This window comes from Malaclemys terrapin, chromosome 23, assembly GCF_027887155.1.
Source record: "Malaclemys terrapin pileata isolate rMalTer1 chromosome 23, rMalTer1.hap1, whole genome shotgun sequence".
Taxonomy (NCBI): domain Eukaryota; kingdom Metazoa; phylum Chordata; order Testudines; family Emydidae; genus Malaclemys; species Malaclemys terrapin.
In genome coordinates this window covers 14162266-14231982 of record NC_071527.1, presented here as the reverse complement: position 1 = coordinate 14231982, position 69717 = coordinate 14162266, and the positions used below count along the sequence as shown (strand labels likewise).

General features: G+C 56.3%; 2 protein-coding genes across 2 annotated transcripts in view; one reads left to right on the top strand and one right to left on the bottom strand.

Annotated features, from left to right (window-relative positions):
* Positions 1-2870, bottom strand: part of LOC128828266 (cAMP-dependent protein kinase catalytic subunit alpha-like) — an 8279-nt gene extending 5409 nt beyond the window's left edge. Inside the window, exons 1-2 of the mRNA XM_054012773.1 lie at positions 2738-2870; positions 2460-2558 (exon numbers count right to left, since the gene is read on the bottom strand). Coding sequence (XP_053868748.1) covers positions 2460-2558; positions 2738-2800 — 162 coding nt within the window. The 5' untranslated portion in view covers positions 2801-2870. The remainder of the gene's footprint in view (positions 1-2459; positions 2559-2737) is intronic.
* Positions 2871-33758: 30888 nt separating this feature from the next.
* Positions 33759-60570, top strand: LOC128827965 (cAMP-dependent protein kinase catalytic subunit alpha-like). Its single transcript, XM_054012208.1, has 9 exons — positions 33759-33869; positions 35119-35247; positions 35427-35525; positions 56786-56868; positions 57620-57746; positions 57991-58086; positions 58202-58324; positions 59371-59535; positions 60305-60570. The coding sequence occupies exons 2-9, from the start codon at positions 35185-35187 to the stop codon at positions 60428-60430; spliced, it is 882 nt and encodes a 293-aa protein (XP_053868183.1). The 5' UTR covers positions 33759-33869; positions 35119-35184; the 3' UTR covers positions 60431-60570.
* Positions 60571-69717: the final 9147 nt, after the last annotated feature.

The following is a 69717-nucleotide window of genomic DNA, read 5'->3' as shown; positions in this document are numbered from 1 at the left end:
TTATCTGTCGGCTTCTTTGATAGTTTCTGGTACATAACTAATTTTGCCAGGTGTACATCAGCGAAGGTGGTGGTGTATGACTGGGTAAAGAATTGTTTCACACTACGATAGGATTGCTCAGAGAATTATTTTGTAACACTTCAGTAAAATGATTGGTTAAGGGAGAGCTAAGCAGGACTCAAGTTTCACTATATAAACTGGGTTCAAAAGGAAGTTCTGGGGAACCAACTCCAGGACACAGCCCAGCATCAGCGCTGCCAGATCTCAACACCCTGCCAATGACACCATGCAGAACCTGGAGTCCCAGGACGAGCTGATCCTGACTGGCCAGAAGGGAAAGTTCGTCTGCCTTATTGGGAGTGATGGGCATTGTATGAGTAGCATGCGTATTCTGTTCTGGTAACTGTGACGAAGTGGGGGGTTTTCTTGTTTTTTTCATTGGTTTGCATGCAGAGGGGGTGGGACAGTTTCCCTGGGTGTTACTGGTTTAACAAGGTGATGGGAGAGGGAGTTTGTTGTTACAGAGGATCGGGGATGGAACTTGGGATGCCCAGCTGGGAAGCAGGGGGGCTCTGGGCTGGAGAGGGAGAGCAAGCAGAGCCCACCTGGATGCAGGCGAGACTTGGATGTGCTGTGCTGAGGGAGGGCAGGCCCGAGGGCCCTGAGAGTTTCCTGTGCTGTGTTCAGATGCTCAGTAAAGCCTCCTGTTTAACGCTGGCTGAGAGTGGCTCCGGTCTAGAGAACAAGGTTGCATTATTCCCTCTGGGAGTGGAGGTCCTGGGGGTCCAGAGCGAGTGGACTCCCTGAGGGGGCCCATGGCGAGAGACAGGTGTGCTAAGGCTCAGAGAGGTGCGGTTCCAGGAGGTGGAGGGGCTTAACCCCCGAGACAAAGTGGACCCCTGAGAAGGGCTGTCACACTGAAGGAGGTTCCCACCAGGGACTTCATGGGACCAAGAGTGGGCACGATCTGTGAGTCCGTGACAGTAACTGTTAATAAACAGAGGTTAAGGATATTTCTGTGTGAGGCTCTTTCACTGGGAAAAGACCCTGCAAACCCGCAGAGTGTGAGGTGACGCCCTGAGCCCATGAAGGGTGAGACTAGGTGCCTAAATTAAGAGGGTTACACCTTGAGCCCCAGGAGCAGGGTAAAGGTGGGTGCCCTAGAGCGGAAGGGGAATGAAGCCTGAACCCTGCTGTCTCTAAGGGGACGAAGGGAGCTCAGTCTTGGCAGTTCAGCCCATCCTTGGTCTCCCTGTTCAGGCAGTTCTGGTCTGCGTGACATGGGCCTTCCTGACCCTCTACCAACTAAACAGGCCCCAACACCCTAGTGGGACCTTGATGGGGCCCAGTCAGCACGTACCAGGCCAGACTCCTAGCTCAGCGGGGTAAATCCAGAGCAGTCGCATTGATTTCAACAAAGTTCTCCCACATTTACACCTGCGGATTCAGCTGCGAGGGATTTATTTTACGCTGTCGTAGGAGAATCGATTGGCTCAGCGAGACAGCCTGTGTAGCAGAAGCCGCTGGCCCCACTGCTACTGTGTCACCCGAGAGCTACCCAGCCCAGCCCCAGGCAGCCGGCACGGAGCAGGGGTGACATTTCCATTGTAGCAGCTTCTGCAGACAAGGGACCAGAGATCAAAACTATTTACCCCTAGAACGATGAGGGGCCCCAAGAAAACGACTCTGCCAGCACTGCCTGCTGCTAACACGCCCATCACCCTGGCCTCCGGGCTCCCGCAGGGGCTGCGATTTATCCTGCAGCCTCCTCTGAGCTGACAACTCTTCGTCGCTACAACCCACTAACCTCAGGCTGACAGACAGGAGACAGGTCTCCCTTCAGAGCCAGCCCCTCTTTAATCAGGCCGGCCACAGGGGGGGCTGTGGAGCTCAAAGGCACAACTATCTTTGCTCTCCCCCCTACACACAGGGTGTAGCTCACAGGCCTCAAAATCCAGGTTTAGAGAAGAGGGTCCAAGCCCCAACGCTGGGGCCTGAATTTTAGCTTTCATAGAAACTCCCATCAGGAGGAAACGATCCCACGAGATGGTTCCAAAGTCTCTACAAAGCCAAATGTGCATGAAGTTAGGACTTCCTCTGAGACTCCCCCGCAAGCCAGACCTCATGCCTAGGGCAGCACAAGGGAGCTGGAAACTGAAACTGACTAGGAATGAAAGCAAAACTGACTGGGGGGAGTATCACTGTTCAAAACCTGGAGTCAAAAGCAGAACAGAAAAGACTGAAAAAGGGGAATGATCCAAACTGATTTTTCTTAGCTCCAAACCTGATCCCAGACGTCACGCCAGGAATGTTTGTTCTCAAGATACAAGAGACGCAGACTGTGCCCTTCCACCCCTTCAGCACAGTTTTGGTTTTAAATAGGAAACGAATCAAGGGGATTGTGGGAGTCAGTGGGGAGATACAGACCAGGGCCGGGCTGGCAAGCCAAGGACACCTACTTTGAAAGAATACTCCAGTTTGACGAGTAATGGAAAGTTGATGGCCTGGAGTATCCGTTTTTCACTGAGGGTATGCTCAATTTGTTTGAGCTTCACTACCTGGGAGAGAAAAGGAAATAGCAACATCAGATCTTCCTCTGTTGGCGCAGCACCCCCTGCACCTCCCACGCACTCCCCTCTCCTCCATCCCCACGCAGGGTTCAACTCCAAATCCCTCCCCCGCACTGGGGATTCCACGGCCCCAGGCCAGATCTCCACGGCAGCCCCTGGCGTCTCACCTTCTGTTTATCCAGGATCTTCATGGCATAGTGATTCCCGGTCTCTTTGTGTTTCACCAGCATCACCCTCCCAAATGAGCCTGTGCCCAGGGTCTTGATTCGATCAAACTGATCCAAACTGGCCGTGTTCTGGAAGGGGAAAACAAACCTGATGGGGCGCCAGACTGGTCCTGGGGGCATCAGGAAGGAACTTGCCCGGGACAGTGGGATTTGCATTGCAAGACTGGAGTCTTGACCATGAGGGGGTCAAAGCCCCCCACTGCCTGCAGCACAGCACCCCCTAGCACCGCACTGGGGTTGTTCTTGAGAACACTGATATGAAGAATTGGCCCTGTCAACACTGGTTCTCCACTTGTAAGGTAATCCCTGCTCTTCATGTGTCATTATATAATGCCTGCATCTGTAACTTTCACTCCATGCATCTGAAGAAGTGAGGTTTTCTTAACCACCAAAGCTTATGCCCAAATAAATCTGTTAGTCTTTAAGGTGCCACCGGACTCCTTGTTGGTTTTGTGGATACAGACTAACATGGCTACCCCCTGATAATTGATATGAAGAAGTAGATGTCACATTTCACCACCAGAGGGCGACAAAGGTAACCACTACATTTTGAATGAGACACAGACAAGGGAATCCCTGCTCCTTGGGCAGAACCAAAATCTAGTTCCAGACAGGCGACCCGCCCAGCTCCATTCAGTGGGGGTTGGTAGGGTTACCATATGTCCTCTTTTTCCCGGACATGTCCGGCTTTTCGGCAGTCAAACCCCCGTCCGGGGGGAATTGCCAAAAAGCCGAACATGTCTGGGAAAATGGCGGCTCTGCTCCACCCTGACTCTTCGACTCTGTTTAAGAGCCGGGCTGCCCGAGCGCTACCGGCTTTGGGCAGCCCCCGTGCCTCCAGACCCTGCGCCCCCAGCCAGGCACTTCCCCTCCCGGGCTCCGGTGGCGCAGGTTCCGGAGGCACGGGGGCTGCCAGAAGCCGGTAGTGCTCGGGCAGCCCAGCTCTTAAACAGAGCTGAAGAGTCGGGGAGGAGCAGAGCCGCCGCGGCTGGAGGCTCTGCTCCTCTTCAGCTCTGTTTAAGAGCCGGGCTGCCTGAGCGCTACCGGCTTCTGGCAGCCCCCGTGCCTCCGGACCCTGCGCCACCGGAGCCCGGGAGGGGAAGTGCCCGGCTGGGGGCGCAGGGTCCGGAGGCATAGGGGCTGCCCAAAGCCCGAGCGCTACCGGCTTCACGGTTTGCCGGGCAGGCTCCAGACCCTGCGCCACCGGCTGGGCACTTCCCCTCCCGGGCTCCAGCTGCGCTGGGGAAGCGCCAGCCGGGGGCGCAGGGTCTGGGGGCTGCCCGGCAAACCGTGAAGCCGGGAGCCCTGGGGCAGCCCTTTCCCCCTGGCTGGGAGTGGAGGGGGGAGGGGGCGGAGTTAGGGCAGGGAAGGGGCGGGGCCAGGGCCCGTGGAGGGTCCTCTTTTTTTATTTATTAGATATGGTAACCCTAGGGGATGGTGGCTTAGAGGTGGGGGAGATGATGGGAGTCAGGACTTTTGGGTTCTAGCCCTCGGCCTGTGAGGAGAGGAAGTGAAGTGTAGTGGTCAGACGGCAGGAGACTAGGAGTCAAAAGATTGCTTCCTAGTTCCGCCACCAACTTCCTATACCCTTGACCAAGTCCCTTTCCCCTCTGGGCCTCAGTTTCCCCATCTGTGCCATAGCATTAATGACACAGGGTGTGCGGGAGGACTAGCAAAGTGACAGTGCTGCAGAGGGACCAGCAGCTCTCCCTCAGGAATTATCCAGAACCACCCCCAGCGGGATTTCCAGTGGGGAGAGACAGCAAATGGAAGCCCTTTGAACAGGGTCCCTGTTAGCACAACCCCCCTGGCAGCCAATCTGGTGCTACGCTGGACGACCACGCTGGAGCCTTGGGAGGAGAATGGGGGAGGTGGAGACAGGTTGGATCAGGAGGAGACCCACATGGTTAGTGTTCCCCTCCCCCAGCAGATAGGACTTGAACCTCCATTATTCTTGGCCCTCCAGTTACCAGAGGGCAGATTGGGGATTGGGGCGGGGGGGGGGGGGGAGAAGAGCACTGAGTCCCGCCCCCCAGGAGCAAAAATAACCCCAGACCTTCAGCGGAGGCTGTTTGGCAAGGTGGTTCAGTGATGGGGAAAGAGATCCAGGGGATGATTGCAGAGTAATCAGCCTGGGGCTGCAGGGGCCTTGATTGAGGGGGTGAGGGGTGATCTGCCTTGGGGACACAGTACCTGGGAGGGATTCTTCCATTTCTTGAGGAAGTCTTCTTTGGCTTTGGCTAGGAACTCCTTCCCTGTAAGGGAAACAGAAAGGGAGCAGCGTGAGGAGTCAGGAGGGGTGGGGCACCCAGCCTGGAGCTCCCCTTTCAGCCCCCCCAACCCCCTGCTCAGCGAAGAGGCATGCAGTCACAAAAGGGGGTGGGGATTTTGAGTGTATCTGCAGGATGGCGGTGCCTGATTGGCCACAAAGAGCGGCTCAGCTGGGGATTGGCTAGAGAGAGGTGCACACAGCAGCGCTCCTGCAACACCCCCACCCCCGGGTCTGCCCCTGGACACACTGAACAGCTCCATCAGGGAGGGCTAATGCAGCTCCCAGCGCGTACCAAAGGGGGCGCACTTGTGCCTCAATCCTCCCGCCCCCGCTGAACATGGCAGTCGGGGGTGCCTGTTCCACGCCCCGCAACACACAACTTGCACCCCACAAGGAGACACTCGTACAACCCTCCAGTCAAATGACGTTAAGAAGCGTGGATCATCTTGCCCTAATGGGAGGATACGGGATCTACTACTGCTGCCAGCAAAAGGGGTGAAGGGGGAGGAGATTCGCCCTTAGCTCAAAGGGCAGAGGTGTAGCCTTCTCTCAACCATGCAGGCAGCACGCACCAATGACACCAACAGCCCACAAGGGGGTACTCCAAACACACTCACACACAGCTGCAGAAAGCAGTCGTGAAAGTCGCAAATTCCAGTTGGGCTTTGCCCACAAAGGTGTTAAAACGACCAGCCGCAGCCTCCACAGCAGCACCCGGGGAACGGCAAGTGCCCGGCTCTCTGGCATCCAACCAGGTGATTCTTCCTTCGCCAGCCGGGCTCCCTGTCCTTGCTGCCAGATCCCAGAACCATGGGAAGGGGGACGGGGATTGGCGCAATCTGCAGCATCTGGAGGGATATTTGCCCCTTGTATCTTCGCTGCCTCCCGCTGCTCCCAACAGGGACAAGTCCCGCAGCTCTTAATAGTGCAAGAGATGCCCACGGGATTTGAATGGCTGCAGCAGGGAGGCCAAGCACAGAGCAGCAGCAGGGAGTGGCTTTGAACCCAGAGCTCACCCTGGCCCCCACCATCACAGGCAAGTCTCCCCCACACCGGAGGTGTATAAAGTTAATTTCCTCCCCCAGGGATCACTGGTGCTCAGACGCCAGGGAGGGACAAGCTAAAAGCCTAAATCCAGATCTGGGTGCTGCAGTTCTTGGGGTCACGGATGCACAACCCAGGAGTCAACTCCCTGCCGCCCCACTCTCGCCACTACAACCCACTCCCGTCCCAGAGCTGGGGAGAGAACCCCAGGGCCCTAGCTCCCAGCCCCCCACTAAATAGCAACACTTCTGTGGAAACCCGGCACCATGGTGCTCCCGTCCAGTCCCTGCCTTAAAGAAAGGGCTGAGAAATAGGCCAGGCGAGGGCCTGAAATGCCCCAGCGAAGCCGGACAACATGCTACAGACGTGACTGATCCACTGCTGGAGGGAAGGAGATCAAGATTATGGGGATTCCCCTGATTCCATAGGATAGGGCAGGGCAGCCCTGAAAGGGTTCTGGGGATCAGCTATTTGCTGGATAACTACCCCCGTCCACACTCCCTTCACCCTCTCGTCCCCACACCCCATCACCCGTGGAGCCCCACAGAGGGGAGCTGAATTCACATCTGCTTCCCCCAGCTGCACGCAGGAGCCGCGGCTCAGTCTGTCTGACCGACTTTCACTTTGTCTCCTACTCTCTCCGGATTATTTATAGAAACAGGCTTGGCTCACCAGCCACTGTCTCCCGCCATCAAGTCCAGCCCCGGGTGGGTGGGAGGGAGGGGGATCCTTGCATGGACACAGGACAGATAAGACGATTTCCTGCACTATCCTGGCCATACCTTACAGAACTAAGTTTAAGTAGCTTAGGAGTTCATTGCATTACAAAAGCAGGCGGTTATGTATTATTGTGGGACTGTATGTGACGTCTACAACGGAAACCTAGGGAAGCGTTATGGGCTTTGAGGGACCATCTGAAACTATTGGGCCTTTTAAAGTTAAGTACATTTCCCAGGAAATTTCTAGGGGGAGGGATATGCAAATATAACGCCTCTGTTTATGCAAAACCTCAGCCGCTGGAAGCTGCTCCCCCAGGAGAAAGCCACTGCCTGTGAGTTACCAGGCTGGAAGTGGGGTGATCTCTGGAAAGCTTATTAGCAGGCGTGTTGGTTCTCTGCTGGGTTTTAAGAGAGTTTCCCTGCAATGCTTATACCTTAAGAATCCATGTGCTTGCTAACAGCTGTGTGGTACCTTATACCCATGGAGACTGGGCTGTTTGTAGCCTCTGAGGAAGGAGGGCAAAGCAGGCCGGCTGAGGGGGTCTGAATTGCTGGGGAACTCACAGTGTAGGCAGGGAGCTGTGCATCCTGGAAATCCTCCGGGCAGGGAGGAGAGAGACGCAGGTATCCGCCCAAGAGAGGTGATGACTGGGAGCCAGAAGCCTAAAGTGGTTTCCCTGGCTGGACCATGAGTGGCAAATACAGGGGCAGTTGCCCTGACCTGCGACACCCCTCCCCCACTGTACTTCCCTGGCAGCATCCACACCAGATCAATGCCTTGGGAGGGGAGATCAGCCATTCTGCCTTCTTCTGGAGGTCAAGGAAGACTTGTGAGTCTCTGCTAATCAATTACATGAACTGGGGGCAGCCCCAGACAGCGATGGAGGAATCTTCTCTGCACCACCGGCCTCTAATTCACTTGGCCCAACACCAATAATTTGTTCCCTTTTTGGGCCTGTCTCATCTTAGAGTCTCGTTCTTTCTCTTCAAGGCCCTGGGCCTGGGCCCCTAGAGCCGAAAGCTCTGGGATGGGGATTGTGGCTGACAGCCCCACTCCTCCAGTCCCATGGCACTTTCTACCACCCAGGTGAAGCTCGTCTGTGAGAGAGACAGAAATTCTTTGGGGACCCGTCCAAGACGGTGGAACTGCCTGGCAGAGGATCTAAGGATCATCTTGAACTTCCCCATCTCCTGCTCCTCGTGCTATGTGCCCTCCTCTGACCAGCCTTCTCCACTAGAACACAGCACAGCACAGGCATATAAAAACACACCCTGCCCTGCCCCCACGGGGTACGAGTGAGGGAAGTGACCCATATCCTATGGGGCAGAACAGGGCCCGGGGCGGGGGAATAACCAGCCCCCCCTGGAGGGGAAAGGCCCTGAGTCCTCATATGTGTCCCATTCCCCATCCCGCCAGGACCTTCCCCCCCAACCCGGCTCACCTCCGGCCTCCATCTTGCTGGCCCAGCCTATGGCCTCCTCTGCGCTCGGCCTACGGCTCCTCGGCAGGGCCAATCCACCCGGGCCCTGTGCCTGGCACTGCAGGGGGCAAGAGAGGCACTCGCTCTCAGCCAGGGTGGGGGCCACCCAGGATCTGAGCCCTCTGGGATTCCATAGACGGGCGTGGGCAGGCCAGGGGAGCCAATGGGGGGTGGGGGTAAGGGCTTGACCCCATGGGGGCTGGAGGGCCGAGGCCAGGGGATCTGCCCCTGCACAGGGCTGGGAGGGCGACAGATTTAAAGCACAGGAAAATCAGAGCGATACGAGGGGGCAAGCAGTCACCACTTCGAAGCCACACATACCTCACGGGCTGCAGTTCGGGGCAGGGGCAGCATGTGGCGTCAAAAAATCCTTTCCCCTCCCTCCAGATGGTGTGTTTGTGTTTGTCCTACCGATGGACGGGCCATTGCTGTCAGAGAGACGGCAGCAGCAATCTCACGTGATGCGGGTTTGCCAAGGGGGATCGCTGCTCTCTGCCTCAGGAAGATCCGTGCCAGGCTGGCATTCTTCCCCTGCCTTTCAACCAAACTCCCTCCAAGAACCGAGCGTTTCACCCAAGCCGGCCGATTTCTCTCGCTAGAATCCACCTACCCCATATGTTTTATTTAACCAGATATTTCGCATCATAGAGGGAGGCTGGTGCAATGGTTAGAGCGCTATCCTGGGACTTGGGAGATCCTGGCTTAATTCCCTGCTCTGCCCCAGACTAACCTCGGGCAAGTCACTTAGTCTGTGCACCAATTTCCCCATGCTACAGAAGGGGATGATAGCACTTCCTTGCCTCACCAGGAGAGTTGGAGGATAAATATGTTACCAGTTGTGAGGCTCTCGGATACTATAATAACCGGAGCCAGATAAGGACCTTAGACAGAAATCTAACGCACTTCCTTATTGCCCATACATTTGTATCCCCTCATTTCTTCTCCCTATCCATCAACGAGCCTTAATGCACCTCTGCTATGGACCTATTTTACTCCTGAGGTCTGCAAAAGCCCCGTTTTCCCTTTACCCTTTTTGGGATTTTCTGCTCTGGCTGCCTCTCCAGAGATCTCCTCCACCTTTCCTCGTCACTCAAGAGTCAGAGTTGAACCCTGGCGTGATTCCATTCTGCCTCCCTGAAATACCCACCACAATTCAACTGGGATTCCTTCATCTTCACTTCCTGTCCTAAATTCCTAGGCCCACTCCCTCCCATCCCCTGTTACAGTGGAGCTGCTACAGGGGACCCAGGTCAGCAACTCACAGCGTGGAAGTGAGAGGGTGCAGGGGGAAGGTGTAGTGCAAGCAAAAGGGAGGGGTCGCCGGTTTGATCCCTCCTGGGACTCACTCAGGCATGTCCCGAGAGGTCAGAGGCCCTGGTGGCTCAGTTTGCCCAATGCCAGCAACCGCCTCAGGGCTCACACGGACCCTGATTCATCCCAGCAGAGCCAGAGTAGGGTGGGTAGCTGTTTCCATACTAATCCCGCACCACACCCAGGGGGCAGATTGTCCAATTGCCACCCCAGGCAGAGCGACTCCCAGCTCAGCCGCACCCTCAGGCAGCCAAAGGGGAGGAGACAAGCACCCACTGCCCTTGCACTGTTGCTCAATGCAAGCATCTTTGATCTATGCCCAATATGGCCCAGTTTGCCCAGCTGAAAGCAACTGCTCCAAGATGGGGAGAGCCCAGAGCCGGAGCTGGAGCTATGCTGGGAAGCAGGGTGACCCCAGAAAACCCGCCCAGCCCAGTCACGCCCAGCGGTCGAGGGTCAGGGGAGAGGGTAGAGCGGGGGGGGGGGGGGGGGGGGCCTCAGGAAGGGGAGGGGGGGCCACAATCCAGACACCAGGGCCCCGCCTGAGTGTGGGCCTGGCGCCATGGAGCCACTGGTGCCATGGTAAACCCGGTACTGCCTGGGTGGGGCAGAGATCCAAGCAGGGGAGGGAGGTCCATTGGGAGGGGCCCAGGGAGCGGTTGTGCTGGGTTGAGGGGAGATCTTCCGGGGGGAGGGGGTGGAAGGAGGGGACCACTGGGGACAGGTGGGGGTGAGGAATCATGGGAGGGGCGAGAGAGTAATTGGACTGTGCCTGGGGTGGGGGACAGTATTGGGGGTGGTTCTGGGTTGGGTTGCAGGGTCCAGACTGGGTAACTCCCCCCATTGCCAACAGAGGGTCACTAGCAGCGCTGGGTGGGGAGAGGACAGGGCTAGCAGGGGGCTGCAGGTTGGGATTGAGAGGCACCGGCAGAGCTGGGCAGTGGGGGGCAGGGCTGGGCTAGCAGGTCGGGATTGAGGGGCACTGACAGAGCTGGGGGGAGGGGGCAGGGGTGGGCTAGCAGGGGGCTGCAGGTCGGGATTGAGGGGAACTGGTAGAACTGGGGGTGGGGATTCCGGAAATTACCCCTGTAAAGGTGCCCTGAATGCTTGCCAGAGAAGCGTGCTGGGAGTGGGGCTGTGAAGCCAGAGCCCAGCTCAAGGGCTCTGGGTCCCACTGGGCTCTTGGAACCGGTGGGTGAGGGGGGGCTGGGGGGGGGCTGGCTTGGCTCTGGCTCCATGGGCCATTGGCTCCCAACGGGGCTGGCACGTGCTGTCTCCAGCCTCCCAGACTCCACCACCTGCAATTAACGATCTCATCTTCATTAGACACCGTTACACTGTAATTATAGCACAGCCACCCCCGCTGAACAGCGCCTAGCGCCCCCCGAAACCTGCCCGCTCCCTGCCACAGCGTGGGACACTGCTAATGGGGAACAGCAGGTGGCTGCGCGTCAGGATTGAGGGGCACCGGCAGAGCTGTGGAGGGAGAGGAGCGGGGGGCTGTGCGTCGGGATTGAGGGGCACCGGCAGAGCTGTGGAGGAAGGGGAGCGGGGGGTTGTGCGTCGGGATTGAGGGGCACCGGCAGAGCTGTGGAGGGAGAGGAGCGGGGGGCTGTGCGTCGGGATTGAGGGGCACCGGCAGAGCTGTGGAGGGAGAGGAGCGGGGGGCTGTGCGTCGGGACTGAGGGGCACCGGCAGAGCTGTGGAGGGAGGGGAGCGGGGGGCTGTGCGTCGGGATTGAGGGGCACCGGCAGAGCTGTGGAGGGAGAGGAGCGGGGGGCTGTGCGTCGGGATTGAGGGGCACCGGCAGAGCTGTGGAGGGAGAGGAGCGGGGGGCTGTGCGTCGGGATTGAGGGGTGGAAGGCCTTGGATCCAGTTTCCTGACTTCACACAGTGCCCTAGGGAGCAGGGCAGGAGCGCTGGCTGCGGGGGAGCTCCCAGCTATCCAGCCTGGCCTGTCCCAACAGGGGGCACTGTCGTGTCTCCAGGAGTGGCCCTGGTAGCAGAGTTGAGGTGGGCCTGGGCTGTGATGAATCCAAAGGGGCTTCTCCCTCGAGGCTGCCAGTCACAGACAGACTCCTTAAAAAGCAACAGAGGGTCCTGTGGCACCTTTAAGACTAACAGAAGTACTGGGAGCATAAGCTTTCGTGGGTAAGAACCTCACTTCTTCAGACGCCTGTGGTTCCCAGGGGCTCCCCAGCCTGCGCTGCCCCATGTCCCACCAGGGGGCTCCCTATGTCCTAGCCTGCAGCAGTCATGTTGGGAGTCCCTGCCCCACACAGAATGGCCATTCAGCTGGACGCCCCGCAGTGACCCCCTGCCCCAGGGTCCTGGTCAGCCCGGCCGGCCGCGGCTCCTGACATGCCAGCAATCCCTGCCTGTTCATCTGACCCCAGGCCCGTAAGGAGTCCTCAGAACCACCTGCCCATGTGGCACTAACCAGAGAAACACACACACCAGGCCGAGGGGGGGAATTAGTAGATGGTCGGCATGGGGGAGAGGGATGGATGGATGAGGGGTTGTTAGTGTGGGGATGGGTACTTGGGGGATGGTGTGTGGGGAGGGAGGGAGGGATGGGTGTGTGGGGGGGATTTGGGGAGGCTGAGGTGGGCTGTGTGGAGGTGGATGGAGGTGTGGGTTGTGGGAGGGAGGGAGGGATGGGTGTGTGGGGGGGATTTGGGGAGGCTGAGGTGGGCTGTGTGGAGGTGGATGGAGGTGTGGGTTGTGGGAGGGAGGCATTGATGGGTGTGTGTGGGGGGATTTGGGGAGGCAGAGGTGGGCTGTGTGGAGGTGGATGGAGGTGTGTGCGGGGGAGGGAGGCTGAGGTGGGGTGTGTGGAGGTGGATGGAGGTGTGTGCGGGGGAGGGAGGCAGGGATGGGTGTGTGGGGGGGATTTGGGGAGGCTGAGGTGGGCTGTGTGGAGGTGGATGGAGGTGTGTGCGGGGGAGGGAGGCAGGGATGGGTGTGGGGGGGATTTGGGGAGGCTGAGGTGGGCTGTGTGGAGGTGGATGGAGGTGTGTGCGGGGGAGGGAGGTAGGGGTGGGTGTGGGGGGATTTGGGGAGGCTGAGGTGGGCTGTGTGGAGGTGGATGGAGGTGTGGGTTGTGGGAGGGAGGCAGGGATGGGTGTGGGGGGATTTGGGGAGGCTGAGGTGGGCTGTGTGGAGGTGGATGGAGGCGTGGGTTGTGGGAGGGAGGCAGGGATGGGTGTGGGGGGATTTGGGGAGGCTGAGGTGGGCTGTGTGGAGGTGGATGGAGGCGTGGGTTGTGGGAGGGAGGCAGGGATGGGTGTGGGGGGATTTGGGGAGGCTGAGGTGGGGTGTGTGGAGGTGGATGGAGGTGTGTGTGTGGGAGGGAGGCAGGGATGGGTGTGGGGGGGATTTGGGGAGGCTGAGGTGGGCTGTGTGGAGGTGGATGGAGGCGTGGGTTGTGGGAGGGAGGCAGGGATGGGTGTGGGGGGATTTGGGGAGGCTGAGGTGGGCTGTGTGGAGGTGGATGGAGGCGTGGGTTGTGGGAGGGAGGCAGGGATGGGTATGAGGGGTTTGGGGAGGCTGAGGTGGGGTGTGTGGAGGTGGATGGAGGTGTGTGTGTGGGAGGGAGGCAGGGATGGGTGTGGGGGGGATTTGGGGAGGCTGAGGTGGGCTGTGTGGAGGTGGATGGAGGCGTGGGTTGTGGGAGGGAGGCAGGGATGGGTGTGGGGGGGATTTGGGGAGGCTGAGGTGGGCTGTGTGGAGGTGGATGGAGGTGTGGGTTGTGGGAGGGAGGCAGGGATGGGTGTGTGGGGGGGGATTTGGGGAGGCTGAGGTGGGCTGTGTGGAGGTGGATGGAGGTGTGGGTTGTGGGAGGGAGGCAGGGATGGGTGTGGGGGGATTTGGGGAGGCTGAGGTGGGCTGTGTGGAGGTGGATGGAGGCGTGGGTTGTGGGAGGGAGGCAGGGATGGGTGTGGGGGGATTTGGGGAGGCTGAGGTGGGGTGTGTGGAGGTGGATGGAGGTGTGTGTGTGGGAGGGAGGCAGGGATGGGTGTGGGGGGGATTTGGGGAGGCTGAGGTGGGCTGTGTGGAGGTGGATGGAGGCGTGGGTTGTGGGAGGGAGGCAGGGATGGGTGTGGGGGGATTTGGGGAGGCTGAGGTGGGCTGTGTGGAGGTGGATGGAGGCGTGGGTTGTGGGAGGGAGGCAGGGATGGGTGTGGGGGGATTTGGGGAGGCTGAGGTGGGGTGTGTGGAGGTGGATGGAGGTGTGTGTGTGGGAGGGAGGCAGGGATGGGTGTGGGGGGATTTGGGGAGGCTGAGGTGGGGTGTGTGGAGGTGGATGGAGGTGTGTGCGGGGGAGGGAGGCAGGGATGGATGTGGGGGGGGATTTGGGGAGGCTGAGGTGGGCTGTGTGGAGGTGGATGGAGGTGTGTGCGGGGGAGGGAGGCAGGGATGGGGTGTGGGGGGATTTGGGGAGGCTGAGGTGGGGTGTGTGGAGGTGGATGGAGGTGTGTGCGGGGGAGGGAGGCAGGGATGGGTGTGGGGGGATTTGGGGAGGCTGAGGTGGGCTGTGTGGAGGTGGATGGAGGTGTGTGCGGGGGAGGGAGGCAGGGATGGGGTGTGGGGGGATTTGGGGAGGCTGAGGTGGGCTGTGTGGAGGTGGATGGAGGTGTGTGTGGGTTGTGGGAGGGAGGCAGGGATGGGTGTGGGGGGGGATTTGGGGAGGCTGAGGTGGGCTGTGTGGAGGTGGATGGAGGTGTGGGTTGGGGGAGGGAGGCAGGGATGGGTGTGGGGGGGGATTTGGGGAGGCTGAGGTGGGGTGTGTGGAGGTGGATGGAGGCGTGGGTTGTGGGAGGGAGGCAGGGATGGGTGTGTGGGGGGGATTTGGGGAGGCTGAGGTGGGCTGTGTGGAGGTGGATGGAGGTGTGGGTTGGGGGAGGGAGGCAGGGATGGGTGTGGGGGGGGATTTGGGGAGGCTGAGGTGGGCTGTGTGGAGGTGGATGGAGGTGTGGGTTGGGGGAGGGAGGCAGGGATGGGTGTGTGGGGGGGATTTGGGGAGGCTGAGGTGGGCTGTGTGGAGGTGGATGGAGGTGTGGGTTGGGGGAGGGAGGCAGGGATGGGTGTGGGGGGGGATTTGGGGAGGCTGAGGTGGGCTGTGTGGAGGTGGATGGAGGTGTGGGTTGGGGGAGGGAGGCAGGGATGGGTGTGGGGGGGGATTTGGGGAGGCTGAGGTGGGCTGTGTGGAGGTGGATGGAGGTGTGGGTTGTGGGAGGGAGGCAGGGATGGGTGTGGGGGGATTTGGGGAGGCTGAGGTGGGCTGTGTGGAGGTGGATGGAGGCGTGGGTTGTGGGAGGGAGGCAGGGATGGGTGTGGGGGGGGATTTGGGGAGGCTGAGGTGGGCTGTGTGGAGGTGGATGGAGGCGTGGGTTGTGGGAGGGAGGCAGGGATGGGTGTGGGGGGATTTGGGGAGGCTGAGGTGGGGTGTGTGGAGGTGGATGGAGGTGTGTGTGTGGGAGGGAGGCAGGGATGGGTGTGGGGGGGATTTGGGGAGGCTGAGGTGGGCTGTGTGGAGGTGGATGGAGGCGTGGGTTGTGGGAGGGAGGCAGGGATGGGTGTGGGGGGATTTGGGGAGGCTGAGGTGGGCTGTGTGGAGGTGGATGGAGGCGTGGGTTGTGGGAGGGAGGCAGGGATGGGTATGAGGGGTTTGGGGAGGCTGAGGTGGGGTGTGTGGAGGTGGATGGAGGTGTGTGTGTGGGAGGGAGGCAGGGATGGGTGTGGGGGGGATTTGGGGAGGCTGAGGTGGGCTGTGTGGAGGTGGATGGAGGTGTGGGTTGTGGGAGGGAGGCAGGGATGGGTGTGGGGGGGATTTGGGGAGGCTGAGGTGGGCTGTGTGGAGGTGGATGGAGGTGTGGGTTGTGGGAGGGAGGCAGGGATGGGTGTGTGGGGGGGGATTTGGGGAGGCTGAGGTGGGCTGTGTGGAGGTGGATGGAGGCGTGGGTTGTGGGAGGGAGGCAGGGATGGGTGTGGGGGGATTTGGGGAGGCTGAGGTGGGCTGTGTGGAGGTGGATGGAGGCGTGGGTTGTGGGAGGGAGGCAGGGATGGGTGTGGGGGGATTTGGGGAGGCTGAGGTGGGGTGTGTGGAGGTGGATGGAGGTGTGTGTGTGGGAGGGAGGCAGGGATGGGTGTGGGGGGGATTTGGGGAGGCTGAGGTGGGCTGTGTGGAGGTGGATGGAGGCGTGGGTTGTGGGAGGGAGGCAGGGATGGGTGTGGGGGGATTTGGGGAGGCTGAGGTGGGCTGTGTGGAGGTGGATGGAGGCGTGGGTTGTGGGAGGGAGGCAGGGATGGGTGTGGGGGGATTTGGGGAGGCTGAGGTGGGGTGTGTGGAGGTGGATGGAGGTGTGTGTGTGGGAGGGAGGCAGGGATGGGTGTGGGGGGATTTGGGGAGGCTGAGGTGGGGTGTGTGGAGGTGGATGGAGGTGTGTGCGGGGGAGGGAGGCAGGGATGGATGTGGGGGGGGATTTGGGGAGGCTGAGGTGGGCTGTGTGGAGGTGGATGGAGGTGTGTGCGGGGGAGGGAGGCAGGGATGGGGTGTGGGGGCTTTGGGGAGGCTGAGGTGGGGTGTGTGGAGGTGGATGGAGGTGTGTGCGGGGGAGGGAGGCAGGGATGGGTGTGGGGGGATTTGGGGAGGCTGAGGTGGGCTGTGTGGAGGTGGATGGAGGTGTGTGCGGGGGAGGGAGGCAGGGATGGGGTGTGGGGGGATTTGGGGAGGCTGAGGTGGGCTGTGTGGAGGTGGATGGAGGTGTGTGTGGGTTGTGGGAGGGAGGCAGGGATGGGTGTGGGGGGGATTTGGGGAGGCTGAGGTGGGCTGTGTGGAGGTGGATGGAGGTGTGGGTTGGGGGAGGGAGGCAGGGATGGGTGTGGGGGGGGATTTGGGGAGGCTGAGGTGGGCTGTGTGGAGGTGGATGGAGGTGTGGGTTGGGGGAGGGAGGCAGGGATGGGTGTGGGGGGATTTGGGGAGGCTGAGGTGGGCTGTGTGGAGGTGGATGGAGGTGTGTGTGGGTTGTGGGAGGGAGGCAGGGATGGGTGTGGGGGGGGATTTGGGGAGGCTGAGGTGGGCTGTGTGGAGGTGGATGGAGGCGTGGGTTGGGGGAGGGAGGCAGGGATGGGTGTGGGGGGGATTTGGGGAGGCTGAGGTGGGCTGTGTGGAGGTGGATGGAGGTGTGGGTTGTGGGAGGGAGGCAGGGATGGGTGTGTGGGGGGGGATTTGGGGAGGCTGAGGTGGGCTGTGTGGAGGTGGATGGAGGTGTGGGTTGTGGGAGGGAGGCAGGGATGGGTGTGGGGGGATTTGGGGAGGCTGAGGTGGGCTGTGTGGAGGTGGATGGAGGTGTGGGTTGTGGGAGGGAGGCAGGGATGGGTGTGGGGGGATTTGGGGAGGCTGAGGTGGGGTGTGTGGAGGTGGATGGAGGTGTGTGTGTGGGAGGGAGGCAGGGATGGGTGTGGGGGGGATTTGGGGAGGCTGAGGTGGGCTGTGTGGAGGTGGATGGAGGCGTGGGTTGTGGGAGGGAGGCAGGGATGGGTGTGGGGGGATTTGGGGAGGCTGAGGTGGGCTGTGTGGAGGTGGATGGAGGCGTGGGTTGTGGGAGGGAGGCAGGGATGGGTGTGGGGGGATTTGGGGAGGCTGAGGTGGGGTGTGTGGAGGTGGATGGAGGTGTGTGTGTGGGAGGGAGGCAGGGATGGGTGTGGGGGGATTTGGGGAGGCTGAGGTGGGGTGTGTGGAGGTGGATGGAGGTGTGTGCGGGGGAGGGAGGCAGGGATGGATGTGGGGGGGGATTTGGGGAGGCTGAGGTGGGCTGTGTGGAGGTGGATGGAGGTGTGTGCGGGGGAGGGAGGCAGGGATGGGGTGTGGGGGGATTTGGGGAGGCTGAGGTGGGGTGTGTGGAGGTGGATGGAGGTGTGTGCGGGGGAGGGAGGCAGGGATGGGTGTGGGGGGATTTGGGGAGGCTGAGGTGGGCTGTGTGGAGGTGGATGGAGGTGTGTGCGGGGGAGGGAGGCAGGGATGGGGTGTGGGGGGATTTGGGGAGGCTGAGGTGGGCTGTGTGGAGGTGGATGGAGGTGTGTGTGGGTTGTGGGAGGGAGGCAGGGATGGGTGTGGGGGGGGATTTGGGGAGGCTGAGGTGGGCTGTGTGGAGGTGGATGGAGGTGTGGGTTGGGGGAGGGAGGCAGGGATGGGTGTGGGGGGGGATTTGGGGAGGCTGAGGTGGGCTGTGTGGAGGTGGATGGAGGTGTGGGTTGGGGGAGGGAGGCAGGGATGGGTGTGTGGGGGGGATTTGGGGAGGCTGAGGTGGGCTGTGTGGATGTGGATGGAGGTGTGTGCGGGGGAGGGAGGCAGGGATGGGTGTGGGGGGGGATTTGGGGAGGCTGAGGTGGGCTGTGTGGAGGTGGATGGAGGTGTGTGCGGGGGAGGGAGGCAGGGATGGGTGTGGGGGGGGATTTGGGGAGGCTGAGGTGGGCTGTGTGGAGGTGGATGGAGGTGTGGGTTGGGGGAGGGAGGCAGGGATGGGTGTGGGGGGGGATTTGGGGAGGCTGAGGTGGGCTGTGTGGAGGTGGATGGAGGTGTGTGCGGGGGAGGGAGGCAGGGATGGGTGTGGGGGGGGATTTGGGGAGGCTGAGGTGGGCTGTGTGGAGGTGGATGGAGGTGTGTGCGGGGGAGGGAGGCAGGGATGGGTGTGGGGGGGGATTTGGGGAGGCTGAGGTGGGCTGTGTGGAGGTGGATGGAGGTGTGTGCGGGGGAGGGAGGCAGGGATGGGTGTGGGGGGGGATTTGGGGAGGCTGAGGTGGGCTGTGTGGAGGTGGATGGAGGTGTGTGCGGGGGAGGGAGGCAGGGATGGGTGTGGGGGGATTTGGGGAGGCTGAGGTGGGCTGTGTGGAGGTGGATGGAGGTGTGTGCGGGGGAGGGAGGCAGGGATGGGTGTGGGGGGATTTGGGGAGGCTGAGGTGGGCTGTGTGGAGGTGGATGGAGGCGTGGGTTGTGGGAGGGAGGCAGGGATGGGTGTGTGGGGAGGGATGGGCACGTGTGGGCATGGGCAGTGGGACTGTGGGATGGGTGTGTGTGGGGGGATTTGGGGAGGCTGAGGTGGGCTGTGTGGAGGTGGATGGAGGCGTGGGTTGGGGGAGGGAGGCAGGGATGGGTGTGTGCGGAGATGTCGATAATTCCCCTCCCCTTAGCGCTGAGGATGGAGGCGTCACCCCTCTGCCCCCGCCATGGCCCTCGGCTTCCACTTCGCCTCCCCGACAAGCTCTCAGGGGCGGCTCGGGCCCGGCCCGCGACCCCAGCCGAAGCTCGGGCGGGATCCTGGCTCCATTGCCACAAGCCGCCCCCAGGCATTGGGCCCCGGCCCCGGCCCGGCCCGTCTGCCTGTTTCCACAGCCCTCAGTCCCCCCCCCCCCCCCCGGCACACCGGCTTTGGGCCTGGCGCGAAGTGCGGGGATTGGTGGGGCGTTGTGGGGAGGAGGTGGGGATTGGCGGAGGCGGGCGGGTGACGCGCGCTGATTGGCCGGCTGGGCGCGCGGCAGCGGCAGGCGCACGCGGGCAGCTCGAGGAACCGCCGCCGCGGCTGGAGGGACGATAACGGTCTCCGAGTTACCTCAGGGCAGCGCGCGGCGGAGGGAGCAGCGATGGGCGGGGCCATGTCCAAGGAGGGCGGCGAGCTGGAGACCAGTGAGTGCTGGGGGGAGAGCGCGGGGCCTGAAGGGAGGATCGGGGCCCGGGGGGGGGGAGAGCGCAGGGCCTGAAGGGAGGATCGGGGCCCGGGGGGGGGGAGAGCGCGGGGCCTGAAGGGAGGATCGGGGCCCTGGGGGGGGGGAGAGCGCAGGGCCTGAAGGGAGGATCGGGGCCCTGGGGGGGGGGAGAGCGCAGGGCCTGAAGGGAGGATCGGGGCCCGGGGGGGGGGAGAGCGCGGGGCCTGAAGGGAGGATCGGGGCCCTGGGGGGGGGGGGGAGAGCGCGGGGCCTGAAGGGAGGATCGGGGCCCTGGGGGGGGGGGAGAGCGCGGGGCCTGAAGGGAGGATCGGGGCCCGGGGGGGGGGAGAGCGCGGGGCCTGAAGGGAGGATCGGGGCCCTGGGGGGGGGGGGAGAGCGCGGGGCCTGAAGGGAGGATCGGGGCCCGGGGGGGGGGAGAGCGCGGGGCCTGAAGGGAGGATCGGGGCCCAGGGGGGGGAGAGCGCGGGGCCTGAAGGGAGGATCGGGGCCCGGGGGGGGGGGGAGAGCGCGGGGCCTGAAGGGAGGATCGGGGCCCTGGGGGATGGGGAGAGCGCGGGGCCTGAAGGGAGGATCGGGGCCCGGGGCGGGGGAGAGCGCGGGGCCTGAAGGGAGGATCGGGGCCCAGGGGGGGGAGAGCGCGGGGCCTGAAGGGAGGATCGGGGCCCTGGGGGGGGGGGAGAGAGAGCGGGGCCTGAAGGGAGGATCGGGGCCCTGGGGGAGGGGGGCAGTGAGTGGGGGGAGCGCGGCACCCTGGGGGGGCGGGAATGGGAGGCCTGGGATCGGGGTCCGAGGGATGAAGAGAGTTCGGGGCTCAAGGCGTGGGAGAGCGCGAATGTGGGGGATCGGGGGTGGGGGCTGCGTTAGGAGGTACCGGGCAATGTTCCCTCTAGTTTTTGACAGGCCATGTGCGCCAAAAATTTCTTCTGTGCAAATTTTTGAAGCAGAGTTCAAATTTGTGCGCCATGAGGCAAATGCGCCCAAGCGAGTAAAATGCTTATACATTTAAAAAAGTTTTAATTTGTAATTTGTAATTATCATAGTTTTACACCATGTGATTTCATAAATGTCATTTTTAAATACTTAGAAAAAGGAAATTAACCATTCTTCATGAAGCAGAAGTTAGTTTTAAGCATTACACTTTATGATCCTTTTATAGACAATCACGAGCATAGATCAAGCACATATTAATCATGATCATTATCAGTCCATAGGCTTCTGCCCATTGGTGTCCGCTTTCACTTTTCATTCTATACACATGTCCGAAAAGATTTTGATAAGCATATAAGAAAGACAATTGAATAAGTATGCCATTGTGTCAATTTATGTGGGTTTTCAGATAGAGACATCATAAATAAAAAAAGAAAAACAAGAGTTTGTGTTTTTAAATTTAAAATTTTCCTAAAAAATATCAGTAGATGATTATCAGCCAAGAATAAGATATGGAATTACAAATGCATTTTAATTTCCTTATTGGTTGACATGTCAAAGACTGCTAAACTAACCTTACTGTTTTTCCCTGTGATCTTTTTCATTTGCCCATTCAATTAAACTCTGTCCAGATCTATCAGTCCTCCATCCAGCTGGTAACTCTTAATACACATCAGCATATCCAAATGATCTACTTGTAAATGATTCCGTAGTTTGTTTGTTAGAGTGTTCATTAAACTAAAGCCACGCTCACAGTCTGCACTTGATGCTAGGAATCTTCCTCCAATATCCATCAACTTTGCAAGATCCTGAAACAGTTCGTTCTGGTGAGCAAATGTCACCATATCCGGGAAACTTAAAACCAATTGGCTTTTGATTCTTTCTTGACGTCATTGTACTGACTGACTATAACAATCTCTTCAGCAAGAAAGTCTTTGTATTTTGAACATTGGGATTTGACCTGATGAATTCCAAAATTGAAGTCATACTTAACTATTGCTGCACAATCAAAAGCGGACCACTCCTGAATGTCATCCTCTGGAAACCTGTCTGCCAAATGTGCACACAAGATGTTTATGAAAGTTATTATGGAACTGGTATCAATTTCATTATTTTCGCGAGAGCTCATATCTAAGAGAGCCTTATCTTTGTCACTCCATAAGACTGAATCTCCAAGGTACTGTCTTCCGATCTTGTTCAGTTTACCTCGGGCAAGGTGAAATGCTTCAAGAGATGTAAGGCCCCGTTTCTGGAGCAGCGTGGATAGTGAAGTCAGCTCCGACAAAACATCTTTCAAAACTTCTAATGTTGTTCGGTATTCCATGGTATTCAGTTTTTTGTGGCAGTATTTAGAAACTGGATCAGTATTTTTGTCTCGCTCAAAATATTCCAGAAGAGGATTATAGTTTTGAATAATTGCTCAAAGTGCAAAGTGCCTAGATCAGTGGTCTCCAAACTTTTTTGATCGCGCACCCCATCAGTAAAATTTTTGAGTACGCACTCCCGGCGGAACAGTCGAAGCAAAAAAAAAAAAAAGCCACTCGGATTCCCGGCCGAGGGACGTGCTGGCCACCGCTTCCCGCAGCCCCCATTGGCCTGGAGCGGTGAACCACGGCCACTGGGAGTTGCGATCGGCCGAACCTGCGGACATGGCAGGTAAACAAACCGGCCCGGCCAACCAGGGGCTTTCCCTGAACAAGCAGCGGCCCAAGTTTGAGAAGCACTGATCTCCATTCACATCTGAGGTGTCTCTTTCTGACCCTATGGCCTGGGGTGGGGGCAGGTTGGGGCTGTGGGGACCCTAGGGCAGTGGTTCTCAACCTGTGGTCTGCGGACCCCTGGGGCTCCGCAGACTATCTACAATTTCCAAAGGGGCCTGCACCACCATTCAAAAATGTTTAGGGGTCTGCAAATGCAAAAAGGTTGAGGACCACCGCCCTGGGGTGTTGCACCCTGATCGCTCCAACGAGGCGTTGGACGCATTTGCAGGGGTGGTTTTGTTTGGGTCCCCATCTTCCTTCATCTTCCCACTCCTACACATCCACTCACTCCCTCTCTAGCCATAAGCTGAGAACAGTTGGCTGATCCCTTCTCCCTTTGCATTGCCTGCATGCAAGTCCCACTGGTAGCGCTGCCTGCAACCTTTCTGGCTGGTTCAGGGAGCACCAGCCCTAGGGGTTGTGGTCTCTGCCCCCCCAAATTTGCTAGTAAATGAATGTTTGCTGATCGGAGGCTGGTGCTGTGAAGGGGGAGGAGCAGGCTGGCAGTATAAAATGGGACCATCCAGTGGTGTCTGTGAGGGGAAGAGGGCATCTGTTGCGATCAGACCTGGAGCTGTCCCCACACCCGGCAGCGTCTGTCAGTGTTAGGCCCCAGCGTGCGTAGGAGTGGGGGAGGTCAGTGGCCGTTCACAAAGAGGGGAGGAGGTTGGGGAAGACTGAGGCTCCCAGGTGCAGTGATTTGCCTGAGGTGAAAGAGCAAGTTGGTGGCAGAGGCCAGTCCCAGTTGGCTGCTAGTTCTGTGCTTCTCTAACCTTTGGACCCCACTGCCCTCCTGTGGTTGGGAACAGAACCCAGGAGTTCTGACCCTCCGCCTCACCCCTGCTCTAACCCACTAGACCCCACTCTGTGCCCAGCGGTGATTTTTGAACTGTGGTAGCACCATGCTGAGCTCAGTGCCAGGTACTGCACAGGTGCAGTAAGAGGCCGCCCCTGCGTCAGGAGCTTGCAGCCTGAATAGACCAAGACGGGCAAAAGGTTGAGAAAAAGGAAGTATCATTCGCCTTTTCCTGATGGGGAATTGAGGCACGGATACAACCCAGAGGGCCTGACTCCAGCCTCTCCCCTCTAGACCTCATCCCCTTCTCAGAGCTGGGGAAAGAACCCAGGCGTCCTAGCTCCCAACCCTTCCTACTGTGACCACCAGACCTCCCTCTCAGAACTGGAGAGAGACCCCGGAGTCCTGACTCCCGTTCCTCCACCTTAGCCACAAAATAACCCTGGATGGCGTGGCGGAGGGTCAGATCAGGGGAGCTTGATTGAGACCCACCCTCCCATCCCTTTAACTGTGCTATTAACCTGTGGAACTCACTGCCACGTGACTGTCATACCATGTTGTGTTTCTGAGAGAGACCAGGATTCTGAACCCAATACGACATTTAAGTGGACAGAATGATAATAGTGAGGGGTAAGAAAACTAACCAAGGTGGCTGGAAAGGCTATTGACCTTCCCTCTTCAGAGCATGAGCCGCCCTCTGGCAGAGGCAAGGAGGCATCTCCCCTCTGGCAGGTGATCTCATCTCGACAGGGGTCTTGCACCTTCTCCAAAGCAGCTGGTGCTGGCAGCTGTCAGAAGATCCTGGGCTAGATGGACCTTGGGTCTGAGCCAGTCCCTGTGGTTTAAAGACTCTCCATGTAATGAAGGGCGATGAAGCTCTCCCCTGGCTGAGCCGCCCCTGGGCTGCCTTGCTAACCTGCCTGTGAGCACAGGTGTTCCTGGCTTCCTCCTTGTGACAGCCAAAAAAGAAAAGGTGAAGTTGAGAAGCAGAAGGGCTGGGACGAGGCCTGGACGGGTCGGAGTTTCCCCCCCAAGGCAGAGCACGCTGGGATTAGTGTGCGGCGAACGGTGACCTTGGCACGAGCTGGATGCTCCCCTCAGCACCCCTGGGCGATGGCCCGCGCCAGCACTGCTGGGCCACAGTCGGCTGCTCCCTCGGGCCTGGTGGTACTTAAGAAAACAAAGTTAAGCCTTGGAGATACAGGGCCGGCTCCCCGGCGGGTGCAAATCACCCTCGGGCCATTGGAGTCAATGGGGCGAGATCCTCGGCTGGTGTGATGCAGTTTTCAAGTCAATACAGCCTGCGATTCACGCTACCTGCGCCTCTGGCCCATTGACTCGGTGAAAGCACCGTCTGAGCTTTTTATGTTGTTTTATATCCGTTTTCCGTGAGGAACTTGGGCTCCGATCCTGCAAGGACATGGGTGTAACTCTCCTCCCATGAGTAACGCTCCGCATGTGGCATTAGGGTTTGCAGAGTCAGGGCTGTGGGCAGTGCCACTCTGGATTGCCCAGTATACCGCTGTGCATGTGCCAGTCGCCTATCTCCCGGCTGGCTCAGAGGCAGGTGCAGTAACCCCTTAGTGACTTTCTCTGCAGCAGAAGCCGGTGGAGGGGGCAGGCAGTGGTGAGGAGGTGATTGTGGGGTGCCCTGTGCTGGGCAGATGGGCTGTGACATTGCCACCTGTGGGCCTCTTTGCACTGGTCAGTTCCCAGGCTGGTTTCTGACTCATGAGCCCTGGTTTGTTGGGTGTGCGGGGTCAGGCTGGGGATGGTGATGGCTTTAAGGGAAGATATTAACTGATGTGGTGTAGTGCTTAGATTGGGATCTTTGGCTGGAAAGAACACAGCGTCTTCCCAAAGACGAGGCAGGATCAGCTCTGCTTCCACATGGAGAAACTGAGACGAAGGTGAAGTGACGCCTAGATTTGGAAGAGAACTCAGGAGTCGGGACTCCTTGTCCCCCCTACTCTGTCTCACTAGATCCAGAGCTGGGGATAGAACCCAGGAGTCCTGAATTTCACGCCTTGCGTTCAGCACTGCTCACCACAGCTGAGAAATGGTTACTGTCTTCCCTGACACTCCTTCCGGTGGAGCCCCCTGCATCATGCCAGGCTCTTCTCCTTGGCATCTCCACAGGGCTGGCAGGGTCCTTCCCGTGGCAAACAAGCTCTCAGCAACCGCATCATAGTGTGAACCTGGGAGGCATCTACCATGTGGCCATGCCTTTCTGCCCTGAGCAGCGTACCCCACTGAGTGTCTTGCTGTGCTGGTTGCAGGCCTTAGCCTGTAGGGGGCGCTTTGGGATCAGAAACTCGCAAATGGGGAAATCTGCTGGAGCGTCAGCGTTGGCACAGTGGAACTTTCACCCCCCGATCACCCATAGAGCGATGCCCAGGGAGCTGATCTCCCAAAGGACAGGGGCCCACGCCCCCCATCCCCTGATGGCTTGCTGCCTCACGGGCAGGTTGGTCGCGTCACAGGGGCCGCTGGGAGTTGTAGTTCTCGGACGCTCCCCTCTCCCTGCTCTCCCTGGAGCGTGAGGCCCGGCCGGACTATAGCCCTCAGCATGCCCTGGGCAGGAGCCGAGTGTCGCACCGAGATGATGTCACAGCGGGCAACCCACACACACAAATTCGGAGATCCTAGCCTTCCTATTTCCCTGGACATGTCCGGCTTTTTGGCAATTCCCCCCGGACGGGGATTTGGGGACCAAAAAGCCGGACATGTCCGGGGAAATCTGGACGTATGGTAACCCTAGTGGAGACCCCTCTCCTCACTCCTATGCAAAGTCCAGCTCCAAGATGGAGTTCTGGAGTCACCTGGGCAAGTCCCATGTCCCTGCATGACTCAGTCTTTACAGGCCGAAGCCATTGTCCACATGGTATCTTGTATGTCTCCAGGAAGACTTCTTATGTGGATTGGAGCATTCCAAGATGCATTGTTCCCCAAGTACTTCCTGATCGGGTACTTAACCTGGCGAATTCCTTCCTAAAGAAACTGACCAAATGCCTCACAAAGCTTACTTAGAAACCAAGCAAGTAAACAGCCCATATTCTTACCCTCAAGTAGAAAATGATATATGTGTATGTAGTAGGTCCTAGCCGGGGCTCGACCCTTCCGGGCAGGAGGGGAGCCACACCGACTCACTACTCTGGGAATAAGCAGTCAGTTAGTCCTGAAACTCCGGCTCTTTGGTGCAGAGTCGGAGCAACCACAGTTAAAGCTCAGGAGCCCAGGCCCTGGATCAGGGCGGGGCAAACACAGTTAGGCTCAGGTCCTTATGGCAGGGGCTGAGCGGGTAAATAGTTCAGAGGCCAGGCCCTGGATCAGGGCGGGGCAAACACAGTTAAAGCTCAGGCCCTTGACTGCAGGGGCTGAGCGAGCAAATAGTTCAGAGCCCAGGCCCTGGAGCAGGGCGGGGCAAACACAGTTAGGCTCAGGCCCTTGTTGCAGGGGCTGAGCGAGCAAATAGTTCAGAGCCCAGGCCCTGGAGCAGGGCGGGGCAAACACAGTTAGGCTCAGGCCCTTGTTGCAGGGGCTGAGCGAGCAAATAGTTCAAAGCCCAGGCCCTGGATCAGGGCGGGGCAAACACAGTAAGGCTCAGGCCCTTGTTGCAGGGGCTGAGCGAGCAAATAGTTCAAAGGTACGCCTAGGCTTGCTGTAGCCGAGCGTTGGGTGAGGGGGAAGCCTGCCACCCGTACGGAGGGTGGCAGGGGGGAACGCAGGCCCACCCACTCCACTGCGTTCCAGCCCGGGGCCCTAACAGCGGTTGCTGCCGCTGCTGGTCAGTGGGGTATCCAGACCGCAACACACTGACATAGGCTCACACTCAGTTGCAGCCGGACCGGGGTCGGCTACCCCCGGGCTACTTCCGTGATCCCCCTCACAGCCTACCTCGGTCGTTGCGCCGGGATCGGGCCAGTCCACCTGCATGGGCTCCTCTCTGCCCGGGCTCGGCGGCAAGTCTGGTAGCTCTGCCGGGAAGTCCGGCCAATGGTCCTCAGGCGGCTCCTCTGGATAGCAGCAGGGGCTGAGGGGTTCGGGTCCAGTCTCACCCTCAGGGTTAGCGGGGTTCGGTTCCCAGGGGTTCTCCCAGTGGCGGGCGTGAACGGGCTCCGGCGGCTCCTCCTCGTAGCGGGCCCGGGGTAGCTCAGGCCAGCTAGGGTCTTCGACGGTCTCCCGGCCGGGAGCTCCCGGCCGCACGTCTGCTCCCTGTGGTGGCTGGCCGCCAACTGAGCTCTGGCGGCCGGCCTTTATACTTCCTGTCCCGCCCCTTGACTTCCGGGGGGCGGGGACAGGCGGTGGTGGTCCCACCCACTCTGGTGCCGGCACGTGGGCTCCCTCTTCTGGGCAGGAGGGGAGCCACACCGACTCACTACACACCCCCCCCCTTAAGACTGGCTCCCGCCTGTCGGGGCCAGGTCCTGCCATCTCCCCCATGCGGGATAGGAAGTCCGCATTCGTATGGTCCTTACCTGCTCGATGCTGGACCGTAAATGCGTAGGGTTGTAAGGCGAGGTACCACCGCATAATGCGGGCATTATTATCTTTCATCCGCATTAGCCACCGGAGGGGGGCGTGGTCTGTGACGAGGGTGAACGGGGCCCCGAGGAGGTAGAAGCGCAGGGCATCGCAGGCCCACTTCACCGCGAGGGCCTCTTTTTCCACCACGGCGTAATTCCTCTCCCGGGGGAACAGCTTCCGGCTGAGATATACTACGGGGTGGTCCTTTCCCTCCACTTCTTGGGACAGGACTGCCCCTAATCCTACGCCGGAGGCGTCGGTCTGCAGGATGAATGGGCGTTTAAAGTCTGGGCTATAGAGAACCGGCTCCTGGCAGAGGCACTTCTGCAGTGTCCGGAAGGCCGCTTCACATTCGGGGGACCATCGTACCTGCCGGGGGCTGTCCTTCGTCAGAAGCCCAGTTAAGGGTGCTGCGATGGTCGCGAACTGGGGGATGAACCGTCTGTAATACCCAACGAGGCCCAGGAACTGCCGAACGTGCCGTTTGGTTGATGGGGTGGGACAGTCCAGGAGGGCCTGGACTTTCCCGACGAGGGGCTTGACCTGCCCGCCCCCGACGGTATAGCCGAGATAGTTGGTCTCTTGCCAGGCAATCCGGCACTTTTTGGGGTTGGCGGTCAGGCCCGCCTGTCGTAGGGACCTTAGGACCGCCGCAACCCGGGGCAGATGATCCTCCCAGCTGCGGCTATAGATGACCACGTCGTCTATGTACGCCGCCGCATAGTCCTGATGGGGCTGCAGAAGTTGGTCCATCAGCCGCTGGAAGGTGGCTGGGGCTCCATGGAGACCGAATGGCATCCGTGTGAATTGGTACAGCCCCGTTGGAGTGGCAAAGGCGGTCTTCTCTTTTGAGGTCTCCTCGAGGGGGATCTGCCAGTAGCCTTTGCTAAGATCTAAGGTGGTGATATACTGAGCCTCCCCCAGGCGGCCCAGTAACTCGTCTACACGGGGCATCGGGTAGGCATCGAAGCGCGAGATGGCGTTTACCCTCCGAAAGTCGATGCAGAAGCGGCGGGTACCGTCCGGCTTGGGCACCAGGACCACCGGACTACGCCACTCGCTCTGGGACGGTTCGATGACGCCCAGAGCCAGCATGGCTCTTACTTCCTCCTCGACCGCACCCCGCATCCGATAGGGCAGGGGCCGGGTCGTCTCTCGAACCACCTTTCCCGGCTCGGTCTGGATGGAGTGTTTGACCAGGGACGTGTGGCCCGGTACGGCCGTGAAGGTTCGCTTGAAGGTTTGCAGCAGGCAGTTAGTCTGTTTACATTGCTCTTCCGTGAGCGATTGTCCTAATTGGGGTGCCGGGGGGTCATCCGTCGAGGGTACCTGGGGTCCCAATTCCGGCTCGGGCGGGCATGGGTTGATTAAGAGGCCCTCCCGGTCCTGCCACCGTTTCAGCAGGTTGACGTGATACCGCTGGGTTTCCTTCCGCTTGTCCGGTTGCCGCACCTCGTAGGTGACGGGACCGACCTTACGCACGACTTCGTAAGGTCCCTGCCACCGGGCTAACAATTTTGACTCACTAGACGGGAGGAGGAGAAGGACACGGTCTCCTGGTTGGAACTCCCGGACTTGGGCTCCCTGATCGTAGGTCCGTTTCTGCCGTTCCTGCGCCGTCTTTAAATTTTCGCGGGCCAGGGCTCCGGCCTGGGCAAGGTACTCCTGTAACTGGATGACATATTTCAGGAGGCCCTGGGCTGGGGACGCTGACTGTTCCCAGGTCTCTCTCATCAGGTCTAAGAGGCCCCGCGGTCTGCGTCCGTACAGCAGCTCGAAAGGGGAAAATTTTGTTGAGGTCTGCGGGACTTCTCGGATGGCTAGCAGCAAGGGTGGAAGGAATTGGTCCCAGTGGCGGAGGTCCTCTGCGGGGAATTTCCGCAACATGCTTTTCAAAGTGCGGTTAAACCGCTCCACCAACCCGTCCGTCTGCGGGTGGTACACGGACGTCCGGAGTTGTTTGATGCCTAAGAGGGCACAGACCTGTCGCAACAATTGGGACGTGAAATTCGTTCCTTGGTCGGTCAATATCTCTCTAGGCAGTCCTACTCGGGCGAAGATTTTCAGCAATTCCCCCGCGATAGACCGGGCGGTAATACTTCGCAGGGGGATGGCTTCGGGGAACCGAGAGGCATAGTCCACCAAGACCAGGATGTATTGAAACCCCGCGGCACTTTTCGGGAGGGGGCCCACGAGGTCCATGGCGACCCGTTCAAAGGGCGTCTCCATCACTGGCATGGGGACCAGGGGTGCCTTGGGGATCCCGGGCGGGGCGACCCTCTGACACTCTGGGCATGAGGCGCAATATTCTTTCACCTCCTGAGAGATTCCTGGCCAAAAGAAGCGCGCCAGGATTCGAGCGAGGGTCTTCTCTCGCCCCAGGTGCCCGGCGGCTGGCACATCGTGGGCCAACTTCATTACCGCCCGCCGGTGACACAGGGGCACTAACAGTTGGGTTTGTGGTTCCTGGGTGCGGGGGTCACGGTCCAGGCGGTAGAGCCGGTCCCGGCGTAGCTCAAAATGGGGCCACAGGGTGGCCCGCTGGGGGTCCACAACCTTCCCGTCTACTGCCGCGAGCTGCTCGTAGAAGCGGCTAAGGGTGGGATCCTCTCGCTGGTCCCGACAGAAATCGGTATCGAAGCGGGGCTGAGGGGCCGGCTCCGGCGGCGGTCCCGCTGCGTCCGTGTTGTCTATCTCGGTCGCTGGACCTTGCTCGGGGGTCTCGGAGGAGGACCCCAACCGATCAGCCTCCAGGGCCGGCGTGGACCGTAGGACTTCCTCAAAGGCCGGCCAGTCCCGACCGAGGATCACAGGGTATGCAAGATGGGGAGCTACCCCAACCACCAGGTGTCGGGTGATCCCCGCGATGGTTAGGGGGACCCGGGCGCTGGGGTATGGTCGGACATCCCCATGGATGCATTGTAGATGAATACATCCGAGGCGGTTATCACCCGGCGGTACCAGGTCCTTACGGACCAACGTCTGGCCACAACCCGAATCGATCAAGGCCCGCGTAGTCCGCCCTCCGACGGCCGCCGGGACGGTCAGCTTGGGGTTCATGGCTGGCCTGGCTCGAGTGTGGCCCGCCCACACTTGCCCATAGCTGCAATCCATCTCCGGACAGTCTCGCCGGAGGTGTCCCATCTTCCCACAACTGAAGCAGGGTCCAAGTTCAGGTCGTCTGCTCCGGGGGCCTTCCCGGCTTGGGCTCCGGGGGGGGCTTCGCCGAGCCCTTGGGGGCCCCTGGCCCGGGGCCACTGGTCCGGTCCGAGGAGCCGGGTCCGCGTGCCGGGTCCGGATCTCGCGGCGGGGGTCGGGCCTCGGTGCGGGGGGTCGTGGTCCGCTCGGGGTTTCCCCTTTCTTTTCGCCGCGGGCTGGTTCGGGCCCGGGGCGGCGGAAGGTGGGCCCTACCGCATCTTCGGCGGCCAGGAAGTCCTCCATTAGCGACACTGCCTGGGCCAGTGTTGTCGGCCGGTGGCGAAGCACCCAGGCGCGCCCTCGGGAGGGTAGGGTGTGCACGAACTGTTCCAACACCACCTGCTCGGTTACCTCCTCCGCCGTCCGGGTGCCGGGCTGTAGCCACCGTCGGCAAGCCTCTTTTAAGGTTTGGGCCACTACCCGCGGTCGGGCCCCGGTGGGGTAAGTCTGGCCCCGAAACCTTTGTCGGAAAGTCTCGGGACTGACGTCGAGGGCGTCCAATATCGCGGCCTTCACCAGGTCGTAGTCCCGTGCTTCCTCAGCCGCCAATCCCCGATAGGCCACCTGGGCCGCCCCCGTCAGGTAGGGGGCTAAGAGGGTAGCCCACTGGTCCCTGGGCCACCCGGCGACGAGGGCTACCCGCTCGAACGTGACCAGGAATGCCTCCGGGTCGTCGTCTGGGCTCATCTTAGTCAAGCGAAGGGGGGCAGCTAACCGCGGCATCTCCGCAGCCTCCCCTGCCGGCCCCGGTGCGGGGCGAGGGAGCGTGACCAGCAGCTGCTGCAGCTGGACTCCCAACTGCCGCACCAGCTGTTGCTGTTGCTCGAGCTGGGCTGTGTGCTGCTCCTGCTGCAACTGGAGCTGGGCGGCATCTCGCTGCTGTTGCTGTGCGAGCTGAGCGGCCTGCTGTTGCTGTTGCTGCTGCAGCTGGGCCGTCTGCTGCCGCTCCTGGCTCTCCGTGAGCAGCTGAAACAGCCGCTCCATATCCATTCCTTAGAACGGGGGGGGGCAACTGCCACTCCCCCTCTAGCCCCTTCTCACAGGGGCAGGGGCTCGTGCCCCACGTTGGGCGCCAAATGTAGTAGGTCCTAGCCGGGGCTCGACCCTTCCGGGCAGGAGGGGAGCCACACCGACTCACTACTCTGGGAATAAGCAGTCAGTTAGTCCTGAAACTCCGGCTCTTTGGTGCAGAGTCGGAGCAACCACAGTTAAAGCTCAGGAGCCCAGGCCCTGGATCAGGGCGGGGCAAACACAGTTAGCTCAGACCCTTGCTTGCTGGGCTGAGCGGGCAAATAGTTCAGAGCCCAGGCCCTGGATCAGGGCGGGGCAAACACAGTTAGGCTCAGGTCCTTATGGCAGGGGCTGAGCGGGTAAATAGTTCAGAGGCCAGGCCCTGGATCAGGGCGGGGCAAACACAGTTAAGCTCAGGCCCTTGTTGCAGGGAGCTGAGCGAGCAAATAGTTCAGAGGCCAGGCCCTGGATCAGGGCGGGGCAAACACAGTTAAAGCTCAGGCCCTTGACTGCAGGGGCTGAGCGAGCAAATAGTTCAGAGCCCAGGCCCTGGAGCAGGGCGGGGCAAACACAGTTAGGCTCAGGCCCTTGTTGCAGGGGCTGAGCGAGCAAATAGTTCAGAGCCCAGGCCCTGGAGCAGGGCGGGGCAAACACAGTTAGGCTCAGGCCCTTGTTGCAGGGGCTGAGCGAGCAAATAGTTCAGAGCCCAGGCCCTGGATCAGGGCGGGGCAAACACAGTAAGGCTCAGGCCCTTGTTGCAGGGGCTGAGCGAGCAAATAGTTCAAAGCCCAGGCCCTGGATCAGGGCGGGGCAAACACAGTAAGGCTCAGGCCCTTGTTGCAGGGGCTGAGCGAGCAAATAGTTCAAAGGTACGCCTAGGCTTGCTGTAGCCGAGCGTTGGGTGAGGGGGAAGCCTGCCACCCGTACGGAGGGTGGCAGGGGGGAACGCAGGCCCACCCACTCCACTGCGTTCCAGCCCGGGGCCCTAACAGCGGTTGCTGCCGCTGCTGGTCAGTGGGGTATCCAGACCGCAACACACTGACATAGGCTCACACTCAGTTGCAGCCGGACCGGGGTCGGCTACCCCCGGGCTACTTCCGTGATCCCCCTCACAGCCTACCTCGGTCGTTGCGCCGGGATCGGGCCAGTCCACCTGCATGGGCTCCTCTCTGCCCGGGCTCGGCGGCAAGTCTGGTAGCTCTGCCGGGAAGTCCGGCCAATGGTCCTCAGGCGGCTCCTCTGGATAGCAGCAGGGGCTGAGGGGTTCGGGTCCAGTCTCACCCTCAGGGTTAGCGGGGTTCGGTTCCCAGGGGTTCTCCCAGTGGCGGGCGTGAACGGGCTCCGGCGGCTCCTCCTCGTAGCGGGCCCGGGGTAGCTCAGGCCAGCTAGGGTCTTCGACGGTCTCCCGGCCGGGAGCTCCCGGCCGCACGTCTGCTCCCTGTGGTGGCTGGCCGCCAACTGAGCTCTGGCGGCCGGCCTTTATACTTCCTGTCCCGCCCCTTGACTTCCGGGGGGCGGGGACAGGCGGTGGTGGTCCCACCCACTCTGGTGCCGGCACGTGGGCTCCCTCTTCTGGGCAGGAGGGGAGCCACACCGACTCACTACAGTGTACAAAGAGGATGAATAGATATAGTAGACCATAACCTTTATAGAGATACGTTACATGGCACCGGCAGCATAAAACATATTCCAGTTATGTCAGACATACATTTATAAGCACACACCCCCATAAAGCCTTATGGGGTACACTCACACCCGTATCCTCCCATTAGGGCAACGTGATCCACCCTCTTAACGTCATTTGACTGGAGGGTTGTACGAGTGTCTCCTTGTGGGGTGCAGGTTGTGTGTTGCGAGGCGTGGAACAGGCACCCCCGAGTGGCATGTTCAGTGGGGGGATAGAGGCACAAGTGCGCCCCTTTGGTAGGCGCTGGGGTTGCATTAGCCTTCCCTGACGGGGCTGTTTGGTGTGTTCAGGGGCAGGCCTGGGGGTGGGAGTGTTTCGGGAACGCCTCCGCATGGACATCTCTCTAGCCAATCCCCAGTTGAGCTGCCGTTTGTAGCCAATCAGGCACTGCCATTCCGCTGATGCACTTAAAATCCCCGTCCCCTTTGTGACTGCATGCCTCTTCGCTGAGCAGGGGGGTGGGGAGGGCTGAAAGGGGAGCTCTGTCCACCAGGCTGGGTGCCCGACCCCTCCTGACTCCTCACGCTGCTCCCTCTCTGTTTCCCTTACAGTGGAGGAGTTCCTAGCCAAAGCCAAAGAAGACTTCCTCAAGAAATGGGAGAACCCCTCCCAGGTACTGTGCCCCCAACCCAGATCACCCCTCACCCCCTCAATCAAGGCCCCTGCAGCCCCAGGCTGATTACTCTGCAATCACCCCCTGGATTTCTTTCCCCATCACTGAGCCACCTTGCCACACTGCCTCCGCTGAGGGTCTGGGGTTATTTTTGCTCCTGGAGGGCAGGACTGAGTGGACCATGTTCCTCTTCCCCCTCCTCCCCCCCACAGTCTGCCCTCTGGTAACTGGAGGGCCAAGAAATCTGTAGGTTCAACTCCTCTCTGCTGGGGGGTGCGGGTGGGGGATACTAGCCATGTGGGACTTTTTGTGATCCAGCCTGTCTCCCCCTCCCCCATCCTCCTCCCAAGGCCCCAGCGTGGTCGTCCGGCCCAGCTCCAGATTGGCTCTTGGGGGATTGTGTTAACAGGGACTCTGTTCAAAGGACCTCCATTTGCTGCCTGCACTTGAGCACAGTACCCCAGTTTGTACGTGCCGGAAAAGCTTTTGGGGTCAGCCCTGGGTCTGTCCCCATTGGAAATCCCGCCTGGGGTGGTTCTGCAGCACTGTCACTTTGCTAGTCCTCCCGCACACCCTGTGTCATTAACTCCATGGCACACATGGGGAAACTGAGGCCCAGAGGGGAAAGAGACTTGGTCAAAGGTATAGGAAGTTGGTGGCAGAGTAGGAAGAGATCTTTTGACTCCCAGTCTCCTACCCTCTGACCACTACACTTCACTCCCCCTCCGCACAGACCGAGGGCCAGAACCCAGGAGTCCTGACTCCCATCCCCTCCCCCACCTCTAAGCCACCAACCCCCACTGAATGGAGCTGGGCGGGTCGCCTGTCTGGAACTGGATTTTGGTTCTGCCCAAGGAGCAGGGATTCCCTTGTCTGTGTCTCATTCAAAATGTAGCGGTTTCCTTTGGCGCCCTCTCGTGGTGAAATCTGACATGTACTTCATATCAGTGTTCTCAAGAACACTGTGCTGTGCTAGGGGTGCTGTGCTGTGCTAGGGGGTGCGGTGCTAGGGGGTGCTGTGCTGCAGAGAGTGGGGGGTTCAGTTAGAGGCACTCTCCTGTCACAGTCAGTGCTGGCCCTGGAGGGGCTGCCTTTCTGGTGAGCTATAAAAACCGAAGCTCTGACCCCCTCATGGTCATTAAAGACCCGTCCAGTCTTGCAGTGCAAATACTACTATCCCGGGCAGGTTCCTTCCTGATGCCCCCAGGACCCATCTGGCCCCACATCAGGTTTGTTTTTCCCCTTCCAGAACACGGCCAGTTTGGATCAGTTTGATCGAATCAAGACCCTGGGCACGGGCTTCTTTGGGAGGGTGATGCTGGTGAAACACAAAGAGACCGGGAATCACTATGCCATGAAGATCATGGATAAAAAGAAGGTGAGGTGCCGGGGGCTGCTGCGGAGATCTGCCCTGGGACCGTGGAATCCCCAGTGCGGGGGAGGGATTTGGGGCTGAACCCTGCGTGGGGATGCAGGAGAGGGGAGTGTGTGGGAGGTGCAGAGGGTGCTGCGCCAGCAGAGGAAGATTTGATGTTGCGATTTCCTTTTCTCTCCCAGGTAGTGAAGCTCAAACAAATTGAGCACCCATTAAATAATAAACGGATACTCCAGGCGATCACATTTCCATTACTGGTAAAGCTGGAGTATTCCTTCAAGGTAGGTGTCCTTTGCTTGCCAGCCAGCCCAGCCCTGCGCTGTGTGTCTCCCCCCTCCAGCCCCCCCCGACTCCCACAATCCCCTCGATTAGTTTCCTATTTAAAACCAAAGCTGTGCTGAAGGGGTCGAAGGGTACAGTCTGCGTCTCTTGTATCCCGAGAACAAACATTCCTGGCGTGACGTCTGGGATCAGGTTTGGGACTAAGAAAAATCAGATTGGATCATTCCCCTTTTTCAGGCTCTTCTGTTCTGGTTTTGAACAGTGATACTCCTAAAAACCTGGTCAGTTTTGCTTTTATTTCTAGTCAGTTTCAGTTTCCAGTTCCCTTGTGCTGGCCCTCCGGCATGAGCTCTGGCTTGCGGGGGAATCTCAGAGGAAGTCCTAACTTCACGCACAATTGGCTTTGTGGAGACTTTGAAACCATCACAACGGAGTTTCTGTGAAAGCTAAAATTCAGGCCCCGGCGATGGGGCTTGGACCCTCTTCTCTGAACCTGTGAGCTACACCCTGTGTGTAGGGGGGAGAGCAAAGATAGTTGTGCCTTCGAGCTCCACAGCCCCCCCTGTGGCTGGCATGAATAAAGAGGGGCTGGCTCTGAAGGGAGACCTGTCTCCTGTCTGTCAGCCTGAGGTTAGTGGGTTGTAGCGACGAAGAGTTGTCAGCTCAGAGGAGGCTGAAGGATAAATCGCAGCCCCTGCGGGAGCCTGGAGGCCAGGGTGATGGGCGTGTTAGTGACAGGCAGTGCTGGCAGTGTCGTTTTCTTGGGGCCCCTCATCGTTCTCGGGTTAAATAGTTTTGATCTCTGGCCCCTTGTCTGCAGAATCTGCTACAATAGAAATATCACCACTGCTCCTTGCCGTGTAGCTCTCGGGTGACACAGTAGCAGTGGGGCCAGTGGCTGCTGTTACACAGGCTGTCTCGCTAAGCCAGTCAATTCTCCTACGACAGCGTAAAATAAATCCCTCGCAGCTGAATCCACAGGTGTAAATGTGGGAGAACTTTGTTGAAATCAATGTGACTGCTCTGGATTTACCGCACTGAGCTAGGAATCTGGCCTGGTACGTGCTGACTGGGCCCCATCAAGGTACCACTAGGGTTTTGGGGCCTGTTTAGTTGGTAGAGGGTCAGGAAGGCCCATGTCACGCAGACCAGAACTGCCTGAACAGGGAGACCAAGGATGGGCTGAACTGCCAAGGCTGAGCTCCCTTCGTCCCCTTAGAGACAGCAGGGTTAGAATCATAGAATCATAGAATATCAGAGTTGGAAGGGACCTCAAGAGGTCATCTAGTCCAACCCCCTGCTCAAAGCAGGACCAATTCCCAGCTAAATCATCCCAGCCAGGGCTTTGTCAAGCCGGGCCTTAAAAACCTCCAAGGAAGGAGACTCCACCACCTCCCTAGGTAACGCATTCCAGTGTTTCACCACCCTCCTAGTGAAATAGTTTTTCCTGATATCCAACCTGGACCTCCCCCACTGCAACTTGAGACCATTGCTCCTTGTTCTGTCATCTGCCACCACTGAGAACAGCCGAGCTCCATCCTCTTTGGAACCCCCCTTCAGGTAGTTGAAGGCTGCTATCAAATCCCCCCTCATTCTTCTCTTCTGGAGACTAAACAATCCCAGTTCTCTCAGCCTCTCCTCATAAGTCATGTGCTCCAGACCCCTAATCATTTTTGTTGCCCTCCGCTGGACTCTTTCCAATTTTTCCACATCCTTCTTGTAGTGTGGGGACCAAAACTGGACACAGTATTCCAGATGAGGCCTCACCAATGTCGAATAAAGGGGAACGATCACGTTCCTCGATCTGCTGGCAATGCCCCTACTTATACAGCCCAAAATGCCGTTAGCCTTCTTGGCAACAAGAGCACACTGTTGACTCATATCCAGCTTCTCGTCCACTGTGACCCCTAGGTCCTTTTCAGCAGAACTGCTACCTAGCCATTCGGTCCCTAGTCTGTAGCAGTGCATGGGATTCTTCCGTCCTAAGTGCAGGACTCTGCACTTGTCCTTGTTGAACCTCATCAGGTTTTTTTCTGCCCAATCCTCTAATTTGTCTAGGTCCCTCTGTATCCGATCCCTACCCTCTAGTGTATCTACCACGCCTCCTAGTTTAGTGTCATCTGCAAACTTGCTGAGAGTGCAGTCCACACCATCCTCCAGATCATTAATAAAGATATTAAACAAAACCGGCCCCAGGACCGACCCTTGGGGCACTCCACTTGAAACCGGCTGCCAACTAGACATGGAGCCATTGATCACTACCCGTTGAGCCCGACGATCTAGCCAGCTTTCTATCCACCTTAGAGTCCATTCATCCAGCCCATACTTCTTTAACTTGGTGGCAAGAATACTGTGGGAGACAGTATCAAAAGCTTTGCTAAAGTCAAGAAATAACACATCCACTGCTTTCCCCTCATCCACAGAGCCAGTTATCTCATCATAGAAGGCAATTAGGTTAGTCAGGCACGACTTCCCCTTCGTGAATCCATGCTGACTGTTCCTGATCACTTTCCTCTCCTCTAAATGTTTCATAATTGATTCCTTGAGGACCTGCTCCATGATTTTTCCAGGGACTGAGGTGAGGCTGACTGGCCTGTAGTTCCCCGGATCCTCCTTCTTCCCTTTTTTAAAGATGGGCACTACATTAGCCTTTTTCCAGTCATCTGGGACCTCCCCCGATCGCCATGAGTTTTCAAAAATAATGGCTAATGGCTCTGCAATCTCACCCGCCAACTCCTTTAGCACCCTCGGATGCAGCGCATCCGGCCCCATGGACTTGTGCACGTCCAGTTTTTCTAAATAGTCCCGAACCACTTCTTTCTCCACAGAGGGTTGGTCACCTTCTCCCCATGCTGTACTGCCCAGTGCAGCAATCTGGGAGCTGACCTTGTGCGTGAAGACAGAGGCAAAAAAATCATTGAGTACATTAGCTTTTTCCACATCCTCGGTCACTAGGTTGCCTCCTTCATTCAGTAAGGGGCCCACACTTTCCTTGATTTTCTTCTTGTTGCTAACATACCTGAAGAAACCCTTCTTGTTACTCTTAACATCTCTTGCTAACTGCAACTCCAAGTGTGATTTGGCCTTCCTGATTTCACTCCTGCACGCCTGAGCAATATTTTTATACTCCTCCCTGGTCATTTGTCCAATCTTCCACTCCTTATAAGCCTCTTTTTTGCGTTTAAGATCAGCAAGGATTTCACTGTTTAGCCAAGCTGGTCGCCTGCCATATTTACTATTCTTTCTACACATCGGGATGGTTTGTTCCTGCAACCTCAATAAGGATTCTTTAAAATACAGCCAGCTCTCCTGGACCCCTTTGCCCTTCATGTTATTCTCCCAGGGGATCCTGCCCATCTGTTCCCTGAGGGAGTCAAAGTCTGCTTTTCTGAAGTCCAGGGTCCGTATTCTGCTGCTCTCCTTTCTTCCTTGTGTCAGGATCCTGAACTCGACCATCTCATGGTCACTGCCTCCCAGGTTCCCATCCACTTTTGCTTCCCCTACTAGTTCTTCCCTGTTTGTGAGCAGCAGGTCAAGAAAAGCTTTGCCCCTAGTTGGTTCCTCCAGCACTTGCACCAGGAAATTGTCCCCTACACTTTCCAAAAATTTCCTGGATTGCCTGTGCACCGCTGTATTGCTCTCCCAGCAGATATCAGGGTGATTAAAGTCTCCCATGAGAACCAGGGCCTGTGATCTAGCAACTTCTGCTAGTTGCCAGAAGAAAGCCTCGTCCACCTCATCCCCCTGGTCTGGTGGTCTATAGCAGACTCCAACCACGACATCACCCTTGTTGCTCACACTTCTCAACTTTATCCAGAGACTCTCAGGTTTTTCTGCAGTATCATACCGGAGCTCTGAGCAGTCATACTCCTCTCTTACATACAACGCAACTCCCCCACCTTTTCTGCCCTGCCTGTCCTTCCTGAACAGTTTATATCCATCCATGACAGTACTCCAGTCATGTGAGTTATCCCACCAAGTCTCTGTTATTCCAATCACATCATAGTTCCCTGACTGTGCCAGGACTTCCAGTTCTCCCTGCTTGTTTCCCAGGCTTCTTGCATTTGTGTATAGGCACTTAAGATAACTCAACGATCGTCCCTCTTTCTCAGCATGAGACAGGAGTCCTCCCCTGTTGCGCTCTCCTGCTTGTGCTTCCTCCCAGGATCCCATTTCCCCACTTACCTCAGGGCTTTGGTCTCCTTCCCCCGGTGAACCTAGTTTAAAGCCCTCCTCACTAGGTTAGCCAGCCTGCTGGCGAAGATGCTCTTCCCTCTCTTCGTTAGGTGGAGCCCGTCTCTGCCTAGCACTCCTTCTTCTTGGAACACCATCCCATGGTCGAAGAATCCAAAGCCTTCTCTCCGACACCACCTGCGTAGCCATTCGTTGACTTCCACGATTCGACGGTCTCTACCCCGGCCTTTTCCTTGCACAGGGAGGATGGACGAGAACACCACTTGCGCCTCAAACTCCTTTATCCTTCTTCCCAGAGCCACGTAGTCTGCAGTGATCCGCTCAAGGTCATTCTTGGCAGTATCATTGGTGCCCACGTGGAGAAGCAGGAAGGGGTAGCGATCCGAGGGCTTGATGAGTCTCGGCAGTCTCTCCGTCACATCGTGTATCCTAGCTCCTGGCAAGCAGCAGACCTCTCGGTTTTCCCGGTCAGGGCGGCAGATAGATGACTCAGTCCCCCTGAGGAGGGAGTCCCCGACCACCACCACCCTCCTCCTCCTTTTGGGAGTGGTGGTCGTGGAACCCCCATCCCTAGGACAGTGCATCTTTTGCCTTCCAATCGGTGGAGTCTCCTTCTGCTCCCTTCCCTCAGATGGGCCATCTAGTCCACTCTCCGCATTAGCACCTGTAGAGAGAACATGGAAACGATTCCTCACCTGTATCTCCATTGCTGGTGCATGGACGCTCCTCTTTCTTCTTCTGGAGGTCACATGCTGCCAAACCTCCTCACAATCCTTCTGTCCCTGCTGCGCCTGCTCTGAATCTTCAGAACATTGTGGCCGTAGAAGCATCTCCTGACGTCTGTCCAGGAAATCTTCATTTTCCCTTATGCAACGCAGAGTTGATACTTGTTTCTCCAGCCCTCGAACCTTGTCCTCCAATATGGAGACCAGCTTGCACTTTGTGCAGACAAAGTCGCTTCTGTCCTGCGGAAGAAAGACAAACATGGCACAACCTGTGCAGGTTACAACAGCTGATCGCTCACCTTCCATATCTCCGTCCTCTTAGGAGCTTCCTCAACTGTTGCAGGAACGACTCGGAGAAACCTGCAGATGAAAGCCTCAGTGCGCTCTCCCTAGGCGAACTCCCAGGCAAACTCCCGCTGTTAGCCTCTGCTGTTCGCCGCTCAGCTGGTTCGCTGCTGACTGCCCTTATATACCAGTCAGGCCCACTCAAGGCCCAGCTGGAACAAAGCACTCCCAATTCACACTTTTCAAACAAACAAGCAAGCAATCAAGCACACGGTCAAACTGACCAACTGTCCCAGCAGCAGACACTCAGATACTCACCAACACAGCCCCCCTAATGCAGCACTTAGCGTACCTCCTCTCGGACAGCTCCCAGGCAAACTCCCGCTGTTAGCCTCTGCTGTTCGCCGCTCAGCTGGTTCGCTGCTGACTGCCCTTATATACCAGTCAGGCCCACTCAAGGCCCAGCTGGAACAAAGCACTCCCAATTCACACTTTTCAAACAAACAAGCAAGCAATCAAGCACACGGTCAAACTGACCAACTGTCCCAGCAGCAGACACTCAGATACTCACCAACACAGCCCCCCTAATGCAGCACTTAGCGTACCTCCTCTCGGACAGCTCCCAGGCAAACTCCCGCTGTTAGCCTCTGCTGTTCGCCGCTCAGCTGGTTCGCTGCTGACTGCCCTTATATACCAGTCAGGCCCACTCAAGGCCCAGCTGGAACAAAGCACTCCCAATTCACACTTTTCAAACAAACAAGCAAGCAATCAAGCACACGGTCAAACTGACCAACTGTCCCAGCAGCAGACACTCAGATACTCACCAACACAGCCCCCCTAATGCAGCACTTAGCGTACCTCCTCTCGGACAGCTCCCAGGCAAACTCCCGCTGTTAGCCTCTGCTGTTCGCCGCTCAGCTGGTTCGCTGCTGACTGCCCTTATATACCAGTCAGGCCCACTCAAGGCCCAGCTGGAACAAAGCACTCCCAATTCACACTTTTCAAACAAACAAGCAAGCAATCAAGCACACGGTCAAACTGACCAACTGTCCCAGCAGCAGACACTCAGATACTCACCAACACAGCCCCCCTAATGCAGCACTTAGCGTACCTCCTCTCGGACAGCTCCCAGGCAAACTCCCGCTGTTAGCCTCTGCTGTTCGCCGCTCAGCTGGTTCGCTGCTGACTGCCCTTATATACCAGTCAGGCCCACTCAAGGCCCAGCTGGAACAAAGCACTCCCAATTCACACTTTTCAAACAAACAAGCAAGCAATCAAGCACACGGTCAAACTGACCAACTGTCCCAGCAGCAGACACTCAGATACTCACCAACACAGCCCCCCTAATGCAGCACTTAGCGTACCTCCTCTCGGACAGCTCCCAGGCAAACTCCCGCTGTTAGCCTCTGCTGTTCGCCGCTCAGCTGGTTCGCTGCTGACTGCCCTTATATACCAGTCAGGCCCACTCAAGGCCCAGCTGGAACAAAGCACTCCCAATTCACACTTTTCAAACAAACAAGCAAGCAATCAAGCACACGGTCAAACTGACCAACTGTCCCAGCAGCAGACACTCAGATACTCACCAACACAGCCCCCCTAATGCAGCACTTAGCGTACCTCCTCTCGGACAGCTCCCAGGCAAACTCCCGCTGTTAGCCTCTGCTGTTCGCCGCTCAGCTGGTTCGCTGCTGACTGCCCTTATATACCAGTCAGGCCCACTCAAGGCCCAGCTGGAACAAAGCACTCCCAATTCACACTTTTCAAACAAACAAGCAAGCAATCAAGCACACGGTCAAACTGACCAACTGTCCCAGCAGCAGACACTCAGATACTCACCAACACAGCCCCCCTAATGCAGCACTTAGCGTACCTCCTCTCGGACAGCTCCCAGGCAAACTCCCGCTGTTAGCCTCTGCTGTTCGCCGCTCAGCTGGTTCGCTGCTGACTGCCCTTATATACCAGTCAGGCCCACTCAAGGCCCAGCTGGAACAAAGCACTCCCAATTCACACTTTTCAAACAAACAAGCAAGCAATCAAGCACACGGTCAAACTGACCAACTGTCCCAGCAGCAGACACTCAGATACTCACCAACACAGCCCCCCTAATGCAGCACTTAGCGTACCTCCTCTCGGACAGCTCCCAGGCAAACTCCCGCTGTTAGCCTCTGCTGTTCGCCGCTCAGCTGGTTCGCTGCTGACTGCCCTTATATACCAGTCAGGCCCACTCAAGGCCCAGCTGGAACAAAGCACTCCCAATTCACACTTTTCAAACAAACAAGCAAGCAATCAAGCACACGGTCAAACTGACCAACTGTCCCAGCAGCAGACACTCAGATACTCACCAACACAGCCCCCCTAATGCAGCACTTAGCGTACCTCCTCTCGGACAGCTCCCAGGCAAACTCCCGCTGTTAGCCTCTGCTGTTCGCCGCTCAGCTGGTTCGCTGCTGACTGCCCTTATATACCAGTCAGGCCCACTCAAGGCCCAGCTGGAACAAAGCACTCCCAATTCACACTTTTCAAACAAACAAGCAAGCAATCAAGCACACGGTCAAACTGACCAACTGTCCCAGCAGCAGACACTCAGATACTCACCAACACAGCCCCCCTAATGCAGCACTTAGCGTACCTCCTCTCGGACAGCTCCCAGGCAAACTCCCGCTGTTAGCCTCTGCTGTTCGCCGCTCAGCTGGTTCGCTGCTGACTGCCCTTATATACCAGTCAGGCCCACTCAAGGCCCAGCTGGAACAAAGCACTCCCAATTCACACTTTTCAAACAAACAAGCAAGCAATCAAGCACACGGTCAAACTGACCAACTGTCCCAGCAGCAGACACTCAGATACTCACCAACACAGCCCCCCTAATGCAGCACTTAGCGTACCTCCTCTCGGACAGCTCCCAGGCAAACTCCCGCTGTTAGCCTCTGCTGTTCGCCGCTCAGCTGGTTCGCTGCTGACTGCCCTTATATACCAGTCAGGCCCACTCAAGGCCCAGCTGGAACAAAGCACTCCCAATTCACACTTTTCAAACAAACAAGCAAGCAATCAAGCACACGGTCAAACTGACCAACTGTCCCAGCAGCAGACACTCAGATACTCACCAACACAGCCCCCCTAATGCAGCACTTAGCGTACCTCCTCTCGGACAGCTCCCAGGCAAACTCCCGCTGTTAGCCTCTGCTGTTCGCCGCTCAGCTGGTTCGCTGCTGACTGCCCTTATATACCAGTCAGGCCCACTCAAGGCCCAGCTGGAACAAAGCACTCCCAATTCACACTTTTCAAACAAACAAGCAAGCAATCAAGCACACGGTCAAACTGACCAACTGTCCCAGCAGCAGACACTCAGATACTCACCAACACAGCCCCCCTAATGCAGCACTTAGCGTACCTCCTCTCGGACAGCTCCCAGGCAAACTCCCGCTGTTAGCCTCTGCTGTTCGCCGCTCAGCTGGTTCGCTGCTGACTGCCCTTATATACCAGTCAGGCCCACTCAAGGCCCAGCTGGAACAAAGCACTCCCAATTCACACTTTTCAAACAAACAAGCAAGCAATCAAGCACACGGTCAAACTGACCAACTGTCCCAGCAGCAGACACTCAGATACTCACCAACACAGCCCCCCTAATGCAGCACTTAGCGTACCTCCTCTCGGACAGCTCCCAGGCAAACTCCCGCTGTTAGCCTCTGCTGTTCGCCGCTCAGCTGGTTCGCTGCTGACTGCCCTTATATACCAGTCAGGCCCACTCAAGGCCCAGCTGGAACAAAGCACTCCCAATTCACACTTTTCAAACAAACAAGCAAGCAATCAAGCACACGGTCAAACTGACCAACTGTCCCAGCAGCAGACACTCAGATACTCACCAACACAGCCCCCCTAATGCAGCACTTAGCGTACCTCCTCTCGGACAGCTCCCAGGCAAACTCCCGCTGTTAGCCTCTGCTGTTCGCCGCTCAGCTGGTTCGCTGCTGACTGCCCTTATATACCAGTCAGGCCCACTCAAGGCCCAGCTGGAACAAAGCACTCCCAATTCACACTTTTCAAACAAACAAGCAAGCAATCAAGCACACGGTCAAACTGACCAACTGTCCCAGCAGCAGACACTCAGATACTCACCAACACAGCCCCCCTAATGCAGCACTTAGCGTACCTCCTCTCGGACAGCTCCCAGGCAAACTCCCGCTGTTAGCCTCTGCTGTTCGCCGCTCAGCTGGTTCGCTGCTGACTGCCCTTATATACCAGTCAGGCCCACTCAAGGCCCAGCTGGAACAAAGCACTCCCAATTCACACTTTTCAAACAAACAAGCAAGCAATCAAGCACACGGTCAAACTGACCAACTGTCCCAGCAGCAGACACTCAGATACTCACCAACACAGCCCCCCTAATGCAGCACTTAGCGTACCTCCTCTCGGACAGCTCCCAGGCAAACTCCCGCTGTTAGCCTCTGCTGTTCGCCGCTCAGCTGGTTCGCTGCTGACTGCCCTTATATACCAGTCAGGCCCACTCAAGGCCCAGCTGGAACAAAGCACTCCCAATTCACACTTTTCAAACAAACAAGCAAGCAATCAAGCACACGGTCAAACTGACCAACTGTCCCAGCAGCAGACACTCAGATACTCACCAACACAGCCCCCCTAATGCAGCACTTAGCGTACCTCCTCTCGGACAGCTCCCAGGCAAACTCCCGCTGTTAGCCTCTGCTGTTCGCCGCTCAGCTGGTTCGCTGCTGACTGCCCTTATATACCAGTCAGGCCCACTCAAGGCCCAGCTGGAACAAAGCACTCCCAATTCACACTTTTCAAACAAACAAGCAAGCAATCAAGCACACGGTCAAACTGACCAACTGTCCCAGCAGCAGACACTCAGATACTCACCAACACAGCCCCCCTAATGCAGCACTTAGCGTACCTCCTCTCGGACAGCTCCCAGGCAAACTCCCGCTGTTAGCCTCTGCTGTTCGCCGCTCAGCTGGTTCGCTGCTGACTGCCCTTATATACCAGTCAGGCCCACTCAAGGCCCAGCTGGAACAAAGCACTCCCAATTCACACTTTTCAAACAAACAAGCAAGCAATCAAGCACACGGTCAAACTGACCAACTGTCCCAGCAGCAGACACTCAGATACTCACCAACACAGCCCCCCTAATGCAGCACTTAGCGTACCTCCTCTCGGACAGCTCCCAGGCAAACTCCCGCTGTTAGCCTCTGCTGTTCGCCGCTCAGCTGGTTCGCTGCTGACTGCCCTTATATACCAGTCAGGCCCACTCAAGGCCCAGCTGGAACAAAGCACTCCCAATTCACACTTTTCAAACAAACAAGCAAGCAATCAAGCACACGGTCAAACTGACCAACTGTCCCAGCAGCAGACACTCAGATACTCACCAACACAGCCCCCCTAATGCAGCACTTAGCGTACCTCCTCTCGGACAGCTCCCAGGCAAACTCCCGCTGTTAGCCTCTGCTGTTCGCCGCTCAGCTGGTTCGCTGCTGACTGCCCTTATATACCAGTCAGGCCCACTCAAGGCCCAGCTGGAACAAAGCACTCCCAATTCACACTTTTCAAACAAACAAGCAAGCAATCAAGCACACGGTCAAACTGACCAACTGTCCCAGCAGCAGACACTCAGATACTCACCAACACAGCCCCCCTAATGCAGCACTTAGCGTACCTCCTCTCGGACAGCTCCCAGGCAAACTCCCGCTGTTAGCCTCTGCTGTTCGCCGCTCAGCTGGTTCGCTGCTGACTGCCCTTATATACCAGTCAGGCCCACTCAAGGCCCAGCTGGAACAAAGCACTCCCAATTCACACTTTTCAAACAAACAAGCAAGCAATCAAGCACACGGTCAAACTGACCAACTGTCCCAGCAGCAGACACTCAGATACTCACCAACACAGCCCCCCTAATGCAGCACTTAGCGTACCTCCTCTCGGACAGCTCCCAGGCAAACTCCCGCTGTTAGCCTCTGCTGTTCGCCGCTCAGCTGGTTCGCTGCTGACTGCCCTTATATACCAGTCAGGCCCACTCAAGGCCCAGCTGGAACAAAGCACTCCCAATTCACACTTTTCAAACAAACAAGCAAGCAATCAAGCACACGGTCAAACTGACCAACTGTCCCAGCAGCAGACACTCAGATACTCACCAACACAGCCCCCCTAATGCAGCACTTAGCGTACCTCCTCTCGGACAGCTCCCAGGCAAACTCCCGCTGTTAGCCTCTGCTGTTCGCCGCTCAGCTGGTTCGCTGCTGACTGCCCTTATATACCAGTCAGGCCCACTCAAGGCCCAGCTGGAACAAAGCACTCCCAATTCACACTTTTCAAACAAACAAGCAAGCAATCAAGCACACGGTCAAACTGACCAACTGTCCCAGCAGCAGACACTCAGATACTCACCAACACAGCCCCCCTAATGCAGCACTTAGCGTACCTCCTCTCGGACAGCTCCCAGGCAAACTCCCGCTGTTAGCCTCTGCTGTTCGCCGCTCAGCTGGTTCGCTGCTGACTGCCCTTATATACCAGTCAGGCCCACTCAAGGCCCAGCTGGAACAAAGCACTCCCAATTCACACTTTTCAAACAAACAAGCAAGCAATCAAGCACACGGTCAAACTGACCAACTGTCCCAGCAGCAGACACTCAGATACTCACCAACACAGCCCCCCTAATGCAGCACTTAGCGTACCTCCTCTCGGACAGCTCCCAGGCAAACTCCCGCTGTTAGCCTCTGCTGTTCGCCGCTCAGCTGGTTCGCTGCTGACTGCCCTTATATACCAGTCAGGCCCACTCAAGGCCCAGCTGGAACAAAGCACTCCCAATTCACACTTTTCAAACAAACAAGCAAGCAATCAAGCACACGGTCAAACTGACCAACTGTCCCAGCAGCAGACACTCAGATACTCACCAACACAGCCCCCCTAATGCAGCACTTAGCGTACCTCCTCTCGGACAGCTCCCAGGCAAACTCCCGCTGTTAGCCTCTGCTGTTCGCCGCTCAGCTGGTTCGCTGCTGACTGCCCTTATATACCAGTCAGGCCCACTCAAGGCCCAGCTGGAACAAAGCACTCCCAATTCACACTTTTCAAACAAACAAGCAAGCAATCAAGCACACGGTCAAACTGACCAACTGTCCCAGCAGCAGACACTCAGATACTCACCAACACAGCCCCCCTAATGCAGCACTTAGCGTACCTCCTCTCGGACAGCTCCCAGGCAAACTCCCGCTGTTAGCCTCTGCTGTTCGCCGCTCAGCTGGTTCGCTGCTGACTGCCCTTATATACCAGTCAGGCCCACTCAAGGCCCAGCTGGAACAAAGCACTCCCAATTCACACTTTTCAAACAAACAAGCAAGCAATCAAGCACACGGTCAAACTGACCAACTGTCCCAGCAGCAGACACTCAGATACTCACCAACACAGCCCCCCTAATGCAGCACTTAGCGTACCTCCTCTCGGACAGCTCCCAGGCAAACTCCCGCTGTTAGCCTCTGCTGTTCGCCGCTCAGCTGGTTCGCTGCTGACTGCCCTTATATACCAGTCAGGCCCACTCAAGGCCCAGCTGGAACAAAGCACTCCCAATTCACACTTTTCAAACAAACAAGCAAGCAATCAAGCACACGGTCAAACTGACCAACTGTCCCAGCAGCAGACACTCAGATACTCACCAACACAGCCCCCCTAATGCAGCACTTAGCGTACCTCCTCTCGGACAGCTCCCAGGCAAACTCCCGCTGTTAGCCTCTGCTGTTCGCCGCTCAGCTGGTTCGCTGCTGACTGCCCTTATATACCAGTCAGGCCCACTCAAGGCCCAGCTGGAACAAAGCACTCCCAATTCACACTTTTCAAACAAACAAGCAAGCAATCAAGCACACGGTCAAACTGACCAACTGTCCCAGCAGCAGACACTCAGATACTCACCAACACAGCCCCCCTAATGCAGCACTTAGCGTACCTCCTCTCGGACAGCTCCCAGGCAAACTCCCGCTGTTAGCCTCTGCTGTTCGCCGCTCAGCTGGTTCGCTGCTGACTGCCCTTATATACCAGTCAGGCCCACTCAAGGCCCAGCTGGAACAAAGCACTCCCAATTCACACTTTTCAAACAAACAAGCAAGCAATCAAGCACACGGTCAAACTGACCAACTGTCCCAGCAGCAGACACTCAGATACTCACCAACACAGCCCCCCTAATGCAGCACTTAGCGTACCTCCTCTCGGACAGCTCCCAGGCAAACTCCCGCTGTTAGCCTCTGCTGTTCGCCGCTCAGCTGGTTCGCTGCTGACTGCCCTTATATACCAGTCAGGCCCACTCAAGGCCCAGCTGGAACAAAGCACTCCCAATTCACACTTTTCAAACAAACAAGCAAGCAATCAAGCACACGGTCAAACTGACCAACTGTCCCAGCAGCAGACACTCAGATACTCACCAACACAGCCCCCCTAATGCAGCACTTAGCGTACCTCCTCTCGGACAGCTCCCAGGCAAACTCCCGCTGTTAGCCTCTGCTGTTCGCCGCTCAGCTGGTTCGCTGCTGACTGCCCTTATATACCAGTCAGGCCCACTCAAGGCCCAGCTGGAACAAAGCACTCCCAATTCACACTTTTCAAACAAACAAGCAAGCAATCAAGCACACGGTCAAACTGACCAACTGTCCCAGCAGCAGACACTCAGATACTCACCAACACAGCCCCCCTAATGCAGCACTTAGCGTACCTCCTCTCGGACAGCTCCCAGGCAAACTCCCGCTGTTAGCCTCTGCTGTTCGCCGCTCAGCTGGTTCGCTGCTGACTGCCCTTATATACCAGTCAGGCCCACTCAAGGCCCAGCTGGAACAAAGCACTCCCAATTCACACTTTTCAAACAAACAAGCAAGCAATCAAGCACACGGTCAAACTGACCAACTGTCCCAGCAGCAGACACTCAGATACTCACCAACACAGCCCCCCTAATGCAGCACTTAGCGTACCTCCTCTCGGACAGCTCCCAGGCAAACTCCCGCTGTTAGCCTCTGCTGTTCGCCGCTCAGCTGGTTCGCTGCTGACTGCCCTTATATACCAGTCAGGCCCACTCAAGGCCCAGCTGGAACAAAGCACTCCCAATTCACACTTTTCAAACAAACAAGCAAGCAATCAAGCACACGGTCAAACTGACCAACTGTCCCAGCAGCAGACACTCAGATACTCACCAACACAGCCCCCCTAATGCAGCACTTAGCGTACCTCCTCTCGGACAGCTCCCAGGCAAACTCCCGCTGTTAGCCTCTGCTGTTCGCCGCTCAGCTGGTTCGCTGCTGACTGCCCTTATATACCAGTCAGGCCCACTCAAGGCCCAGCTGGAACAAAGCACTCCCAATTCACACTTTTCAAACAAACAAGCAAGCAATCAAGCACACGGTCAAACTGACCAACTGTCCCAGCAGCAGACACTCAGATACTCACCAACACAGCCCCCCTAATGCAGCACTTAGCGTACCTCCTCTCGGACAGCTCCCAGGCAAACTCCCGCTGTTAGCCTCTGCTGTTCGCCGCTCAGCTGGTTCGCTGCTGACTGCCCTTATATACCAGTCAGGCCCACTCAAGGCCCAGCTGGAACAAAGCACTCCCAATTCACACTTTTCAAACAAACAAGCAAGCAATCAAGCACACGGTCAAACTGACCAACTGTCCCAGCAGCAGACACTCAGATACTCACCAACACAGCCCCCCTAATGCAGCACTTAGCGTACCTCCTCTCGGACAGCTCCCAGGCAAACTCCCGCTGTTAGCCTCTGCTGTTCGCCGCTCAGCTGGTTCGCTGCTGACTGCCCTTATATACCAGTCAGGCCCACTCAAGGCCCAGCTGGAACAAAGCACTCCCAATTCACACTTTTCAAACAAACAAGCAAGCAATCAAGCACACGGTCAAACTGACCAACTGTCCCAGCAGCAGACACTCAGATACTCACCAACACAGCCCCCCTAATGCAGCACTTAGCGTACCTCCTCTCGGACAGCTCCCAGGCAAACTCCCGCTGTTAGCCTCTGCTGTTCGCCGCTCAGCTGGTTCGCTGCTGACTGCCCTTATATACCAGTCAGGCCCACTCAAGGCCCAGCTGGAACAAAGCACTCCCAATTCACACTTTTCAAACAAACAAGCAAGCAATCAAGCACACGGTCAAACTGACCAACTGTCCCAGCAGCAGACACTCAGATACTCACCAACACAGCCCCCCTAATGCAGCACTTAGCGTACCTCCTCTCGGACAGCTCCCAGGCAAACTCCCGCTGTTAGCCTCTGCTGTTCGCCGCTCAGCTGGTTCGCTGCTGACTGCCCTTATATACCAGTCAGGCCCACTCAAGGCCCAGCTGGAACAAAGCACTCCCAATTCACACTTTTCAAACAAACAAGCAAGCAATCAAGCACACGGTCAAACTGACCAACTGTCCCAGCAGCAGACACTCAGATACTCACCAACACAGCCCCCCTAATGCAGCACTTAGCGTACCTCCTCTCGGACAGCTCCCAGGCAAACTCCCGCTGTTAGCCTCTGCTGTTCGCCGCTCAGCTGGTTCGCTGCTGACTGCCCTTATATACCAGTCAGGCCCACTCAAGGCCCAGCTGGAACAAAGCACTCCCAATTCACACTTTTCAAACAAACAAGCAAGCAATCAAGCACACGGTCAAACTGACCAACTGTCCCAGCAGCAGACACTCAGATACTCACCAACACAGCCCCCCTAATGCAGCACTTAGCGTACCTCCTCTCGGACAGCTCCCAGGCAAACTCCCGCTGTTAGCCTCTGCTGTTCGCCGCTCAGCTGGTTCGCTGCTGACTGCCCTTATATACCAGTCAGGCCCACTCAAGGCCCAGCTGGAACAAAGCACTCCCAATTCACACTTTTCAAACAAACAAGCAAGCAATCAAGCACACGGTCAAACTGACCAACTGTCCCAGCAGCAGACACTCAGATACTCACCAACACAGCCCCCCTAATGCAGCACTTAGCGTACCTCCTCTCGGACAGCTCCCAGGCAAACTCCCGCTGTTAGCCTCTGCTGTTCGCCGCTCAGCTGGTTCGCTGCTGACTGCCCTTATATACCAGTCAGGCCCACTCAAGGCCCAGCTGGAACAAAGCACTCCCAATTCACACTTTTCAAACAAACAAGCAAGCAATCAAGCACACGGTCAAACTGACCAACTGTCCCAGCAGCAGACACTCAGATACTCACCAACACAGCCCCCCTAATGCAGCACTTAGCGTACCTCCTCTCGGACAGCTCCCAGGCAAACTCCCGCTGTTAGCCTCTGCTGTTCGCCGCTCAGCTGGTTCGCTGCTGACTGCCCTTATATACCAGTCAGGCCCACTCAAGGCCCAGCTGGAACAAAGCACTCCCAATTCACACTTTTCAAACAAACAAGCAAGCAATCAAGCACACGGTCAAACTGACCAACTGTCCCAGCAGCAGACACTCAGATACTCACCAACACAGCCCCCCTAATGCAGCACTTAGCGTACCTCCTCTCGGACAGCTCCCAGGCAAACTCCCGCTGTTAGCCTCTGCTGTTCGCCGCTCAGCTGGTTCGCTGCTGACTGCCCTTATATACCAGTCAGGCCCACTCAAGGCCCAGCTGGAACAAAGCACTCCCAATTCACACTTTTCAAACAAACAAGCAAGCAATCAAGCACACGGTCAAACTGACCAACTGTCCCAGCAGCAGACACTCAGATACTCACCAACACAGCCCCCCTAATGCAGCACTTAGCGTACCTCCTCTCGGACAGCTCCCAGGCAAACTCCCGCTGTTAGCCTCTGCTGTTCGCCGCTCAGCTGGTTCGCTGCTGACTGCCCTTATATACCAGTCAGGCCCACTCAAGGCCCAGCTGGAACAAAGCACTCCCAATTCACACTTTTCAAACAAACAAGCAAGCAATCAAGCACACGGTCAAACTGACCAACTGTCCCAGCAGCAGACACTCAGATACTCACCAACACAGCCCCCCTAATGCAGCACTTAGCGTACCTCCTCTCGGACAGCTCCCAGGCAAACTCCCGCTGTTAGCCTCTGCTGTTCGCCGCTCAGCTGGTTCGCTGCTGACTGCCCTTATATACCAGTCAGGCCCACTCAAGGCCCAGCTGGAACAAAGCACTCCCAATTCACACTTTTCAAACAAACAAGCAAGCAATCAAGCACACGGTCAAACTGACCAACTGTCCCAGCAGCAGACACTCAGATACTCACCAACACAGCCCCCCTAATGCAGCACTTAGCGTACCTCCTCTCGGACAGCTCCCAGGCAAACTCCCGCTGTTAGCCTCTGCTGTTCGCCGCTCAGCTGGTTCGCTGCTGACTGCCCTTATATACCAGTCAGGCCCACTCAAGGCCCAGCTGGAACAAAGCACTCCCAATTCACACTTTTCAAACAAACAAGCAAGCAATCAAGCACACGGTCAAACTGACCAACTGTCCCAGCAGCAGACACTCAGATACTCACCAACACAGCCCCCCTAATGCAGCACTTAGCGTACCTCCTCTCGGACAGCTCCCAGGCAAACTCCCGCTGTTAGCCTCTGCTGTTCGCCGCTCAGCTGGTTCGCTGCTGACTGCCCTTATATACCAGTCAGGCCCACTCAAGGCCCAGCTGGAACAAAGCACTCCCAATTCACACTTTTCAAACAAACAAGCAAGCAATCAAGCACACGGTCAAACTGACCAACTGTCCCAGCAGCAGACACTCAGATACTCACCAACACAGCCCCCCTAATGCAGCACTTAGCGTACCTCCTCTCGGACAGCTCCCAGGCAAACTCCCGCTGTTAGCCTCTGCTGTTCGCCGCTCAGCTGGTTCGCTGCTGACTGCCCTTATATACCAGTCAGGCCCACTCAAGGCCCAGCTGGAACAAAGCACTCCCAATTCACACTTTTCAAACAAACAAGCAAGCAATCAAGCACACGGTCAAACTGACCAACTGTCCCAGCAGCAGACACTCAGATACTCACCAACACAGCCCCCCTAATGCAGCACTTAGCGTACCTCCTCTCGGACAGCTCCCAGGCAAACTCCCGCTGTTAGCCTCTGCTGTTCGCCGCTCAGCTGGTTCGCTGCTGACTGCCCTTATATACCAGTCAGGCCCACTCAAGGCCCAGCTGGAACAAAGCACTCCCAATTCACACTTTTCAAACAAACAAGCAAGCAATCAAGCACACGGTCAAACTGACCAACTGTCCCAGCAGCAGACACTCAGATACTCACCAACACAGCCCCCCTAATGCAGCACTTAGCGTACCTCCTCTCGGACAGCTCCCAGGCAAACTCCCGCTGTTAGCCTCTGCTGTTCGCCGCTCAGCTGGTTCGCTGCTGACTGCCCTTATATACCAGTCAGGCCCACTCAAGGCCCAGCTGGAACAAAGCACTCCCAATTCACACTTTTCAAACAAACAAGCAAGCAATCAAGCACACGGTCAAACTGACCAACTGTCCCAGCAGCAGACACTCAGATACTCACCAACACAGCCCCCCTAATGCAGCACTTAGCGTACCTCCTCTCGGACAGCTCCCAGGCAAACTCCCGCTGTTAGCCTCTGCTGTTCGCCGCTCAGCTGGTTCGCTGCTGACTGGTTCAGGCTTCATTCCCCTTCCGCTCTAGGGCACCCACCTTTACCCTGCTCCTGGGGCTCAAGGGGTAACCCTCTTAATTTAGGCACCTAGTCTCACCCTTCTGTGGGCTCAGGGCGTCACCTCACACTCTGCGGGTTTGCAGGGTCTTTTCCCAGTGAAAGAGCCTCACACAGAAATATCCTTAACCTCTGTTTATTAACAGTTACTGTCACGGACTCACAGATCGTGCCCACTCTTGGTCCCGTGCAGTCCCTGGGGGAATCCCCTTCAGTGTGACAGCCCTTCTCAGGGGTCCAGTCTCTTTTGGGGGTTAAGCCCCTCTGCCTCCTGGAACTGCACCTCTCTGAGCCTTAGCACACCTGCTTCTCACCGTGGGCCGCTTGAGGGAGTCCACTTGCTCTGGACCCCCAGGACCTCCACTCCCAGAGGGAATAATGCAACCCAATTCTCTAGACCAGAGCCACTCTCAGCCAGCGTAAAACAGGAGGCTTTATTGAGCATCTCAACACAGCTCAGGAAACTCTCAGGGCCCTCGGGCCTGCCCTCCCTCAGCACAGCACATCCAAGTCTCGCCTGCATCCAGGTGGGCTCTGCTTGCTCTCCCTCTCCAGCCCAGAGCCCCCTGCTTCCCATCTGGGCATCTAATACCACGTCCCCCAAGTCCCGCCTCTGTCATTTGTCTTCTGTCCTGGTAAACAGGGTCCCCTGGGCGTCCTCTCCTCTCAGCTGTCCTCTGGCTGGAACCACCTGTTCAAGTCACTGGGGTCCTCTCTTCACAGCCCATTGTCTTCCCACTGGCCAGAACCAGCTGTGACTCCCGAGCTGGGTCTCCTGGTCACCAGGTCACCAGTCGCTGAGGTATCCATTCTCCAGGCCATAGGCTGGGGTTCCAAGTTCTGTCGCTGGTCCTCTGTAACAACAAACTCCCTCTCCCACCACCTCGTTAAACCAGTAACACTCAGGGAAACTGAGTCCCACCCCCTCTACATGCAAACCATTGAAAACCCAAGAAACCCCCCCACTTCGTCACAGTTACCAGAACAGAATACACACGCTACTCATACAATCCCCATCGCTCCCAATAAGGCAGACGAACATTCCCTGCTGGCCAGTCAGGATCAGCTTGTCCTGGGACTCCAGGTTCTGCATGGTGTCATTGGCAGGGTGTTGAGATCTGGCAGCGCTGATGCTGGGCTGTGTCCTGGAGTTGGTTCCCCAGAACTTCCTTTTGAACCCAGTTTATATAGTGAAACTTGAGTCCTGCTTAGCTCTACCTTAACCAATCATTTTACTGAAGTGTTACAAAATAATTCTCTGACCAATCCTATCGTAGTGTGAAACAATTCTTTACCCAGTCGTACACCACCACCTTCGCTGATGTACACCTGGCAAAATTAGTTATGTACCAGAAACTATCAAAGAAGCCGACAGATAAACAATAGAGAAGTGGGGACCAGCAAGGGAAAACAATCAAGATGTAGAGATTTCACAGCCACACTGCTGCTAAGTGATTCCTGGTGATGCTGAGCACTGTGAGGACAGGAGCCTTCTTACCAGCCCGGTATTCCATTGTTCTGATATAATTTAGATGGAATGTGAGGATGTGACTTTCTGCTTCTTGGCTCCTGCTCTCCTAATCTGGCTGCAGAAAAAGGCCTCTGACCGTACAGCATGGGGCGCTCAGCCCATGCCCCGCCTGGACCCTCTCTCCAGGGCTAGCTGGAAATTCACCCTGGGCTCGAGGGCAGGGGCAGTGGTCTCCGCTGGCGCGTGCGCGGGTGCTTCGTGCTCATGTTCTCACCACCGAGCCGGGTAGGGTCTCACTAGCGGAATGGCTTTGTTGGGCTCAGCGGAGTTACTTCGGAGGTTGCTCTTTGACATTGCAGGCGTGGGGGAGGATGAAGCCAGCCTGGTCAATTTCTCACTCTGCTTTTGAGAAGTTTCACTTCCTGCTTCTGGTCCTTTGGGGTGTCCGACCGGGCGGCAGGTTGGACGTCGCAGCTGGAAATCCCTCTTGGGCCTGCCCGTCCCTGCCCCTAGACCAGATGTGTGGGGAGGGGTTGGATTTTCTAGGGCTCTAGCACTAAATACTCCAAGCAAATAAAGCTCGCGCCCTCTCATTAGTGAGCCTATTCCCCAGCCGCGTCTGTGCAGCAACTCCCACTGCAGGTGTGTGCCTGGGATCTTCGGCACCACAGCGCAGTCCCTCTGGCCCTTGAGCTAAAGGAGTAACAGCAGCAGCTGGCGGCAGTAGTAGGCTGTTCTCTCCCAGACAGCGGGTGCACTGCATTTAGTGCTATGGCAAAGCCCGGCCACTGCATCAGGGTCCCTGGAAACGTGTGGGGTTAGCGCCCGGAAAGGGATGGGGCTAATAAAGGAGCAGGGGTGTGGGGAGCAGTTTCCTCCTGGTGTCGCAGGCGCTGCTGGGTGGCCCCCTTGCACTCCGTTGCTGCTGCATTTCCTTCTAGGATAACTCCAATCTGTATATGGTAATGGAATACATCCCGGGAGGGGACATGTTCTCCCACCTACGGCGGATCGGGAGGTTCAGGTGAGCGTTGCCATGGGAGCCGATGTTGGGGACAGTGTCGCTAACGGTTAGAGCTGGGTGGCTGTTTGACTCCTGGGTTGTATCCCTGGCTCAGGAAGGACAGTGGGATCTAGCACGTAGAGGAGAGGGACTGGGAGTCGGGACTCCTGGGTCCTATTGCTGCCTCTGCCATTCACTCCTTGTGGGAAGGGGGGAAAATCACTCTGTGCCTCAGTTTCCACAGCTGTGAATTTGGGATTTAGTTCAGTAGAGAACTAGACCTTCTATCCACTAGCAGCGTCTGCAGCGATGCTGGCTTTGATCCTCATCCTGGAGGGCGTGACCTGATCCCCAGCTGGGCTGGTCAGGAAGGGATTCCCCATGGGGAGGGCTGCTGAGGTCTTCTGCCAGCACTACCCACAGTCAGTGGCAGGGATGCCAGGGCTAGATGGAGTCAGGCTGGAAGGAGCTGGGGGTCCATGGGTGTGTGTGTTGGGGCTAGGGGGGAGATGCTGGTCTTGGAGGGGCTTGCTCTGGGTTGCCAGGCTGGATGCAGTCAGGGGTCTAGCAGTGGGGGTGGGATGTGCGTGCTAGGGCTAGTGGTCTGGCTTGGGCAGATAGGGCTACCAGGCCTAGAAGGGTTGGGGCATCTTGCCTGGGGATCCATAAGGAAGGTGAAGGTGGAGGCAGCAGGGGGCCAACGGTGCTGGGCTGGCTGAGAGGGGGCGGATCTGGCCCGGGATGCCCACGTTCTCCTCCCACCTCATTGCAGTGAACCTCACGCCCGGTTCTACGCTGCTCAGATCATCCTGACCTTTGAGTATCTGCACTCGCTGGATGTCATCTACCGAAACCTGAAGCCAGAGAATATCCTGATAGACGAGCAGGGCTACATCAAGGTGATGCTGCTGCCTCTCCCTCACTCCTTCCCTTCCCCATCCCAGCACTGGCTCCTGGCTCCCTGCAGTGATCTCCTCCGTGCCCAGGTCTCTCTCTGCTGCCCTCCCCTTCCCAAAGCCAAGACACCCCAACACGGCCAGAATACATCAATCCCCTCCTCTCCTCCCCTCCCTCCCCTCCTCCTCCTGCTGTCACAGCTTCTGGGCTGATCTAGCTTCTCCCCTCTCTGTGTTTTGGCTCCAGGTGACGGATTTTGGTTTTGCCAAGCGGGTGAGAGACCGAACCTGGACTCTGTGTGGGACCCCGGAATACCTGGCCCCCGAGATCATCCTCAGCAAGGTGAGCTGGGGAGGGCCTGTCCGCTGCCTGATCTCTAGCTGATCCCTGGCCACCAGGTGGTTCCTCCCGCCCCCAAACGTTCGGTGTGTGACCCTGGCCTGCTTTCCCCGGGCAGGGTTATAACAAGGCTGTGGACTGGTGGGCCCTCGGCGTCCTCATCTACGAGATGGCAGCTGGTTACCCCCCATTCTTCGCAAACCAGCCCATTCGGATCTATGAGAAAATCGTCTCTGGCAAGGTATTTGGGCTGGGGGAGGGGACACTTGTGTGATTTTGGGGGGAGGGGGAAAGGGGGTTCGCCAGGTAAAGGGGGGTGTCAAGTCTCAGCATCCAATCAGAGAGATGCTCACACGCTGCGCCGCCAACATGCTCATTCCCTCCCATGCTCCCCCAGTCCCCAACACGTGGGCATCCTCCCTGTCATGTTCCCCATTCCCCCTGCACCCCAACACATAGGCCCTCCCTTGCCACGTACCCCTGTTCTCCAACACATGGACTCCATCCCCCATCCCACCACCATTGTGCTCCCTGTAACTCTCATGGGGACTCCTGGAACAGGTGTCTTTGGTTTTCTTATACACTGTTTTGAATTGCAAAACCCTCCACAACCCTGTTACGTTCCTTAAACCCGCTAGTCATCTCCAGGCACTGGTACAGCACTCATCGCCATAGTAACCAAGAGCCCATAATATTCCTCTGCCCACCCCAGCGCCTTTTCGCCAAGGATCTCCAAGCACTCGTGTCGGACACGGTCAGCTTTAAAGCTAGTGGGGAACTTAACAGACCTGGGTTCTGTTCCCGGTTCTCCTACCAGCCTGCTGAGTGACCGTGGGCAAGTCACGTCTCCCCGTGCCTCAGTTTCCCCTTATGTAAAATGAGGATACTGATGCGGCAGCCCTGCTTTGAGATCTGTGGAGGAAAAATGCTCAATAAGAGCTGGGGGGTGGGGGCTGCTGCTAAATAAGCATTTCAGCTCCTGTGTCAGTTCTCAGTAGCCCCCCCACCCCTCTTGTCCACTCATTGTCCTGGAGTGGTTTTAAAGGGCTTGTTATTTATTATTAGGTGTTTTACGATAGTGCCTACAAGCCCAAGTCATGGGTCAGGACCCCATTGTGCTAGGTGATGTACATATTAGGTGTATTATGGTAGTGTCTCAGCGCCCAGGCATAGCCCAGGACCGCCCCCCCCTTGCTAGGGGCTGTACATTATTAGGTCTATCTGTGAATCTAGCCACGAGGGCAGGGCAGGTAAAAGCCAGACCTCTGTCTCTCCTCCCCACCCCAGGTCCGGTTCCCAGGTCATTTCAGCTTGGAGCTGAAGGACCTGCTCCGGAACCTGCTGCAGGTGGACCTCACTAGACGCTTTGGCAACCTCAGGAACGGGGTCAATGACATCAAACACCACAAGTGGTTTGCTACTATTGACTGGATCGCCATCTACCAGAGGAAGGTAGGAGGGCGAGGGCGGCGGGCAGAGGAGAGCCTGGATAACTTCCACATGCATGTAGCCTCCATCAGCAGGAATTGAACCTGGCATCATCAGTGCCCAGGCCTCTAGGAGTGCATTGGTTACTGAGACTCTGTAGCAGGGTGTTGTGGCTGGGTCCCACCACTAGGGGGAGATATTATGCTCACCCAGCATTGGTTTAAAGTAGGGAGCCCTCAGTCACCTGTTTGTAACATGGTGCCAAAAGCATGGTCCTGTCCCCACCCCCTGAGGATAACAGCCTACTACTGCTGCTGCCAGCTAATGGCGTTATTCCTCTAGCACAGATGGGAGAGGGCTGTGCTGAAGGTTCTGATTAAAACCTTACTGATGATGCAACTGGGGGCACTTACAGGGATCCAAGGGGCTCATGACCCCCTGCCCTTCCCTGATTGCAAAGTGAGAGGAGGGGGTGAGATAAAGGGGGCTTGAGGAGGCACTGATTCTGCATCCCTCACCTGGTTGTTAAGGGGCCCAATCCTATATCCCTTAAGGAGGGTGCTGGGGACCCTGATCCTGGGCTCCCAAGCGGGGTCTCGGGCTCCCCCTTCCATGATTGCAAAGTGTGAGGGTTTCTGGCTGGATTTGGGGGGGGGGGGTAGCTGATCCTTGCCTGCCTTGTTACAAAGTTGGGGCCCGATCGTGCGCCCCTAGCAGACCCAGAAGTGGGGGTGGATATACAAATGTTGATTCGTTACCTTGTCCCCAACCTCCCCCTCCCCTCCCTTTGCAGGTGGAAGCTCCCTTTATACCAAAGTGCAAAGGCCCCGGCGACACGAGTAACTTTGACGACTACGAGGAAGAGGAGATCCGGGTCTCGGTCACTGAGGAGTGCGTCAGGGAGTTTGATGAGTTCTAGGGCCAGTGGCCCTCCCCCCAAAATCCCCCTTTCCCACAAAGAAGCTTGAAACTCCCATCTAGAGGGTGGGGATATCATCTGCCCCGCCCCAGGAAACACGTCTGTGTCCTCCGACAAAACCCATTTCACTAGAAATAGAAAACAACCCTCCCTCCCAGCCCCCACTTCCTCTTTAACAGTGTGCTTTCTTGTAAATATATTTGAAACAATTACCAATAAAGTTTTGTTTAAGAAATAAAATCAGACTGGCGTGTGGGCTGCTCGGCTCTAGGGGACGGTTGTTGTTGCTGTGATGAGCCGGGAGCTGTTCCTCTCCCCGGAGGCCCAAGGAGTTCAGGGATGTGGCGGGGGGTGGGCGGCTGCCATTAGTGGTACCTGAACTTGCCTGGAGTTGGAAGCCCAAAGGGACGAGTGTCCGCATTTAAATGGGGAGGTGGCGCCTGGTCGATGGATAAACGGGCATCGCAAGCAGCGGAGAGGTTATTTTATCGCTGTGTCTGGCGGGGAGCGACAGCTGCTGGAATGCCATGGCCAGGTGGTGCCCACAATTCGAGAAGGAAGGTGAAAAAATGGAGAGGGGCAGAGAGTTGCCGTGAGAGCGATTAAATGTGGGGGGGAGGGGAACCTGCCTTATGCTGAGACACAAGGAGCTTCTTAAAGCGAAAGTTAAGGGGTGCCGTGATCCCTGTCTCGATGTACCCAGGGGAATAACTGTGATAATGAGCTAGTCCCGCAAGCAGACAAAGGTCTAAGGAGAGCCCGTGGCTGGAAGCTGAAACTAGAAACATTCAGACTGGGGAAAAGAGCAGATTTTTAACCGGGGTGTAATTAGCCATTGGAACCATTCACCAAGCATTGTGGTGGATTCTTCATCACTGACGCTGTTTAAATCGAGATGGGAGGTTTTTCTAAACGATCTGCTCCAATTCCAACAGGAGTTGATTCAGGGAAGTCCTGTGGCCTGTGTTATGCAGGTCAGACGATGTGCTCGCAGTGGTCCTGTCTGAATCGATAATCTAGCCATTTCTGAGGCCGGGGCAGGAGAGGTGAACAGCCAGGCCGACCCCGGTGTGCAGGAATGCAGTGTGCTAGCAGCGGGGGGATTGCCAGAAGCTGAATACTTCCATCTAAATGTGGCTATGTGCACACCTTCCTTATTGCAGGGAAACTCCTTCCATGTGTGTGAATCTGCTTCCAAAGGGGATCAGGTAATGAGTGCGATTGGGCTGGAAACTGATTGTGTTTTGTGAAAGAATTGGAGGTTTTCAAATTTGTTCCCATTCTATTGGAGTGAGTCAGAGCAGGACCTGATTGTCTGGGGTTTGTCTCTGTCTGTCTGTCTGGTTTGGACAGCCGCCTCTTTGGGGGGCTGGGCAGGGGCCGTCTGGCTGGAGTGGGGGGTCACCGAGGCTGGGGCTCCCCAGTCCAGACTTTGGCCTGGTCTGGGTTAGACGGTGCCTGGTAGCAGAGTGTGTGCAGCTGTCTGCCCCTTTCCACAGCCCTCAGTCCATCCCCCACTCCATGCACACCGGCATTGGGCCTGGCACGAGGTGCGGTGATTGGTGGGGATTGGCGGAGGCAGGCGGGTGACGCGCGCTGATTGGCCGGCTGTTCACGCGGTAGTGGCAGGCGCACGCAAGCGGCTCGCGGAGCTCGAGGAAGAGGGGAGGCGATAACTGTCTCCAAGTTTCCTGAGGGCAGCACGCGCCGGAGGGAGCAGCGATGGGCAACGGGGCCCTGTCCAAGGAGGGCGGCGAGCCGGAGAGCAGTGAGTGCTGGGGGGAGCAGGGAGTGGGGGAAAGGGGAGAGCACGGGCCCTGAAAGGAGGATCGGGGTCCTGGAGGGGCAGTGAGTGGGGGGACCGTGGCAACCGGGGGGGAATTGGGGAGTGGGAGGCCTAGCGGGACAACCGGGGAGTTGGGGATGGGGAGAGCGGGCGGCTTGGCAGGGGATCAGGGCCCTGGGGGAGGCAGTGAGTGGGGGGGAGCGCGGGATCAAGGGGGGGCTGTGTTAGGGGGTACTGGGCAATGTTCCCTTTAGTTTTTGACAGGCCATGTGTGTCAAAAATTTCTTCTGTGCAAATTTTTGAAGCAGAATTCAAATTTGTGCGCCATGAGACAAATACGCCCAAGTGAGTAAAATGCTTATACATTTAAAAAGTTTTAATTTGCCATTTGTAATAATCATAGTTTTACACCATGTTATTTCATAAATGTCATTTTTAAATACTTAGAAAAAGGAAATTAACCATTCTTCATGAAGCAGAAGTTAGTTTTAAACATTACACTTTATGATCTTTTTATAGACAATCACGAGCATATATCAAACACATATTAATCATGATCATTATCAGTCCATAGGCTTCTGCCCATTGGTGTCCGCTTTCACTTTTCATTCTATACACATGTCCAAAAAGATTTTGATAAGCATATAAGAAAGACAATTGAATAAGTATGCCATTGTGTCAATTTATGTGGGTTTTCAGATAGAGACATCATAAGTAAAAAAAGAAAAACAAGAGTTTGTGTTTTTAAATTTAAAATTTTCCTAAAAAATATCAGTAGATGATTATCAGCCAAGAATAAGATATGGAATTACAAATGCATTTTAATTTCCTTATTGGTTGACATGTCAAAGACTGCTAAACTAACCTTACTGTTTTTCCCTGTGATCTTTTTCATTTGCCCATTCAATTAAACTCTGTCCAGATCTATCAGTCCTCCATCCAGCTGGTAACTCTTAATACACATCAGCATATCCAAATGATCTACTTGTAAACGATTCCGTAGTTTGTTTGTTAGAGTGTTCATTAAGCTAAAGCCACGCTCACAGTCTGCACTTGATGCTAGGAATCTTCCTCCAATATCCATCAACTTTGCAAGATCCTGAAACAGTTCGTTCTGGTGAGCAAATGTCACCATATCCGGGAAACTTAAAACCAATTGGCTTTTGATTCTTTCTTGACGTCATTGTACTGACTGACTATAACAATCTCTTCAGCAAGAAAGTCTTTGTATTTTGAACATAGGGATTTGACCTGATGAATTCCAAAATTGAAGTCACACTTAACTATTGCTGCACAATCAAAAGCGGACCACTCCTGAATGTCATCCTCTGGAAACCTGTCTGCCAAATGTGCACACAAGATGTTTATGAAAGTTATTATGGAACTGGTATCAATTTCATTATTTTCGTGAGAGCTCATATCTAAGAGAGCCTTATCTTTGTCACTCCATAAGACTGAATCTCCAAGGTACTGTCTTCCGATCTTGTTCAGTTTACCTCGGGCAAGGTGAAATGCTTCAAGAGGTGTAAGGCCCCGTTTCTGGAGCAGCGTGGATAGTGAAGCCAGCTCCGACAAAACATCTTTCAAAACTTCTAATGTTGTTCGGTATTCCATGGTATTCAGTTTTTTGTGGCAGTATTTAGAAACTGGATCAGTATTTTTGTCTCGCTCAAAATATTCCAGAAGAGGATTATAGTTATGAATAATTGCTCAAAGTGCAAAGTGCCTAAATCACTACGGCCACTGGGAGTTGCGATCAGCCAAACCTGTGGACACGGCAGGTAAACAAACCGGCCCGGTCCACCAGGGGCTTTCCCTGAACAAGCAGCGGCCCGAGTTTGAGAACCACTGGTCTAGGACACCCCTCTCCATTCACATCTGAGGTGTCTCTTTCTGACCCTATGCCCTGGGGTGGGGGCAGGTTGGGGCTGTGGGGACCCTAGGGCAGTGGTTCTCAACCTGTGGTCTGCGGACCCCGACTGTCTACAATTTCCAAAGGGGCCTGCACTCCTACACATCCACTCACCCCCTCTCTAGCCATAAGCTGAGAACAGTTGGCTGATCCCTTCTCCCTTTGCATTGCCTGCATGCAAGTCCCACTGGGAGCGCTGCCTGCAACCTTTCCGGCTGGTTCAGGGAGCACCAGCCCTAGGGGTCGTGGTCTCGGCTCCCCAAAATTTGCTAGTAAATGAATGTTTGCTGATCGGAGGCTGGTGCTGTGAAGGGGGAGGAGCAGGCTGGCAGTATAAAATGGGACCATCCAGTGGTGTCTGTGAGGGGAAGAGGGCGTCTGTTGCGATCAGACCCGGAACTGTCCCAACACCCGGCAGCGTCTGTCAGTGTTAGGCCCCAGCATTAGGGTTACCATATCTAATAAATAAAAAAAGAGGACCCTCCACGGGCCCTGGCCCTGCCTATTTCCCCACCCCTATCCCCGCCCCAACTCCGCCCCTTCCCCACCCTAACTCCGCCCCCTCCTCCCTCCCACTCCCAGCCACGGGGAAAGGGCTGCCCCAGCGCTACCGGCTTCAGGGTTTGCCGGGCAGCCCCCAGACCCTGCGCCCCCAGCCGGCGCTTCCCCAGCGCAGCTGGAGCCCGGGAGGGGAAGCGCCCAGCCAGGGGCGCAGGGTCTGGAGGCTGCCCGGCAAACCGTGAAGCCAGTAGCACTCGGGCTTTGGGCAGCGCCTATGCCTCCGGACCCTGCGCCCCCGGCCGGGCACTTCCCCTTCCGGGCTCCGGCGGCGCAGGGTCTGGAGGCACGGGGGCTGCCCAAAGCCGGTAGCGCTCGGGCAGCCCGGCTCTTACACAAAGCCGAAGAGTCGGGGAGGAGCAGAGCCGCCATTTTCCCGGACATGTTCGACTTTTTGGCAATTCCCCCCGGACGGGGGTTTGACTGCCGAAAAGCCGGACGTGTCCGGGAAAAAGAGGACGTATGGGAACCCTACCCAGCATGCGTAGGAGTGGGGGGGGTCAGTGGCCGTTCACAAAGCGGGGAGGAGGTTGGGGAAGACTGAGGCTCCCAGGTGCAGTGATTTGCCTGAGGGGAAAGCTGTCAGAAGATCCTGGGCTAGATGGACCTTGGGTCTGAGCCAGTCCCGGTGGTTTAAAGACCTCACCATGCCATGGCCCTCTCACAGGGCCCCTTGCAGGTAGTCAAGTATCAGAGTTGTAGCCGTGTTAGTCTGGATCTGTAAAAGCAGCAAAGAGTCCCGTGGCACCTTATAGACTAACAGACGTATTGGAGCATGAGCCATCATAAGGTAGGTTTTCCATTGTTCTGATCATCCTAGTAGCTCTTCTCTGCACCTGTTCCAGTCAGAATTCATCTTTCTTAAACACGGGAGACCAGAATTGCTCACAGTATTCCAGATGCGGTCTTACCAGTGCCTTGTACAATGGTAATGCCACTTCCCTATCTCAACTGGAAATACCTCGTCTAACGCATACGAGGATTACATTAGCCTTTTTCACGGTCACATCACATTGACGGCTCATAGTCATCCCTGTGATCAACCCATACACCCAGGCCTTTCTCCTCCACTCTCACTTCCAACTGATAAGTCCCCAGCTTATAGCAAAAATTCTTGTTAGTCCTTAAATGTATGACCTTGCACTTTGCACTATCAAATTTCATCCCATTTCTATTACTCCAGTTTACAAGGTCATCCAGATCTTCTTGTATGATATTCCAGTCCTCCTCCATATTGGCAATACCTCCCAGCTTTGTGTCATCCACTTATTTTATTAGCACCTTCATATTTTTGTCCCAAGGTGTCACGGAGTCCCCGGGCGATGCTCTGGAACTGCTCCCCACAAAGCCAGTCAGGACTTTGGGGAGCCTCCTCTCCCTTGGAGCAGACTGTCTTCAGGGCAAGAAGCTCACACGGCTTCACCTTCCTGGGTCTGACCTTGGAGCAAGCAGCATATGCCCCTCCGTGTGCTTCCACCCAGGCGGGGTCCTGGGGAAGCCAGAGGGTCCTGCACCCCCACTTCACAGTCAGATGTGACTCTCAGCCAGCCACTAAAACAGAGGTTTATTAGATGACAGGAACGCGGTCTAAAACAGAGCTTGTAGGTACAGAGAATGGGACCCCTCAGCCGGGTCCACTCTGGGGCCCAGAGAGCCAGACAACCCCATCTGCACTCACTTCCCGTCCCCAGCCAGCTCCCAACTGAAAACCCCCTCCAGTCCCTCCTTTCTGGCCTTTGTCTCTTTCCCAGGCCAGGAGGTCACCTGATCTCTTTGTTCACCTTTAGCTATCCCCTTGCAGAGGGGAAGGGTCCCAGCCATTTGTTGCCAGGAGACAGAGTGTCGGCCATTTATGCACACTGGAGACTTAAGAAATGCATAGGGGAAACTGAGGCACCGACAGTGTTCAGAGGAAACATTAAGAACAGTCCCACTTTGTCACACAAGGTCATTAATGAAATGTCAAATAAGACTGGTCTCAAGACCGATCCCTGAAGAACTCCACTAGTAACCTCTCTCTAGCCTGACAATTCATCTTTCAGCATGACTTGTTGTAGTCTCCCCTTGAATCAGTTCTTTACCCACCTTTCAACTCTCATATTAATCCTAATTTTCTCCAATTAAACTAATCATTTTCCAGGTAGATTAGATCTATTGCATTTCCTTGGCCTAGAAAATCAGTTCTCTTCTCAAAGAAAGAGATCAGGTTGGTCTAGCACAATCTACCTTTTGTAAAACCATGTGATATTTTATCCCAATTACCATTTACCTCTATATTCCTAACAATTTCCTCTTTCAAAATTTGTTCTAAGACTTTACATACAACAGAGGCCAAATTAATGAGGCTGAAGTTTCTTAGATCACTTTTTTTCTTTCTTAAATATAGGATACTGTATTTGCAATTCTCCAGTCATAGGGTACAACCCCAGAGTTTACGGATTCATTAAAAATCCTGCTATTGGATTTGCAATTTCATGTGCCAATTCTTTTAATATTCTTGGATGGAGATTATCCAGGGTCCCTGATTTGGTCCCATTAAGCTGTTTGAGTTTGGCTTCCACCTTGCTTATGGTAATTTCTACTTCCATATCTTGCTCCCATTAGCCACCCTGCCACTGCCCCTAAGCTCCTCATTACCCTTATTCAAAATTGAGGTAAAGTATTCATTTAGGCATTGGGCCATAATCTTTAATCTCCACCCCACCTGCAGTGCTTAGAGGTCTCACTTCTGTTTTCCTGGTTTTCTTTTTATTTATATGGCTGAAGAACCTTTTACTGGTGGTTTTAATTTCCTTTCCAAGGTCCAGCTCTGCTTAACTTTTGGCAATTCTCACTTTCCCCCTCCCAAAAGGTTGCTGTCCTTGATGATCCCTCCCATTCCTTGCAGGCTTTCTGCTTTCTCATCTGTTGGTTCACCCTACTTGGCCTGCAGCCTTAGAATCATAGACTATCAGGGACCTTATCTAGTCCAACCCCCTGCTCATAGTAGGACCAACCCCCCAGACAGATTTCTGCCCCACATCCCTAAATGGCCCCCTGAAGGATTGAACTCACAACCCTGGGTTTAGCAGGCTAATGCTCAAACCACAGAGCTATCCCTCTCTTCCCACCCCAATATGTTTTTCCCTTCCCTACACATTTTTTCCCCTTGCTTGAGCTGCAGGCTTCTGATAATTTCTACAACTTTGACTAAAAGTAATTCCAGGCCTCCTCCATATTCAGATCCTCGAGTTCATCAGTCCACTTCCCTGACTACTTCCCTTCATTTGTGTAAAGTTTGACCTTTTGAAATCAAGGACTCTAGTTACAGCAGTGGTTCTCAAACTTTAGTAGTGATGACCCCTTTCACATAGCAAGCCTCTCATTGCAACCTCCCCCCTCCTATAAATTAAAAACACTTGTTTATATATTTAACACCATTATAAATGCTGGAGGCAAAGCGGGGTTGGGATGGAGGCTGACAGCTCGCGACCCCCCATGTAATAACCTTGCGACCTCCTGAGGGGTCCTGACCCCCACTTTGAGAACCCCTGAGTTACAGCCCTATTTTTGTTTATCTGTGTCAAGTTGTCTTGCAGTTGTCCAGAACATTAAGAACAAGGGCACAAACCCCAAATTTGTTGAGTTCTGTACTTATAGTTCATCAACCAATCATTAAGTGTAAACTCCTCAGGCACTATAACGGCCTTAACATGGAGTCAAAGAAAGTTCCCTGATTACTCCCATCTATCTCATCCCCCAGGTGAGCTGGTCCCTTACATCAAGAATCGCAGCAATATTCAGGTTACTCCCAGTCCCAAAGGACCGGTCACTTACACCTTAGATCTCACCCCAAAGACAATGCTTGTATAATAAAATATCTAAAGATTTATTATTAGCAAGAAGGAAATGAGAGTTATTTACAAGGTAAAGCAGGTAAACATACCCACACAAGTTGCAATCATAAATTTCAAAAGATAATAGACGCTTCTATGAGAAGCAAGCCCAATGTGTCCTTTAGGGCTAACCCAGGCTGGGGTTCTCTTGCTTATGCTTAGAAAACCTTGCCTCCCAGAGTCAAAGCACCATAGAAATCCAGTTCCTTCTCGTTGGGGGTTTTTGTTCCCTCCCATCATCTCTTTTGTCCTTTTCAATGTCCCACACTAGTCCACATGGTGTTGATGCCCTTTTCCTGTTGGGGAGGACTTAACACCTTCTGCTGGAGACCAGCATTTTACACTAGTTAACATCTCTCTCCTGTCTGCTGATTTACGGTTACGGAGGCTCACAATATAAAGGTTTAAATAGTAGCTTACAATATGGGACACAGATGTTATAAGTGATGAATGCTGCAGCAACTCACAAGCGTTCAATAAAGTCCAAACACATTCTCATAAGCTTAACACCTATTTTAATAATATTAACACACAGGTGAGCCAGGCTGGGGCCAGCTGTGGATTTGTCAACGTTCAGTGGAGATGTGGGGGCCTTGGCATGAGCTGGCTCTTGGTCTGCCAGTGTCACAATCTGTCCATTTAGCTTAAACTTAATTAACTCATGATCACTCGAACCGAGGTTCCTCTACAGCCAGTTCTATGAGGTCCTCGCTAATTAACATGTACTAAATCTAAAATGGCATCTCCTCTTGTTGGTTTGGTGACTATTTGGTGAAGAAATGTGTCAGTGCCCTCTGGGGCACCTGGCATTGGCCACTGTCGGTAGACAGGATACTGGGCTAGATGGACCTTTGGTCTGACCCAGTACGGCCGTTCTTATGTTCTTAGCTATCACATCCAGGAATATCTGGGCCTTACCATTATAAATAGCACTTGCCCTCCAATATATATCTGGGAAATTAAAATCTCCCATAATCACACAATTCCCAATAGTATCTATTTTATCAAAAATACCAAAAAGGTCTCTATCCATATCCAAATTGAATCCTGGGGGTCTGTAACAGACCCCAAGCACTATCCCAGTGGAGGCTCTGTTACCTTTCTTCCCCAAAAACAGATTCCATTTTATCCATTCAATCACTCCTAATTTCTTTAC

Bases quoted from the DNA above. Each gene is read 5' to 3' on its own strand.
- LOC128827965 (XM_054012208.1), top strand. From the start codon at position 35,185: ATGCTGGTGAAACACAAAGAGACCGGGAATCACTATGCCATGAAGATC. The intron at 35,248-35,426 runs GTGAGGTGCCGG...TTTCTCTCCCAG, and splicing joins AGATCATGGATAAAAAGAAG to GTAGTGAAGCTCAAACAAAT. The intron at 58,087-58,201 runs GTGAGCTGGGGA...TTCCCCGGGCAG, and splicing joins CCGAGATCATCCTCAGCAAG to GGTTATAACAAGGCTGTGGA.